Source organism: Ursus americanus, chromosome 19 (genome assembly GCF_024610735.1).
Source record: "Ursus americanus isolate L20-20 chromosome 19, mUrsAme1.1.p, whole genome shotgun sequence".
In the NCBI taxonomy this organism is placed as follows: Eukaryota; Metazoa; Chordata; class Mammalia; order Carnivora; family Ursidae; genus Ursus; species Ursus americanus.
Window position 1 is genome coordinate 58601131 of NC_142145.1, and position 72089 is coordinate 58673219.

The following is a 72089-nucleotide window of genomic DNA, read 5'->3' on the forward strand; positions in this document are numbered from 1 at the left end:
GATGCATCTTCCTGCATCTCAGGCTGGTTCTGTGGTTGTTTAGGCTGGTCTGGTACCTATCCAGCTCGACTCAGGGGACCGGCTGAAAAAGGGGTCCCCTACTCCTCCGCCATCTTAACTCTCCCCCCCTTGCATTTTCTGATTTCTCAGGGTGTAGATAATAGGACTCAGTAAGGGTGTGATAACAGTGTAAAACACAGCAAGGACTTTATTGCCTGTGAAACTATTGAATGGCCAGGCATAGATAAAGATACAAGGTCCAAAGAACAGAGTGACCACAATGATGTGTGCAGACAGTGTGGACAGAGCCTTGGAGAGCCCTCCAGATGGTCTTTGTTGTACAGTGATCAGGACAACAGTGTAGGAGACAAGCAGGGGGATGAAACAGGTGAATGAAAGCAGCCCACTGTCAGCAATGATGAAGAATTCCAGGGTGTACGTGTTCATACAAGCAAGCTTAATCACAAGCGGAAGGTCACAAAATATATTGTCTATGACATTGGGGCCACAGAAAGGCAAGTTTACTCTCAATACCATCTGGCTCATGGTGTGTACAATCCCAGTTGTCCATGAAAGTATCACAAACCCACTCAGCAGCCTGTGGCTCAGGATTGTCCTGTAGTGCAGGGGTTTGCATATGGCTACATACCTGTCAAAGGCCATGGCTATCAAAAGAGTCATCTCAGCACCCCCAAAGAAGTGCATAAAGAACATCTGGGTCATGCAGCCCCAAATGGAGATGGTCTTGTGTACGTTGAGTAAGTCTGTGATCATTTTGGGCATGGTGACAGTGGAGAGACACATATCCAGAAAGGAGAGGTTTCCCAGGAGGAAGTACATGGGAGAATGAAGAGTGGAACTAAATGTCACTGTGACCATAATGAGAGTATTTCCCAAGACAGTAGCACTGTAGATTAAGGAGAATGTTACAAAGAAGAAAATCTGAAGTTCCCATTGTCCAGAAAATCCTAGTAAAATAAACTCAGTCACTACAGATCCATTTTTAAGATCCATTTACTTGATTCAGAAAGGCTCCAGAAGTTCTTTTATACCAAGAGAAAACAAAAGTAAAGCCATAATTAGCACTGATGTTTTCCTATTTCTATCTGATGAATAATAGTTGAACTTATGAAAATATGTAATATTAAACATATCAGCATCACTGTCTATAATTTGAAATTATTTTCTAGGTCACATAACTTTGAAACAATATTATAGTTATGCAGCAATTAAAAAGCATTTGAAGGAGTGGAAGTTTTATTTTCTATTGTTTTATTCTTTTAAATGACCCTCTTTTATCAATTGATCTTGATTGTTACTAATTTGCTCACTTGGAAAAATTAGATAAGTTGTTATATTAGTATTTATTTTGCCATTTATTATCACTATTTTCTGTCACCTCTTGAGATTATCTTACAACAATATATAAGGAATAGAGAATTTGAAAAATGAGGAAATTGTATTGTCCTGTATCAGTGAAGTAACTTGTTAAGACCATTCCATATTTCTACAATAAATAAAGAAAATGTACACACACCCACACAACCTAGGGCTAATTTGTACATGAAAGAAATTTTTTTAAGTCACTAAAATAATTTTGCTTTTTTTGGGTGCCTGGCTGGCTCAGTTGGTTAAGTGTCCAACTCTTGATTTTGCTGAGATCATGGTCTCAGGGTTGTGATATCAAGCCCTGCACAGAGCTCCAAACTCATCTGCTTAAGATTCTCTCCCTCCTCCTCCCTCTGCCCTTCCCTACATTCACTCATGCACTCTCTAATATATATATATATTTATAATCTTTTAAAAATAATGTTGCTTTTTTGTTTCTGTTGTGTAGTATACTGAGAATTTCTGGAAGTATGGACTCATCCTTAGATCCTTGTTTTCTCCATTTCTTGTATTACTATTCACAGTGAGAAGTGGGTTTGTTTTGTGTAAATGTACATATGTGGTGGTTAAGAAGTAAATAGTGAAAGGATTCAACCCTACCATGTAGATTTTGCTTCGGCTGTAACATGTCATACCAAATTGTCTTCACTTGGTGTTTTTATTGTTCATAGGATCTAGAGTGATCTAAAATGATCAGTAACAATTAAGTGATCTCTATGTGCTATACTCTGTTCTAAGTGTTTCAATTTATTAGTGTATTCAATGCTCATAACAGTCCCAGGAGGGCAGCATTATTATTATTTTCATTTTGCGTATAAAGAAACTATGGCATAGAAGTATTTAATGACTTACGGTGACACAGCTAACAAGTGTCAAAGCTGGTATTCAAGCCCAGTTGGTCTGATCCTGAATCAGGGCCCATACCAACATACATGTTGCTTCCCGAATTAAAGGAACATATTTTTATGGTCAATTTAACAAGTATTGATTGAATTCATATGTTCCATGTGAATTCCTTAGGAGATATGCTTCAACAAGTATGTTGGACTTTTTCTGTGTTACAGTTAATTACACTGTATTTTCTTATGCAGAATGAATCCCTGCCCCACTTCTAGGGACAATATAGAGATACATAGTTATCACATACAAAAATAGCAATAAACCAAATAAAAATATTTAAGTTAGTACATGGTGTATGTGGCATATTGTAAGAATTTTAAAAGAATGGAGACCAATTCCAAGTGACATTTTCAGATATGGCTTCAGGATTGCTTTCCATTTTCTTCAAAACACTTAAAAAATAAACAAAATCCTCACGGTAGACCAAAAGGACAAACCTTAGAGCACATGTGAAGATTTATGAGAAGAAGAGAATTCAGAGCAGTGAGTAAGAGGAGTGGTACATTTAGAAAAGGGACTGAATGCAGATAGGAAGGTGCATATGAAGTGTCTGTTCTCTTTTCTCCAATGACCTGTAACTTTCTCCTTGTTTTTATTTCTACTCAGGCCCTTGTCAAAATATCCTACCACCATTATCCAGCCTTAATTCCCTTGATTGCTTTCCTATCTTAGATATTTTTAAGAACTGGATAATGTGTACAAATTAGGGAAAATAAAGATGAAAGTGATATTCTTGTCAGTCAACCTCCAGGAGTAGACATAGTGAATGTCGAATGATGACAGTGTGTCAGGAAGAGCAGAGAGGACAGCCACCCACCACATCCTCTTTGAAGGGCTGTGTTTCATCATTATTGGGTGAGTGAGCAGGAATTTTGCATTGGAGACCTTTGTGAAAGTAAATTTTTTAAAATATTTTATTTATTTGTTTGTTTATTTAGAGATAGCCATTGGGGGAGGCAAGGGAGAGGGAGAGAGAGAATCTCAAGCAGACTCCATGCTGAGTATGGATCCTGATGCGGGGTCCATCCCATGACCCTGAGATCATGACCTAAGCTGAAATCAAGGGACAGATGCTCACCGACCCACTATTCAGCCACCCCAAAAGCAATTTTAATAATTACATCTTTTTGGAGAAATGAGAGGCTTGATGATTGAGTGATTATGAAGTGAACATGCCACCTACAATTTGGGAATACCTTTGCTACATGGAATTTCATGCCCCGTGATACACCGACAACAGAAAAACTTGAATATGGAATGAATACAGTGAAATGGAATGGAGTTAATACAAATAAAGCCTACTTTATAGCTTTATTTTGCCTTCTAATTTTACTTTAGAGGGAAATCTGGCATTCATTTATGTCGATAGCTTTCCCAGCATTTGTTTCTCTTATTCCTCTCTTTCCTTTCCCAAGCAAATTTCTAAAACCCACTATTTCTTTAGTTCTACAGTTAACATACCTTACATGATGAGTGAATAAAGGCAATATAAATGAAACAAAAGAAAGTATATAGTTTTGACAGAAATTCTATTAGTGAAGAAAATTTTCTTCCTCTCGAATAATTGATTGCATATTTTATTATAATTATTTTACTCATTTTACTCATAATTATGTGCTTTGGAGGAAATTGAAGGTAGAATAATTATATATATGACTAGGAGGGAACTTTGTAATCATATATTTCCCACATCTTCATTAGTAGATGAAAAATCTAGATCCACATGAAGAAGTAAATTTCCCAGGTCCTAGATGCAGGACTACCCTAAAGAGATGTGGCATTAGGTGAGACGGTGTATGTGTAAGATTCTCGCCAGGCACAGAATGAGCACCAAAATGGCATGCACTGAATTCTGAATCATTCTTGTAAATCCAAGATTACAAGCCGAGAATTTTCCTTATAAATCCCCACTAGGAAAGGCACAAGCCAAGACTTGTTTTACTAAGTAGTTGGATATGAGCATTTCTGCTTTTGCTCACACGTATACAATATACGTTACTTAATATAAAAATAACTGATTCAAGTAAATATTTCCTCCTTTCATTGTAGGCACTTGAAGAGAAAATAAAATTTTCAATCATCACTGATTTTATGTTTTTCAAAATTTATGCATACTTATTTAAAGTATGCATACTCAAAAGCATTAGGCTAAGTAAAAGAAGCCTGACACAAAAGGCCACATGTATGATTTTATTTATATGAAATGTCTGCTAAACAAATCTATAGAGGTAGAAAGTACATTAGTGATCACTTTGAGCTAGGGAGTGAGTGTAAATGGGCAGTCTTTTCCTTCTGTGGTGGTGATAAAATGATTTAAAATGAAATTGTGGTGATGGTTGCATAACTTTGTGTATACAATAATAATCACTGTACTATGTATTGCAATCAGGTATGTTTCATAGTATATGAGTTATGTTCAGTAAAACAGAAACTGCTATAGATTTTTTGCTTTTATTCTTAAGTTTAAAGTATCTTTAATATATTAGTTTAGTATTTTGTATACTATCCAGTTACTTGTACTCAAAGATATTTCACTATGAGACAAAATGACATACTGCATATTCAATACAACTAGGTTTTTAAATTTCTTAATGTCTCCTGTTTGAATTATGTTTTTGACATCCTTATGCATTTGGCAACTAACTACTTTCTTTTTGTTAAAAGGTTTTCTTGATACTCTTTCTACTATTTAGAATAGTCATATGAGTTTCCTGAATTATTCAGCTTCCTTCCTTTGCCTGCCTATGAACATCTTGTAAGGACTTCTCCCTCTTTATTCCTAAGATCTCATTTGTATTTATGCTGTAATGGTCAGTTTTAGGCAGAGAGTTTCTACCTATTTAGCTATGGTCATTAATTCTCCCTCACCTGCTCCTTCTCCAGCTTTCATTATGATGTGCTTATTTGCATGTCCTATCAGCACCTGAAATGATGAAAAGAAAAATATTGCCATTGTGTTAAAAAAAAAAGTTGAGTTTCTAGCTATTACATTGTTTTCAAAGCTAGTATGAGTTACCTAGATACTCACAGTTTGCTTTTCTTAATTTTAGTCATCATTTTTAATCACTGACCATCTGCTGTCATGTTTTACTCAATGTCATATCGAGAGCATATATCCTTTAAATTTGTATAAAAATTTTTGTCCCTATGTCATTGTGAAATTGTAATATGATCGCCCAGTGAGAGAGGATTTTTTTTTAAAGATTTTGTTAATTTATTTGAGAAAGAGAGAGCAAGCATGGGGGAATGACAAGGTGGGGAGGGGGGAAGCAGACTCCCTTTTGAGCAGGGAGCCTAATGTGAGGCTACTTCCCAGTACCTGGGATCATGACTTGAGCTGAAGCAGACACTTCCCTGACTGAGCCACCCAGGCACCCGTGAGAGAGGATTTGATGTCTCAGAATCTACAGCCTTTTCCTTCTAGCCAACAGAAAATTAATTAAAATACCATCTTCAGTATATCAAACGTCTAACAAATTAGCTCTCTCTGATGTTTCCACTTACCTGTTCTAAAGGCACAGTATGAAGAACAGTATGTTCAAGGGTTAATCAAAATTAAAAATCTGCTTTTCACTCTCTGCGATGCTCTGTATATGAATGTATATAGTATCATCTGCTTCTTTTATAAAGATGTGAATCACTTGAAGGCAGATGTGTTGGAGCTCTGGGAATCCAAATTTCACTGGGAGTTGTTAGAGCACCGAGGCTGCTGCCCTAGCAGGACCAGGAGAGATGTTTGCACTTAATTTCTGGCCCTGCAACATGCTGTGGTTCTCTCTGAGCATTGGCTTGATTACAATGGGTGTGACAGTGTTGGTTGATTGGTTGTGCTCTAGGAATTGTAGACATCTTTGAATTAATGGACACTTGCTTTCCCTCCCATCACTCTAAGCTATCCTCTTACCTTCTTTCTAACAACATTGGATAATGTTTTAGATGAATAATCTGCAGACTTTGCTGACCATTAATACCCTCAACATAAAAATAGATCTCTGTATGTTATAAATTTACTAGTGACAATATATATTATGTTACAACATTAATATATTCAGGAAGTAGGAATTTTAAAAGACAAAGTTAAAATAAATTATGCTAAGTAATTTAAAATTTGAAATGATACATTGATGATGCAACTGTTTTATGCTCACCAAAATGTAATAATTATTTTTTTATTTATGAGATTTTTCAAAGAATACCTATATGGCCCAAAATAGTTTCATAATCATTGTCCCTTTTACTGTAAAATGCTACAATAAATTCTTGTTCTATAGGTATTGCTTTTATAAAATTAATAATAATTGATGATCTTGGTGTACTTTGCACCACAGGCTTCAAAGTTTGTTTCAATGACTTGCCAACAAAAGATGTCGTGAATAAGTTTGAAATTGGCTGATATTGCTGTCACTTCTATGGAAGTGCTTATTTAATTCCAGTCAAGTTCACCACTTAACCCACGGATTAATGTAGTTTTTGTCATAGACATTGCATTTATTATATCATTACAGTTGGTGAAAGAATATTAGGTACAGATGTTAAAATCATAGATACTTTGTATAATGCAAGTCTCCTTGCCATAAGACAGACATGATTCTACTGCAATTCATTAAATTTGCAAATCATTAGAAATAGTTTTCTGTGTACTTTTTGATATTGTTTGCTGTTAAGAGATGCATTTTATTTATTGTCATATGCTTATTTAAGCCATTTTACAGTGGCCAAAAAGAGAAATATTTTCTGACTAGAGTGTGACTTTTGTCCTTTTGGTATTAGTAAGAAACATTCAAGAACACTTTGTTACATTTAGTGAAAAATTTAAACCATTTATTAGCTGGTGAGTATTAATACTGCAAAGATTTTTTTAAAAAATTTTCTAAAGATTTATTTATTTTAGAGAGAGAGAGAGACAGTGTGAGTCGGGGGAGGTGCTGAGGGAAAAGGGGAGAATCTCAAGCTGACTCCATGGTGAGCCTTGCGCCTGACCGAGGTCATAATCTCATGACCTCGAGATCATGACCTGAGCTGAAATCAAGAGTTGGACACACAACCTACTGAGCCACCCAGGTACCTCTATTTTATGTTTTTATTTTTACTTTTAAAATTTTTTGCTTATTGTGATCACTAGCTAATATATCAAGGTACAGTATAGATTGTCGGGTTCATTGTTAATAATAATGGGATTAAATCCATACTGTAAAATAATATTTCTTAATAATCTGGAATGTTTTAGCCAGTTTGTCAGTTCTGATTGCTGTTTGCTCTTTTACTTTCTGATTTAGCTGACAAAGAGTTCATATTATGGGTAGAATTGTCAGCTCTACCATTTTGTAATTGTTTATGTGAATTTTAATAAATTAGAATTATCTTCAATACAAAGTTCATTGGCACAGATCTTCTTAAGCTCCTTACAAAGTTCTGGGGAATGAATTAAGTTAAAAGAAGATAAAATAATCTTTGAGTATTCCCTTCTTCCAGTTTTGGCACACCTAAGCTATAATACATAGCAATGTATTCAAAGCAAATAAGTGCAAAGAGAACTGCTCTAAATCCCTCTGTCTTTTGTTTAACATATTTTAAGTATCATGTGTAAAGTGACCAGGTATTACATGGATTAATTCAGAGTACCAAAAATAATCTGTTAAACATTAGTAAGGCTTACTTATTTTTTGAAATTAAAAGACACATAAATAGATGTTCTCATTTTTAACCTACACTTGATCAATTGGCTACAGACAGCTTAAAATGTGTTCACCCTCCTTTGGGACAATGGATTTAAATAACTTTTAATGACTATTTATTGCAGTCTTCTCTTTTGGTTCAGTAATGGATCTGACCCAATTAATACAGGCCCATACTTTCCACAGTCATAGTTCTTTACTTCTGATTCCATATTCACCCTACATTGCTAACCAGGGTAAAATTATGTAATTCCTCAAGTATTCCTTTCTTGTCCTCAAATGTTTAATATTTCCAATTTCTGTTAGGTCACTGTGTATTCCTTGGTGGTAGGGATTGTATTTAGCATTCAACCTTCATTTAATTTCTTACTTTTGACGAATTTATTGAGTAAATTTTCTTTCTGTTCTCTAACATCCTTCAACTCTCTTGTGTTAAATGTATGGTTCTTTTATTTCCTCTAAAGAATATTCTGGGGACAAAATTTTGGCGTTCTGTCTTTAAATTTGTTTAATAGCAGCATAAGTACTTATAGTGCAGATATTGCTCTAAGATATAAGGAAACTCTTTATTTACTACTAGCTCTCAAGTGAGTAAAATGAAGCCTTGAAGTAGGTATTGAAGTCAGCTAGTCTCAAACTTTCTTGGGCCCATACTATATGTCAGGAACCTGTCCTCAAGGATCTCAGAATCTTACTGTTCAATACTGACTCCAAATAACCCACTGCTAAGTGTGATGATACAGGTATGCAGTAAGGCAAATGTTGTTTTATGGAGTTTGCAAATTTCTCCTAAAAGAAGCTACCTTTCCCCAAAGAGGCAACTTTGTCTTTAATGATAGGCATTGATTGGCTGCACAGAGGAGCAAGAAGAAAATTTTAGGCAGAGATAATTATATGTAGGGAGGTATGGAAGCATAGAGTATTCTGACATATTGAGTGAACAGAAAATAGCTAGTATGTTTGAATTATGGTATAGCTTGGATGGTGAAGAAGGGAGAATTTTTGATGAGGACAGAAAGGTTAGAATGATAGCTTTGAAGGGTCTTAAATATGATTCAAAGTAGTTTGAAATATATTCTATAATTACTTAGGAGTGCTTAAAATGGTAAAACAGAGACTGAAAAGTATTGAGGTTTTACAGGGTGATGGTAGTAACACCGTGAAGTAACTCCTGTATTATTTTAATAACCTATGTAAGAAATGATGAAGGTCTGGGGCACCTTGGGTGGCTCAGTCAGTTAAGCATCTGTCTTCTGCTTAGGTCATGATCCTAGGGTCCTGGGATTGAGCCCCTTGTCTGGCTCCCTGCTCAGCAGGGAACCTGCTTCTTCCCTCTCTTCCAGCTCTTGTTCTCTGTTGCTATCTTTGTCTCTGTATCTCTCTCTCAAATAAATAAATAAAAATCTTTTAAAAAATAAATAAATAAATTCTTAAAAAAAAAAAAGAAAGAAAAAGAAATGATGGAATTCTGACCTAAAGCCATGGAGGGTAATGAAGAAGAGGTTCAGATTAACTTGTCAGGTAGAATTGTGAACTTTGGTAACAGAGGTTGTACAAAGGATGACACAAGACAAAAGCACAATCTCTAACCAAATACTGTCTGAAAAATAAGCAACACCAACCCAAAGGCAACTCCTAGGGATTCAAGTTTTAAAAAGTTACACAAATTCATGTTAGACTAGAAGAGAATATCAGCACCCAAGCCTGTGTACCTCCCTGGAAACACAGCAGAGTTAGCATCCAGGTATTAGTCCCTGGCTGAAGGTGAGACACAAATGAAAATCTTTGCACTGCGGTAGTAGCTTCTAAGCCACACACGTCTCCTAGTAAAAGATAAAATTCTACCTGGCCTAGGAGACTTAAGCAAAACCATTGAGTGATAAGTGGCTTATGATGTCCCAATGGTAGCCAAATGGCAAGATTAGAAACAAGGAAAAAAAATATCTCAGCAGGGACATCAGAGGCAACACACTGCAGGGGCAATAAACTTCTGAGTTCATTCAGCCAAGGAACTAGACAAATCAAATAACTACAACCAAACAACTACGACCAACCGATCATATAACTACAAGAGCATCAACATTGGAGAGAAGAGAGATCAGTTACCAGAGTCGCTGCAATACATTATAAAAAGTGTCCAGTTTTAATCAAAACTAATGTGACATTGGAAGAAACACAGTTATGTCCCATACATGAAATAAAAGGTCAATAGAAATTGCTTTTGTGGAGACTCAGATGTTGCACTTAGCAGACGAAAACTTTGAAGTAGCTATTATAATTATTTTCTGAGAACTAAAGGAAAGCATGCCTAGAGAAGTAGAGGACGGTATGAAAATATCAAGTAGAGGGTATCAAAAAAGATAGAAATTATTTTTTAAAAATGGAGATTCTGTTGTTGCAAAGTACAATAACTTAAATGTAGAACCCACCGGAGGAACTCACCAGTCAATGTGAGCCGTCAGAAGAAAGAACCAGTGAATTTGAAGATATATCTGTAGCAGTGATGCAATCTCAAGAACAAATAGTACAATAGAAAATGAGGAAAAATTACAAAGCATTAGGAGAACGAGTGACACCATTAAATACACCAATATATATGTCATAGGATGTAAATTTTGACTTCTAGATTGGACCATTAATCTCATCAAGATATTATAAATTCAAATAGGGAGTTCAGGAAGAATAACAGGTTTGGGAAGTTAGGTAACTAATTTAGTTTTTACATATTGGACTTGAGATGTCTTCAAGATACCCAGGGAATGGTTCAGTAGGAAGTTGAAAATAAAAATTTGCAGCTCAGAAATGAGCAGAAAGGAGAAAATGATATTACTGAGAGTAAGTTTAAACAGTAACTACCACCTTGAAGACCGGATGAGCAAGAGGAAGAGGCATTACCCAGAACCCATAAATGCTGCTGGGACAGTATGACCATTTCTGATGTTGGAACCTCTATCCTATTACTGAATAAGAAGATAAGAGCCCATGCACTTGATGAAGCTTTAGGAGCCTTGAACCCTTCAACATTGCTGATGCTGCTGAGCCCCCCAAAATAATTCTGGAATCCACAGTTGCCCAATACTGCTGCTGCCTGATCCCAAAGCAGAGGAATACAAAGGCTTTCCTCTCTTCCTGCCATCCAGTATCACATTAGTGTCTTCCACTGATAGAACCTGATAGGCATATGACTGCAAGGGAGTTCAGGAAATGTAATTTTCAGAACTGTAGCTATCTCCTCTAGAGAGAGGACTATAGGAGAGCTAATATGGGGCTGAGAGTCAAAAGAGAAATATTCAGAATCATCTTCCCATTTGGTTGCTCAGCATCCATGCACATCACTCCACCTTTATTTAAATTTCCAATCAATGACAGTTGCTTCAGCATAAAGACTCATCTGTCCTGCCTACAAATTAAGATATTGTCCTTTTTTTTCTCCAAAAGGAAAGCTAAACATTCTCATAGATTACTATATTCATCTCAGGTTAGTGTTGGGATTTCCTCTAGTTTAGTTATAATCCCACAGGAATATTCTGTAACTTAGAGACTAAGTGGTAAAGTTAATCACCAACATCTCCTTGGTGAGGAAAAATAAAAGAAAGTGAATTTGAAAATTCTTAATAAATATCATAAATACACAATTTTACCATAGTACACAATTCAGGAGGAAAATATTCTTAGTTAATATAATCATCATTTTCCTACCAATGAGTCACGAGACCCAGTTATCCACTGTTGTCTTCTTTTACTGCAAGTCCAGTGCAAACACGATGGCTCATGATCCTTTTGTAATGGAGGGGTTTGCATACGGCACTGAATCTATCACTTGCCATGGCTACAAGCAACATCATCTCACTTCCACCTAAAGGGTGAAGAAAGAACATCTGGATCATGGAGCCTTCATAGGAGATAGCCTTATATTCACTAATTAGGTCACAGATCATTTTAGGAGTAGCAAAGGAGGTCAGGGTCATATCAATAAAGGAGAGGTTGACCAGTAAGAAGTACATGGGAGAGTGTAAGTGAGGGTCCAGTTTTACTCCAAAGGTAATAATGAGTTTACCTAATACAGTGACTATGTAGATAATTGAAAAAAAAAATAAGAAAAAGCAAATCTGTAACTCATGAAACTCTGTGACTCCCAGGAAAATAAACTCAGACTCCATGGAGTGATTTTATTTCTCCATTTGTTTGAATATTGGCATATGTTACCTAAAACAAAACAAAACAAATTAGAATAAAGTCTGTGAATTAAAGTTGAGAGATGCAATACATATTCACTTGACTTTCCTCCTAAAATCCACCGAAATGTGCAAAAAGAATCAACAGTGTTGAACAATATTGAATTAAAATTTTTTTGAATGAAAAATGGACACTATTTCTTAGCAAAGGTTATGAGGGATTTCTGTCAAAAACTGAGACATTTGAACAAGATTGATGCTGACAATACCTAAGTCATATCTGCACTAACCTTGAGAAAAGTGGTACATGAGTTGGTGAAAGAATTTAGAAATTCCTTGCCCCTTTTTTTAGAGAATAAAAAAGATTTTTATAGATCTATCAGTCCATGGGAAAAGAAGAGGTTTCATCTTGAAATCTATTTCTACACTGCAAAATAGTGAGGGGCATAGCAGTGGAGGAGAGGCCAAATGGTTTTCTAACTAAAAAGCAGGACCAAGAAAAATGAAATTAAGTAGATGAAATATAGAACATGCAGAATGTAGGAGTCAGCTGGAAGTCAGCTGAGCAGCAATAATAAACACTGAATTTTAGACAGTTGAATCTATTGTTGGCCAAATTAAGGTCGCTTCTCACCTTTTTCCATAAGGTGGAAAAAAGACTCAGCTGTTTGGGTCTTTTCCCATGGGCTCTGACTTTACCTCCAGGCCTATGAATTTAGTAGATGGGAAGGTACAGTGCGCAGGGATGGCACAAATGGATGCTTGTTGCTAGCTTACTACTGCCTTGTTTAAGTTACTTGCTTTGTCGAGTGGTTAAATATCCTAATGGATTTGGTATAACATCCAGATTATTTATAAGAGAGTATGATTGTAGAGTTCTTTTTTTTAGATGGTTATTTATCTTCTTTAAATTTTTTTTTATTTTAGTGTTTTTTTTTATTATATTATGTTAGTCACCATACAGTACATCCCTGGTTTCTGATGTAAAGTTCGATGATTCATTAGTTGCATGTAACACCCAGTGCACCATGCAATACGTGCCCTCCTTACTACCCATCATCAGTCTATCCCAACCCCCACCCCCCTCCCTCTGAAGCCCTCAGTTTGTTTCTCTGAGTCCATAGTCTCCCATGCTTCACTCCCCCTTCTGATTACCCCCCTTTCTTTATCCCTTTCTTCCCTTACCCATCTTCCTAGTTCTTATGTTCCATAGATGAGAGAAATCATATGATAATTGTCTTTCTCTGCTTGACTTATTTCACTTAGCATTATCTCCTCCAGTGCCGTCCATGTTGCAGCAAATGTTGAGAACTCATTCTTTCTGTTACCTGAGTAATATGCCATTGTATATATGGACCACAGCTTCTTAATCCAGTTGTCTGTTGAAGGGCATCTTTGTTCCTTCCGCGATTTAGCTATTGTGGATAATGCTGCTATGAACATTGGGGTGCATATGGCCCTTCTCTTCACTACGTCTGTATCTTTGGGGTAAACACCCAGTAGTGCAATGGCTGGGTCAAAGGGTAGCTAAATTTTTAACTTTTTAAGGGACCTCCACACTGTTTTCCAGAGTGGCTGTACCAACTTGCATTCCCACCAACAATGTAGGAGGGATCCCCTTTCTCCACATCCTCTCCAGCAATTGCTGTTTCTTACCTTGTCAATTTTTGCCATTCTAACTGGCGTAAGGTGGTATCTCAGTGTGGTTTTGATTTTAATTTCCCTGATGGCTAAGGATTTTGAACATTTTTTCGTGTGTCTGTTAGCCATTTGTATGTCCTCATTAGAAAAGTGTCTGTTCATATCTTCTGCCCATTTTATGATTTATTTGTTTCTCACGTATTGAGTTTGAGAAGTTCTTTGTAGATCTTGGATACCAGTCTTTTATCTGTAGCATCATTTGCAAATATATTCTCCCATTCCGTGGGCTGCCTCTTAGTTCTTTTGACTGTTTCCTTGGCTGTGCAGAAGCTTTTTATCTTGATGAAGTCCCACAAGTTCATTTTATCTTTTGTTTCTCTTGCCTTTGGAGATGTGTCATGAAAAAGGTTGCTTTGGCCAATGTCGTAGAGGTTGCTACCTATGTTTTCCTCCAGGATTTTGATGGATTCCTGTCTCACATCGAGGTCTTTCATCCATTTGGAGTTTATCTTTGTGTATGGTGTGAGAGAGTGGTCAAGGTTCATTCTTTTGCATGTAGCTGTCCAATTTTCCCAGCACCATTTATTGACATTTATTGAATATGTCATCTGCAAAAGCAATTTATCTTTTTTTTCTGATTTGATCCCTTTTATTTATTTTTTTGACTGATTGCTCTGGATAGGACTTTCAGTACTATGTTGAATAGAAATGGTAAGCATGGACGCCCTGACCTTGCTTCTGACTTTAGCAGAAAAGCTTTTGACCTTTTACCATTGAGTATGATGTTTGCTGTGGGCTTGTCATATATGGCTTTTATTATGTTGAGGTATGTTTCTTCTCCACTCACATTTTATGAGTTGTTTTTTTTTTAATCATGAAAGGGTGTTGTATTTTGCCAAATGCTTTTTCTACAACTATTGAGATTATCATATGGTTTTTATCCCTCGTTTTTTAAATATAGTGTCTCACATATATTGATTTACATATGTTGAACTTTTCTTGTATTCTAGGGGTGATTCCCACTTGATCATGACATATGATCCTTTTAATTTGTTGTTGAATTTGCTTCCTAATATTTTGTTGAAAATGTTTGCATGTATATTCATCAGGAATATTGGCAGTAGTTTTCTTTTCATGTACTGTCTTTTTTTTTTTTTAAGATTTTACTTATTTTAGAGGGTGAGGAAGAGAAGAGAGGAAGGGACACAGGGGAAAGGAGAAGGACAAACACACTCCACACTGAACACAGAGCTCAACACATAGCTCTATCCCAAGACCCTGAGATCATGCCTGAGCCAAAACCAAGAGTTGGGACACTCATCAGACTGAGCCACCCAGGTGCTCCTTGTGGTGTGTTTTTTGGCTTTGGTAATGCTGGCCTCGTATCCCCCCTAGTAACAATACTTTGGCAGCCAACCATGGACAAAAGTGCCTTTGTGGGAGCTTTGGGATCTAGTTAAGAGATTGTGAAAATCCCAGTGTAACCCATGATCAATGAGGGCCATTTTGAGTAGGCAGACCCATGCCCAGGTGGCAGACTCACTGATCTAGTGTCTGGGTACAGATTCAGAAACAACTGCAGTCTCCCTGTGGACTTGGCTAAACCATATTTGGTCTTGGTCTCCCCACCAACACCATCTATCCACCGGGACCACTAGGAGTCACACTCACCTGTGCCACAGGTAGCAGTCCTGCGAACCTCAGAACTTGAAGTGGCCTGTGACCCAATTCTGGTCCCTTTTAGCCACTAGTTGTGTATGCCAAGGGACCGGGTGGTAGACACATCTGTCCGTGTTCCTGAGGCAGGCCCTCTGAGCTTGGTCCAACTGTAGATCCTGATATGGCCCTTTAATTCAGTCACAGGCTGGGAACACTCCTGCTGCCAAGCATCAAAAAGTAAAAGTACTTAGGAATAAATTGAATCAAGGAGGTGAAAGATCTGTACACTGAAAACTGTAGGACATTGATGAAAGAACTTGAAGACACAAATAAATGGAAAGATACCTTGTTCCTGGATTAGGAGAATTAATATTATTACAATGTCCATACTACCAAAAGTCATCTATAAATCTAATGCAATTCCTGTCAAAATTCCAATGGCATTTTTCACAGAAGTAGATAAAACAACCTTGAACTTTGTATGAAACCACAAAAGACCCAAATAGCCAAAACTATGGAATACCATTCAGCCATAAAAAAGAAGGAAATTCTATTTGTGACAACAGGAATGAAACTGGAGGACATTATGCTAAGTGAAATAAGCCAAACACAGAAAGAGAAATATTGTGTGATTTCACTTACATGTGGAATCTAAAAAAGTTGAATTCATCAAACCAGACAGTAACATGGTGACTGCCAGGGGCTGGTGGCCAAGGATGGGGGTGGTGGTGGAATGGGGAGATGTTGGTAAGATGATAAGTTCTGGGGCTATAATATGTAGCATGGTGACTATAATTAATAGTATTGTATTGCATACTTGAAATATGCCAAGAGAATAGATCCTAAGTGTTCTCACCACACAAAAAGTGTAATTGTAAAAGGCGATAAATGTGTTAATCAACTTGAGGTGGTACTCATTTCCTCACAATGTATACATATATTAAGGCATCATTAACTTGTATAACTTCAAAAAACTCACTGTACAACTTAAATACATATAATTATTGTCGATCATACCTCAATAAAGCAGTAAGAAGAATGAAGGAGAAATATATACTTTCTCATAAAAACAAAACCGAGGGAATTCACTGCCAAGTAGACTTGCACTATGAATAATGTTTAATGTTTTCAGGCAGAAGTAGTGTGATACCAGACCGACACATGGACCATCCACCAAAGAAATGAAAAGCATTGGGAATGGAATAAAAGAAATATGTATGGTAGCAAAAGTAGAATTTATGGCAAAAAAAAAAAAATCACCCAAAGGATGAGAGTGAGGAATTGGGGATATACTGGTGTAAATCTCTTTTACAACACATCAGGTAGTGATATTATTTGAAGTTAGACTTCGATTAAGTGTTTTTAATCCTAGAACAACAATTTAAAATATTTTAAAAAGATATAAATAATAGGGAAATGATGAAGTTAAATGGATTCATAAAAACTAACACAAAAGGGGGCAGAAAAAGAACTGATTAGATAGAATAAATAGAATACAATTAGCAAAATGGTAATTTTAATCTAACCATATCAGAAATTAGATTCAATATAAATTATCTAAAGAAACCAAGAGACTGGGATGATAAATTAGAAATAAAAGGAAGACCCAACAATATGCTGTCTACTTAAAAAAAAAAAAGACTAAAAGTAAAATAAAATCTAAAAAATAATTTAAAAAGTAAAATACATACTATTCAAACATTAAACAAAAGAAAGTTGGAGTAGCTACATTATATTAGACAAAATAGACTTCAGAATGAGGAACATTACCGGAGAGAAGGACATCTCTTGATTCAAAAGGGGTCGTTTCTTTTCTTTCTTTCTTTCTTTCTTTCTTTTTTTTTTTTTCCAAAAGGGGTCATTTCTTGCGGAAGATATAACAGTTCCAAAGGTGGGAGGTACCCAACAGAGCTTCAAAATACATAAGCAAAATCTGATCAAGGTGAAATTAATTCAAAGAGTGAATTTTACTGTATATAAAGTAAAAAGAAATACATTTAAAATAGAATATATTAAAGATGATTCCACCTATATAAGTTTTAAAACAGGTAAATCTATTTTTTAGTGGATGAATAAAAAGTATAAAGCAAAGAAGTTTACAAGTGAAGTTAGGGGGAGAATTAGGGGTGATAAAAACAAAGGGACTTCCAGAGTTCTTGCGATGCCCTGCTTGTCTTTGGTAGTGGCTATTGGATGTTTGCTTTATATTTATTATACTTTTCATATATGTTTTGTGCATTTTATGCTGCATATTGTATTTTATAGGAAAGTTGTAAAATAATTTTTAAAATAAAACCATGGGGAACCCAACTGAATCAATTCTTTTCCAAGTATCATGCTATGTAAAATTTTGCTTCTCTGATTTATATTGTCTCATTATACAACTAGAACACTATAATTTATTTAGCTTCCTTTCTTGCTTTGGATTCTGGGATGCTCAAAGATGTTTATTCTGAAATTGAAGTTTTATTTACTGATCTGTTGTTTCTCACAATATTATGTTTCTTATGTATGATGAGTGTGCTGGTGTATCATATATTTTATTAAGCTTTTTTGTACTTTATTTGGGTGTGTATTTATACCTACTATATCTTCTGACAGACGTCTGACAGCATTCTTTTTTTAAGACATCCATTTTTTTAGAGCAGTTTCAGGTTTACAACAAAATTGAGAGGAAGGCACAGAGATTTTCCCATATATCCCCTGCGTGAGTGCGCAGACACACACACACACACACACTCCTCCATTGCCTCCCCCATTACTGACCACTCACCAGAATGGTACATTGTTACCAAAGATGAGTGGACATTGACATCATCATAAGCACCCAAAGTCCACAGTTTACCTTAAAGTTCACTCTTGGAGTACATTCCATGGTTTTGGACAAATATATAATGACCCAGCCATCCTTATAATAGTATACAGGGTATTCTCACTGCCCTAAAAATCCTGTGTCCTCTGTTAATCTTTCCTCCACCTCCACCCCTGGCAAGCGTTACTTTTTTGTTCCTGGGTCTTCTTAATACAGTTGGAAAAAGTAGACTCTCCAGGGCTGCCAATCACAGTGCCTTAGTAACAAACAAGGAAGCAGCACAGCTGCCTGCGGGCCTCCCTAGCACCAAGAGCACGTGCACGACTGTTGCAAGCTAACTGGCTGCAGGTGGGAGCGCGCGCGCTCCCCAAAGGCTTCTGGGCAGGAGCCAATAAGGCGCATGCTCAGGCACAGACTTCCCCGCCCCCTCCTGGCTCTGGAGTCCACTTTGGCATGGGGAATGGCCTCCGGTCCTGCAGCACTGAGCCGGTCTCCTGAGCCCCAAGTAAATCTCCAGGGAGAGACTCAGTCAGCCCAAGGTAGGGAGGCATGGCCAGCCACATCAACTCACTGTTTGAATTTTTAATCTTGCTGTTTGAACACTTTTAAGGTTTCCTTCTTGTCCCTGACATTCTCCCGCCGAAAGTATCAAACCTAAGCGGTAAAGTTTGAATCTTGGGAAACACGGTGGAAATGCTTCTGTGTGGGTCGTTTTTTACCTCTTACCCTGTATAAATCTTTTTATTGTCTCCATAGTTTTGCTCTTTCCAGAATGTCATAGTTGGAATCATATAGTTTGTAGCCTTTCCAGACTGGTTTATTCCACTTAGTAATAGCATTTAAGGTTCCTCCATGTTTTTTCATTGTTTGATAGCTCATTTCTTTCTCTTTTTTAAGGTTTTTATTTAAATTTCAGTTAACATATAGTGTAATATTAGTTTCAGGTGTAGAATTTAGTGATTCAACACTTAATTCAACACCTGGTGCTCATCACGTGTCCCCCTTAATCCCCATCACCTATTTTTTTTTTTAAGGGAAATTCGATTCTTTATTAGAACTCTTTAGATCAGTGTTTGCAAACATTTACCTGGGGAAGGGGACCGAGAACTACCCACACCATTTTTTTTTTAAAGATTTTATTTATTTATTCGACAGGACAGAGACAGCCAGCGAGAGAGGGAACACAAGCAGGGGGAGTGGGAGAGGAAGAAGCAGGCTCATAGCGGAGGAGACTGACTTGGGGCTTGATCCCATAACGCCGGGATCACGCCCTGAGCTGAAGACAGAGGCTTAACCGCTGTGCCAACCAGGCACCCCTACCCACACCATTCTTTCCCCAGCTTCTTCCTGAAGAAGCGGGACTTAGATGAATAGAGCAGCAGCAAGGTCTTCCACTTTATCTTTGCCTGGCTCCTGCTCCCGGGCCTGAAGTGCTTTTATGACCTGGTAACCAGGTCCTGCGTAGCGTTGGGGGACCTCTGGGTCGCCACCTCCGGGCTGCTGCGGGGTAGCTCCGGGTGGCTGCCTGGCGGGCAGCGTGGGGGGGGGGGGGAGCTCCGGGTAGCCTCCTGGCAGGCTGCGCGGGGGCGGAGGGGGGAGAGCTCCGGGTAGCCTCCTGGCGGGCAGCGCGGGGTGGGAGGGGATAGCTCCGGGTGGCCGCCTCGCAGGCAGCGCCGGATGGGGGGAAGGGAGAGCTCCGGGTGGCCGCCTCGCCTCGTGGGCTGGGGGGGGTGAGGAGCTCCCGGTAGCCTCCTGGCAGTCTGCTGGGGGCGGGGGGGGGGGGGGGAGTCCGGGTAGCCTCCTGGCAGGCAGTGCGGGGTGGGAGGGGGTAGCTCCGGGTGGCCGCCTCAAGGGCAGCCTTCAGGGGACCGCCGGGTAGCAGCCTCGGGGGCAGCCTCGGGGGACCGCTGGGTGGATGCGTCCTGGGTAGGGACCTCGTCTGAGCTTTGTGCCCGGAGTTGGCGGTGATAGTCAGCTAAATTCATGATCATCTTGGCTACATCTTTCTGGTAATAAGGCCGACCAAATATCAAGATATAAGCTTCGCCCTTGGGGTCCCACTGATTAACATGAAGTAGGGTCTGTGACATACACTCCACGTGCGGGATGTGCTCTCCTCCGGCATAAGATCGCTTCCACCAGCCAGCCTCGAGGTGAACTGCCTTCGGACTCTTCAGATACTCCGAGTGGAACCAGTAGAGCCGCTTGCTGAGGTTACCGAGCATCGTGAATAGCGTCCCTTCTTGCTGCTCCAGCTGCAGGAGCATCGGAAACCGCCTTTAAGAGAAGCGAGCTGGTATGTGCGGAGACACACGTGCTTTCCCATGGTTTTAATGGGACCAGCATTCCTGAGGGGTTGGAATGACTTTTTCATGGAAAGCCTATATATAGGACCTGGAAGCCTCCCAGTTCAGTAATATGATTTTGTTAGATCAGTGTTCACGTTGATATTATTATGACCTTGTAAATAGTATCTGTAGCTGCAGAGTTTGCTACAATTTCTTGCATAAAGTTTTGTTTTTCTTGATGTCATTAATTGCTCTTTTGCTCAAATGCTTCTTTTTCTTTTAAAATGCTTATTTTTCTACCTTCTCCTTTATCTCCACACTCCCCAGCTGTGTAAATTTCTTCTCTGGACCTTCACGCACAGCAGGAACTTTATCATTTCATCTTGAGAGTACTGCTCCTTCAGTCTTGACTGCTCCAGTCTGGGTTAGCTGCTTTCAGGCCCACAGTCCTGTGGGTTACTATAGCCTTTCCTGGTGTTAGATCCTGGGCTCTCTGGATCCCGTGACTTCCTTTCTTTTGTGTGCATGCACATTTGGTTTTGTTGTTGTTGTTTGTGAAGCAGATTTTACAGTAGTAGCAAGAGCACCCTGGCAACAATTCCTGAGTTGCTCTGTGATCATCTCCAAGAGGACCCTCATGGTTTTTACTATAGTTCTCTTTCCCACTTTATTTCTGCTTAGCTTCCAGGAAGCTGAGGATGAGGTAGCTGAATTCCAGGAGGGAAGCAGAAAATGAGAGACAGAGTTGTGGGCATAATTAGTTTAGGCTGAATGAAGAAATAGAGACTTGCAGGCTGGTAAGGAGACTGCAGCTTGAAGTGGAAGCTTTGAAGCTAGTGGTAGCAGTGGGTGCCGATGCCTAATGTGCTAGGTTTATCAAAATGAGAAATATACTTTTTCAGGTGGAACTGAAGAGTGGTCATCAACAGCAACAACAACAGAATAAGCGTCAAGTGAATTTTTGAAATAAAATGTTTTATTTCATGGAACCAAGGGAAAGTGGTTTAGAGTTTAGAAGTTCACTTAGAAACTTCATAGCTGTCAGTTTTCTAGCTATAATGTTCCTATAATTTTCAAAGGCTGATTGTTTTGACAGAGTGCTTCCTTCTACAGGACTTTATTTTTTTTATTTTTATTTTTATTTTTTTAATGTTTTTTTTTTATTACATTATGTTAGTCACCATACAGTACATCCCTAGTTTCTGATGCGAGGTTCGATGTTTCATTAGTTGAGTATAACACCCAGTGCACCATGCAATATGTGCCCTCCTTACTACCCATCACCAGTCTATCCCATTCCCCCACCCCCCTCCCCTCTGAAGCCCTCAGTTTGTTTCTCTGAGTCCATAGTCTCCCATGCTTCACTCCCCCTTCTGATTACCCCCCTTTCTTTATCCCTTTCTTCCCCTACCCATCTTCCTAGTTCTTAATGTTCCATAGATAAGAGAAATCATATGATAATTGTCTTTCTCTGCTTGACTTATTTCACTTAGCATTATCTCCTCCAGTGCCGTCTATGTTGCAGCAAATGTTGAGAACTCGTTCTTTCTGATAGCTGAGTAATATTCCATTGTATATATGGACCACAGCTTCTTAATCAAGTCATCTGTTGAAGGGCATCTTTGTTCCTTCCGCGATTTAGCTATTGTGGATAATGCTGCTATGAACATTGGGGTGCATATGGCCCTTCTCTTCACTACGTCTGTATCTTTGGGGTAAATACCCAGTAGTGCAATGGCTGGGTCATAGGGTAGCTAAATTTTTAACTTTTTAAGGGACCTCCACACTGTTTTCCAGAGTGGCTGTACCAACTTGCATTCCCACCAACAATGTAGGAGGGATCCCCTTTCTCCACATCCTCTCCAGCAATTGCTGTTTCCTGCCTTGTTGATTTTTGCCATTCTAACTGGTGAAGGTGGTATCTTAGTGTGGTTTTGATTTGAATTTCCTTGATGGCTAATGATTTTGAACATTTTTTCATGTGTCTGTTAGCCATTTGTATGTCCTCATTAGAAAAGTGTCTGTTCATATCTTCTGCCCGTTTTATGATTTATTTGTTTCTCACGTATTGAGTTTGAGAAGTTCTTTGTAGATCTTTGATACCAGTCTTTTTTTTTAATGATTTTTTATTATATTATGTTAGTCACCATACAGTACATCCCTGGTTTCCGATATAAAGTTCGATGATTCATTAGTTGCGTATAACACCCAGTGCACCATGCAATACGTGCCCTCCTTACTACCCATCACCGGTCTATCCCATTCCCCCACCCCCCTCCCCTCAGAGGCCCTCAGTTTGTTTCTTATAGTACATAGTCTCTCATGTTTCATTCCCCCTTCTGCTTACACTCCCTTTCTTTATCCCTTTCTTCCCCTACCGATCATCCTATCTCTTATTTTCCATAGATGAGAGAAATCATATGATATTTGTCTTTCTCTGCTTGACTTATTTCATTTAGCATTATCTCCTCCAGTGCTGTCCATGTTGCAGCAAATGTTGAGAACTCGTTCTTTCTGATAGCTGCGTAATATTCTATTGTATATATGGACCACAGCTTCTTAATCCAGTCGTCTGTTGAAGGGCATCTCGGCTCCTTCCATGATTTAGCTATTGTGGACAATGCTGCTATGAACATTAGGGTGCATATGGCCCTTCTCTTCACTACGTCTGTATCTTTGGGGTAAAGACCTAGTAGTGCAATGGCTGGGTCATAGGGTAGCTCAATTTTTTAATCATGACATTTGCTTACCATCATATTGTTTCACTCATTACTTAGTAACACTAAATATAATTTTAAATTTAATGTGTTACAGGTTGAATTGTGTCCTCTCCAAAAGATATGTTCTGGTCCTCACCCCTGATGTCTCAGAATATAGCCTTATTTGGAGATGGGGTCTTTACAGAGGCAATCAAGTTAAAATGAGATCGTTAGGGCTGTCCCTAATCCAGTACGATGATGTCCTTTTAAAAAGGGAAAATTCAGACCTAGAGACAAACATGTGTAGGAAAAAGAAAAAATTAAGACCTAGGGAGAAAACAACTGTCTATAAGCCAAAAAGAAAGGCCTGGATCAATTATTTCCCTCATGACATTCAGAAGGAACCAAACCTGCCAACATCTTTATCTTGACTTCTAGCCTCCAGAAATATGAGACAATTTCTGTTGGCTAACCCACTCAGTTTGCAGTAATCTGTTACAACAGCCTTAGGAAAGTAATACAAGTATATTCGTTTCAATTTTATATGAAAACTTTCCATTCTAAAATCCAATATTTTATATTATCTTAATTTTTAATTCTTTAAAATATCAGTTCATAATAATTAGTGGTTTAGTACTGTATAAACATTGTTTAAACATATTTATAGACATGAAATTTTTCCTTGCCTTTCTTCCATGATATTTGCCTTTACCTGTTATAATTCTTCCTCTCTGCCCATTTATTTCCTAAATCTTTTACTGACTTCTTTACTAAACAATTCATGTGAGAATTCCTGTCTTGTCCATCTCCTCTTTCCCTTAGGCCATCTTGTATATATATCAACTACGTCCATATAGCTGTGTAGGTATATAGTCAAGTTATTAGTAGGTCACCCAGGCAACCCCAAATACTGACTCATTTAATGGTGTGACAGAGCAGCAGGGCCAAAGATTTCATCGAAATGTGAATGTACCCCGAGTGACTCAGTACCAGAAGCATATGAAGATTGGAGGAGAAATAAATTTTGAAATGTACATAACTGAAAATTCTTCTAATGTTCAATGAATAACATGCAATTAGAGAATTTGGTTCTCAAGTAATAGAAGTTCTTTCTTTTTGGGTATATGCAAAGATAAGCACACTATTTTTTAGTGGCAATTACACAAAATAGAATTTATCAGAATTCCTGTGTTTGTAGGGTACAAACCTGTGAAGTCAGTGAGTATGAAAGTAACAACTCGTGTGAAGGAAACTTGAGATTTTTCCCAAATTTGAAAACAATCCTTAAAGTTATATGATATTCCATTAACAAGTTATAATGCTAAAAATATTTTTTTAAACAACCAATGTTTTAAAAAATCAACCATGCTAGTGGAAAAGTAGAATTTTCTTTTTATTATTTGTATAGAAAATTATACTGAGGCACCAAGGTGGCTTAGTTGGTTAAGTGTCTGATTTTTTATCTCAGCTCAGATCTTGATCTCAGGGTCATGAGTTCAAGGCTCGTGTTGTGCTCTAGCTAGGCTGGAGTCTAGAAGGGAGGGAAGGAAGGAAAGAAGGAAAGAAGGAAGGAAGGGGAAGGGGCAAGGGAAAGGGAAAGGAAGGAAAAAGGGAAGGAAGGAAGGAAGGAAGGAAGGAAGGAAGGAAGGAAGGAAGGAAGGAAATTATATCACCAAAGCACTGGAATTTGAAGAGGAGGTCAAAGAGTACCCAGCCAAAAATATCAGAAAAGAAGTGTTACAGAAGTACGTCAGAAATAAATAGCATAAAAATACGTTATTTCTCTGGACTTTGTGATGTTTAAGGTATTAGTTTTTTAAAATTTGTAATTTATTATTTTTCTCATTCTAAGTAAATATCCCTGTCTGTATGTAATTCTGCATTTATGTTTTTTTTATTTTGCGAACTATATAATATCATCCTTTAAAAACCAAACTAAATGTATCCCAACTTAACTTTTCAAGCCAGATTTCAAATATGCCTTTTTCAACATCACCTGACATGAGGAGGGTAGAGTAGAAAAGGTCAGAGTTAAAAAAATATAGTACTTTTACCATGGTTAAAATATCTTATTTTGTGAATTTCACACACACACAAAATCTGATTGTGTGAATCCATTGCTAGCAGCTCTCCCAGAGCTGTAGAAGGGGCTTGGACAATTGAAACTCCCCAGTAAATCTTCTTGTGCCCCCCACTGAGTATCAGCCCATCCTTTCTCCATAATTCCATGGCCATAGGTTCAGTCATTCATTGAATAAGTTTCGGCAGGGCATTTAGTACATATGAGGCTCTGTTCTAGATGTGGGTGTAGAAACAGCGAATAACAATCCATGTTCCCACAGAGCTTTTTTGTCAGGTGGGGAGAGGGGAAAACCAATTAGCAAGTAAATACATAAGTAACCAAGACTATTTTAGATAGTCATATAAGCAATGCAGGAAATAAAATAGGAATTGATAAAGATGACTGGGGTAATGAGCAACCTGAGATAGTACTAGAAGGTGATTCTAAGAAGAAAATATTCTGAGACATAATAATAAACATAAACCATTGCTATAAATATTTTAGGAGAAATAATTTTAGAGAGAGAGAGTGAGCACACATGTGAGTGGGGAGGAGAGGCCGAGGCAGAGGGAGAGAAAAAATAAGCTGACTCTCTGCTTAGCTGGGAGCCCTATGTGGGACTGGATCCCAGGATCCTGAGATCATGACCGGAGCTGAAATCTAGAGTCGGACACTCAACAGACTGAGCCACCCAGGCACCTTAGAAATTATTTTTTTTAATAATTTGTTATTTATTTGAGAGAGAGAGAGCAAGCACGAGCAGCAGGGTGGAGAAACAGAGGAAAAGAAGCATGCTCCCCGCGGAGCAGGAAGCCTGACGTGGGGCTTGATCCCAGGACCTCAAATTCATGACCTGAGCTGAAGGCAGATACTTAACCGACTGAGCCACTCTATTATTTTAAATAGAGTAAATAATAAATGCAAAAGCTCTGGGCAGAAAACTGTTGCATGTTCAAGGAATCTAAAGAATGTAGTGTTGGCTAGAGCAGGAAAGCAGAGAACGGGAGGAAATGAGGAAGGGGTGAGAGCATGATGTTAGACTTTCAAGGCAGGACTGTTGGACTAATTGCAAAAGGCTATTCCTTCCTGAATGTTCCAAAGGCACTTCAGATTTAACATATTTAAAACCAAATTCGCCACCTTTCTTCCACCAGCATGTTTATGCTTCTACCTTGCCCATCTCATTTAATGACATCATCTCCCCTCAGTTGCCCGACCTAAAAGAATCTCCTACTCTGCCCTGTAATTCTTCCCTGATTCCAAATCTAGTTTATTAACAAATCTTATTTGCTGATTCTTCCTCACAAATCTCTCTCATCCTGCGCCCCTTTCCAGGTCACTGCTCCTGTTCCAGTTTACCCCTTCACCATCACCCCTGCAGTTTCACCTCACTTCCCTCTTAGAGACCCACTGCTTTTCCTTTTATTTCCCTGAGTTAGTCTTTACACAGCAGCTGTCATGAGCTTTGCAAACAATGATCGGTTATGTCGCTCTGTTGTTAAAACGCCTCCTAATGGTCCATCACCGCACAAATAAGAATGTCTACACCATTAGACATGGAATCCAAGATCCTTTAGGTCTGACTATTGCCTATGACTCCAGTCTCCATCACACAGATTAATTCTCCAACAAAACCAAACTACTTTCAATTTCCTTTATGTTCCCACTGCTTCAAACCTTTATTCTTTGCACATGTTGTTTTTGACATTTGGAAAGACTATTCCCATTACGTCCCCTGCTGTGTCCCTGCAAAATTCACCCTGAAAAGCCTAGGTTTAGTGTCCATATTTTTTGGTAACACTTCTCTTGAAGCTTTCTCTCCCCACTACACACCACCACCAGGACTTGACCTCTCATTACCTCTGTTTGTGCTGCTTTTTGCACATAGAATCATTTTAGAAGTCTGGTTTCCCCCTGTTGATACCCATTAGAATGATTTGATGCCTGTACTTCATGCAATGTGATGAGGAGCCTACAGAGCTTGTCCCTGAACAGTACAGCTATCGATCACAAAAATAAAACGTTAGACCTACAGGGAATTTTTATCATTAAGGTGATCCCTTGATCATACAAATGAAGGAACTGATAACCAGAAAGGTTAAGCAGCCAACAGCACCCTAACTAGTTTTTTATGTAGCCCATAGTAACTTCCTATCTCCTGCCTCCAGAGCTTTAGCCTCGGGCTTTGTGTGCCATTGGGGATTTCTCCCCTCCTCTGCCTTATTTACGTTCACGGATGTTATCTTCAATGGAAAGCTGATGGGTAGCTATGGATGCATTTACTTTATATTAAGCACTCTACCAACATTCCTGAAGGGATGAAATAAAAGGCTTGAGTTTGTAATGATCTAATTGATACTGTCAATGGAGTGAGACTATGCTTAGGAAGCCTATTGCTTCATTCCTTAATTCTTTTGTCAAACATTCACTAATCACCTTTAATATGCAAAATGCCATACTTTGTGTTGAGAATGAAAAGGCAAACAGAAAATGTGCTCTTTGCACACCAGAAAGTCACAGAGAAATAAAACACATGATCATAATACTAAAGCAAAGTTAGAAAAGCCATACTGAAAGTGTGAATAAATCAAGAAGTGCATGATTCTGGAAATCTTTTAGGAAAGAGTCACCAAGTTTTTTAGAGAAGATTATATTTGAGCTATACATTCCTTCATTTATTCATTCATTATTATTCATTTATTTACTATTAACGAGCACTTAGCTTGTTAATAACAATTTTTTTAAGAAGATGAAACTAAAGGATGAATCATGAAATAACTGCTCAATCAGTGTTATTTTTAGGGACAGCTTGACTTAATCTCATTGACAGTGCTGCTTTATTCATCACACCATGAAACTAGATTCAAGTCAGTGATATTCATATGCCTATAAAATTCAGAATTATTTCAACTTTTATTTTATTTTTTATTTTTATTTTTTTTTAAGATTTTATTTACTTATTTGAAAGAGATAGAGACATTCAGCAAGAGAGGGAACACAAGCTGGGGGAGTGGGAGAGGAAGAAGAAAGTTCATAGCGGAGGAGCCTGATGTGGGGCTCGATCCCATAACTCTGGGATCACGCCCTGAGCCGAAGGCAGACTCTTAACCGCTGTGCCACCCAGGCGCCCCTATTTCAATTTTTAAAATCGTATGTTTTATTAGTTTAGTCTTGAGTGTTTCACCTTTAAAGTTTAATTTTAATTTTCTCTCTGTGGTCTCTGAAACTGGAGTAAGTCCAGAATTCTTTTGTGATTAACCCTCTACCGATATGAACAACATGCTCATTTCGCTTGCCACAAGAATGCTGGTACGGGAGAGGAGTTAAGATGGCGGAGGAGTAGGGGACCCCTTTTTCAGCCGGTCCCCTGAGTCGAGCTGGATAGGTACCAGACCAGCCTAAATAACCACGGAATCAGCCTGAGACGCAGGATGATGCATCTGGATCTCTACAAATGAACATCTCCAGTGCTGAGTATTGAGGTACCAAGAGGGGAGCTGTAAACAGTGCACGGATATCGGAAGATAAACGGAAGGGGGAGGGAGCCGCCACGTTTGGGCGCCGGGAAGCGGCAGCCACCTGCACGGGGGAGCGGGCGGACACACAGAGGGCACCCGCGAGAGAGCGGACTGAGACTGGTGAGCCGTGAATGCGCGCGCCACCAGGCATCTCCCGGAACACCGGAATCCCGGTGTGCTCACGGGATCCAGACTGAGACCGGGAACTCCCGGAGCGCGCGCGGGGCGGCTGGCGGCTGGCGGGCCACCTGCACGGGGGAGCGGGCGGACTCGCGGTCGGCACCCGCGAAACAGCAGACTGAGACCCTGAACAGGGTGCACGCGCCACCAGGCTTCTCACGAAACTCCGGAATCGAGGTGTGCTCACCGGGCATAGACTGAGACCGGGAGACCCGGGAGCGCGCGGGGCGCCCGGTGGCTGGCGGCATTAGAAACACAAAGGACAGAGACGCGCCGGCCCTGGAAGTGAGGGCAGGGTCGCCAGGTGTGGGACGAACATCCCGGGATGCCGCAGGGTTGAGCAGCACCAACAGTAACAGAGTTAAAGTGGCCAGAACATCAGTGGAGAACGGGCCGCAATCCCTCTGTTCTGCGACAATGCAGCCTCTGCTGCTCTGACCCTCAGAAGAGGCATAGCCGGCCGCCAGGGAAAGCCGCCAGAGAACAAAAGCCTGGAAATACTGGCTCAGAGAGTGCCCATCCCCATCCTCCCTCGCAGGGGACACGGAGACTCTAACCAAACAGGGTTGCCTGAGTATCGGCGCGGCAGGCCCCTCCCCCAGAACACAGAAGGCAGGCTGAAAAATCAAGAAGCCCACAACCCGAGGCGCCTGGGTGGCGCCGTCATTGAGCGCCTGTCTTCGGCTTAGGGCGTGATCCCGGCGTTCCGGAAAGGAGTCCCTCATCGGGCTCCTCCGCTGGGAGCCTGCTTCTTCCTCTCTCACTCCCCTGCTTCTGTTTCGTTCTTGCTGTCTGTCTCCCTCTCTCAGATAAGTAAATAAATAAAATCTTTAAAGAAGAAGCCCACATCTCTAAGATCCCTATAAAACAAGGGGCACGGCCTGGGACCCAGTCAATAATTTTGGGCTCTGGAAACCCCGCAACCTCTCTTCATCAGAATTACAAGAAGGAGAAGCCCCCCCCAGCAAAGAAAAGACAGTGAGTCAGTGGCCTCTGCCACAGAAGTAACGGATATGGATGTAACCAAATTATCAGAAATGGAATTCAGAGTAACAATGGTCAAGATAATGAGTAGACTTGAAAAAAGTATTCAGGAAAATATTACTGAGAATATACAATCCCTAAGGGCGGAAATGAGAGTGAATTTGACAGAAATTAAAAATTCTATGAGCCAAATGCAGGCAAAACTAGAGGCTCTGACGGCCAGGGTCACGGAAGCAGAGGAAAGGGTTAGTGAATTGGAGGATGGGTTAATAGAGGAAAAAATAAAAATAGAAGCTGGTCTTAAAAAAATCCACGCCCACGAATGTTGGCTACGGGAGATTACTGACTCAACGAAACGATCCAATGTTAGAATCATCGGCATCCCCGAGGGGGTGGAGAAAAACAGAGGTCTAGAAGAGATATTTGAACAAATTGCAGCTGAAAACTTCCCTAATCTAGCAAGGGAAACAAAAATTCGTGTCCAAGAGGCAGAGAGGACCCCTCCCAAGCTCAACCATGACAGACCTACACCACGTCACGTCATAGTGCATTTCGCAAATATGAGATCCAAGGAAACAGTATTGAAAGCGGCCAGGGCAAAGAAATTTCTCACGTACCAAGGCAAAGGCATCAGAATTACATCAGACCTGTCTACACAGACCTGGAATGAGAGAAAGGGTTGGGGGAGCATTTTAAAAGCTCTTTCAGAGAAAAACATGCAGCCAAGGATCCTTTATCCAGCAAGGCTGTCATTCAGAATTGATGGAGAAATAAAGACATTTCAGAATCGACAGTCACTAGCCAATTTCGTAACCACGAAACCAGCCCTACAGGAGGTATTACGGGGGGTTCTATAAAAGTAAAAAGGCCCCAAGAGTGATACAAAACAGAAAGTCACAGCCAATACAAACAAAGACTTTACTGACAACATGGCAGAATTAAAAGCATATCTCTCAGTACTCAGCCTGAACATTAATGGTTTAAATTCTGGTTTCAAACGCCACAGGGTTGCAGATTGGATAAAAAGAAATGACCCATCCATTTGCTGTCTACAAGAGACTCATTTCGAACCCAAAGATGCATTCAGACTGAGAGTAAGGGGATGGAGTACTATCTTTCACGCAAATGGACCTCAAAAGAAAGCTGGGGTAGCAATTCTCATATCAGATAAATTGGATTTTAAACTACAGACTATAGTTAGAGACGCAGAAGGGCACTATATTATTCTTAAAGGAAGTATTCAACAAGTGGATATGACAATTATAAATATATATGCCCCCAACAGGGGAGCAGCAAGATACACAAGCCAACTCTTAACCAGAATAAAGAGACATATAGATAAAAATACATTAATAGTAGGGGACCTCAACACTCCACTCTCAGAAATAGACAGAACACCCTGGCAAAAACTAAGCAAAGAATCAAAGGCTTTGAATGCCATACTCGACGAGTTGGACCTCTTAGATATATATAGAACACTACACCCCAGAACCAAAGAATACTCATTCTATTCTAATGCCAATGGAACATTTTCAAGAATAGACCATGTTCTGGGACACAAAACAGGTCTCAGCCGATACCAAAAGATTGAAATTATCCCCTGCATATTCTCAGACCACAACGCTCTGAAATCGGAACTCAACCACAAGGAAAAATTTGGAAGAAACTCAAACACTTGGAGACTAAGAACCATCCTGCTCAGGAATGACTCGATAAACCAGGAAATCAAAAATCAAAGTAAACAATTTATGGAGACCAATGAGAATGAAAATACAACAGTCCAAAACCTATGGGATACTGCAAAGGCAGTCATAAGGGGGAAATACATAGCCATCCAAGCCTCACTCAAAAGAATAGAAAAATCTAAAATGCAGTTTTTATATTCTCACCTCAAGAAGCTGGAACAGCAACAGAGGGACAGGCCTAATCCACGCACGAGGAAGCAGTTGACCAAAATTAGAGCTGAAATCAATCAAGCAGAAACCAGAAGTACAGTAGAGCAGATCAACAGGACTAGAAGCTGGTTCTTGGAGAGAATCAATAAAATTGACAGACCACTGGCAAGACTTATCCAAAAGAAAAGAGAAAGGACCCAGATTATTAAAATTATGAATGAAAAAGGAGAGGTCACGACGAGCACCATTGAAATTGGAAGGATTATTAGAAATTTTTATCAACAGCTATATGCCAATAAACTAAGCAATCTGGAAGAGATGGAATCCTTCCTGGAAACCTATAAACTACCAAGATTGAAACCGGAAGAAATTGATTCCTTAAACAGGCCAATTAATTATGAAGAAATTGAGTCAGTGATAAACAACCTTCCAAATAACAAAACTCCAGGCCCGGATGGTTTTCCTGGGGAATTCTACCAAACTTTCAAAGAAGAAATAATACCTATTCTCCTAAAGCTATTTCAAAAAATAGAAACAGAAGGAAAGCTACCAAACTCATTCTATGAGGCCAATCTTACCTTGATCCCCAAACCAGGCAAAGACCCCCTCAAAAAGGAGAATTACAGACCGATTTCCGTAATGAATATGGACGCCAAAATCCTCAACAAGATACTTGCTAATAGAATCCAACAGTTCATTAAAAGGATTATCCACCACGATCAAGTGGGATTCATACCTGGGATGCAAGCGTGGTTCAATATTCGCAAATCAATCAGCGTGATACATCATATCAACAAGAAAAGACTCAAGAACCATATCATCCTCTCAATCGATGCCGAAAAATCATTTGACAAAATACAGCATCCTTTCCTGATTAAAACCCTTCAGAGTGTAGGAATAGAAGGTACATTTCTCAATCTCATAAAAGCCATCTATGAAAAGCCTACTGCAAATATTATTCTCAATGGGGAAAAGCTGGAAGCCTTTCCCTTAAGATCAGGAACTCGACAAGGATGCCCACTCTCGCCACTATTATTCAACATAGTACTAGAAGTCCTTGCAACAGCAATCAGAGAACAAAAAGGGATCCAAGGTATTCAAATCGGCAAAGAAGAAGTCAAAATGTCTCTCTTCGCAGACGACATGATACTCTATATGGAAAACCCAAAAGAAGCCACTCCCAAACTATTAGAAGTTATAGTGCATTTCAGTAACGTGGCGGGATACAAAATCAATGCTCAGAAATCAGTTGCATTTCTGTACACGAATAACGAGAATGAAGAAAGAGAAATCAGGGAATCCATCCCATTTACAATAGCACCAAAAACCATACGTTACCTTGGAATTAACTTAACCAGAGACGTAAAGGACCTTTATTCTAGAAACTATAAATCACTCTTAAAAGACATTGAGGAAGACATAAAAAGATGGAAAGATATTCCATGCTCATGGATCGGAAGAATTAACATAGTTAAAATGTCCATGCTACCCAGAGCAACCTACACTTTCAATGCTATCCCGATCAAAATACCGAGAACGTTTTTCAAAGAACTGGAACAAATAGTCCTTAAATTTGTATGGAACCAGAAAAGACCCCGAATCTCCAAGGAACTGTTGAAGAGGAAAAACAAAGCTGGGGGCATCACAATGCCGGATTTCGAGCTGTACTACAAAGCTGTGATCACAAAGACAGCATGGTACTGGCACAAAAACAGACACATAGACCAATGGAACAGAATAGAGAGCCCAGAAATGGACCCTCAGCTCTTTGGGCAACTAATATTTGATAAAGCAGGAAAAAACATCCGGTGGGAAAAAGACAGTCTCTTCAATAAATGGTGCTGGGAAAATTGGACAGCTACATGCAAAAGAATGAAACTTGACCACTATCTCACACCATACACAAAAATAAACTCCAAATGGATGAAAGACCTCGATGTGAGACAGGAATCCATCAAAATTCTAGAGGAGAACATAGGCAGCAACCTCTACGACATCAGCCAAAGCAACCTTTTTCATGACACATCCCCAAAGGCAAGAGAAACAAAAGATAAAATGAATTTATGGGACTTCATCAAGATTAAAAGCTTCTGCACAGCCAAGGAAACAGTCAGAAAAACTAAGAGGCAGCCCACGGAATGGGAGAATATATTTGCAAATGACACTACAGATAAAGGACTGGTATCCAAGATCTACAAAGAACTTCTCAAACTCAATACACGAGAAACAAATAAACAAATCAAAAAATGGGCAGAAGATATGAACAGACACTTTTCCAATGAAGACATACAAATGGCTAACAGACACATGAAAAAATGTTCAAAATCATTAGCCATCAAGGAAATTCAAATCAAAACCACACTGAGATACCACCTTACGCCAGTTAGAATGGCAAAAACAGACAAGGCAAGAAACAACAATTGTTGGAGAGGATGTGGAGAAAGGGGATCCCTCCTACATTGTTGGTGGGAATGCAAGTTGGTACAGCCACTCTGGAAAACAGTGTGGAGGTCCCTTAAAAAGTTAAAAATTGAGCTACCCTATGATCCAGCCATTGCACTACTGGGTGTTTACCCCAAAGATACAGACGTAGTGAAGAGAAGGGCCATATGCACCCCAATGTTCATAGCAGCAATGTCCACAATAGCTAAATCGTGGAAGGAGCTGAGATGCCCTGCAACAGATGACTGGATTAAGAAGTTGTGGTCCATATATACAATGGAATATTACTCAGCAATCAGAAAGAATGAGTTCTCAACATTTGCTACAACATGGACGGCACTGGAGGAGATAATGCTTAGTGAAATAAGCAGAGAAAGACAACTATCATATGATTTCTCTCATCTGTGGAACATAAGAACTAGAATGATCAGTAGGGGAAGAAAGGGATAAAGAAAGGGGGGGTAATCAGAAGGGGGATGAAACATGAGAGACTATGGACTATGAGAAACAAACTGAGGGCCTCAGAGGGGAGGGGGATGGGGGAATGGGATAGACCGGTGATGGGTAGTAAGGAGGGCACATATTGCATGGTGCACTGGGTGTTATACACAACTAATGAATCATCGAGCCTTACATCGAAAACCGGGGATGTACTGTATGGTGACTAACATAATATAATAAAAAATCATTATTAATAAAAAAAAAAAAAGAATGCTGGTACGATGAATTCTACAAAGAATAGTTTGGGAAATTGAAATAAAGTAAAAGTCTTCTGCTCTTATAATGAGACTATCTCCTATTTCACAGTATAACAAATTCGACAAACGGCTATTTCATTCGGCTTTTCATATTTGTTTGCTTGGTCTGTGTCTAAAGGTAAATATGTACATGTGCAAACCTATTCTTACTGTGTCTCTTAGTCATCCAAACCCTGGATTTCTGGAAGGCTAAAAAAGAAGCAATCATTCGATGTTGCCAGTTTGATTTCCAAACATGAAAGTTTATAAGGTTTTACAAAAACATCCCAAAGCTCTAGCTATGCATTTTAATTTATTTTGTTTACGGTAAAAATTCTCTGATAGCTTTTCAACATTTTTCAACAGTCATTTTAAAATTTTGAACAAATCTGCCTCTTGTTATTACTCTTGGAAGAGAAGATCCTATAGGACTTTTCTTCCTTTGATATGAAGAGTATTTCATAATATTATAAAATATTATCAAATCTAAAAATTAAATTTTTTATAAGTACATGTATACTTGTGTTTAACATGGAAATAGGAAAGTATAGCCATCATTAGTTATGTAAATAACTCCTGTCTATACATATAGATGTATGGATATAAAGATATCTTACAATTTTTAAAATAAGGTATCATGGACTTGCTTCGTTATTTTTATGATTGTTGAATACATGCCTCACTGTACCCTCACAAGTCAGTTATTTATATGCGCACACTGAAACTAAATGACTCACCCAAGATCACACAGCTAGATTACTTACTAAACTGGGTTGCAATAAAGCAACATTTAGGCCATGTGATAGATTATTTTTTTGTATGTAAATTTACTCCTTAGGCATGATCTTTTGTTTTGTGATTAAATTTCCAAAGGGCATTTTTGATATTCACATTACCTTATTTCAAGTGGAAATTAATTTCCCCTTGACAAGTGTTGTGAGTTTCAAAATATCCCTGTGCACACGTTTGCTGAAAAGGTTATTTATATTACAAATGTTTGCGTCAAAGATATCTAAGCTTTTATTATGCACACATATCTTTATATACATAGTACTCATTATAAGTTTATGAGATTAGTTTTCTGTAGTGACTTTTGGAAACTAGTCTACCGCTTATGATTATGCTGTGTGTTTCGCATCCTATTTAAATGTTATTTTGGCTTTTAATTTTTAACCTTGTAAGTTTCATTACCGTGTCATACAATTTCATCTGAATAACCACGTCCCCCCCCCAAAAAAATTAGAGCTCTTCAGCTCTAAATTCATGTAACTGAAAGTAGCTCTCCTCGTCTTTGTTATTATGATCAGCACATTGAAACTGGAGGCAAGGTTGTTGATGGGCAGAGATCCTGAGGGCAGGAACTGCAGGCAGCTCTGTGGCTGGAGGAAAGCATCTGAATGCAGGCCCTGGCACTTCTGCAGAGCAAGTTTCTTCATTCCAAATCTGTGGAATAGACCAAAAACCCGAAGCATCTGGCAGGATATGTGGCAGCTGGAAAATCCCCTAACCACATATTTTAAAGCCCGTAAGATGCTTGTGGTTTAGCACGTATATGTCATTATTCTAACATTCACTAAAATAAAATGCAATTACACATTACTGAATACTATTGATTTTCTCTTATATCAGGATAATTTCGGCTGTCTTAATTCCCTCAAATAATATCTTAGAACTCGTGTGCTAAATGGAAACCCAGAGAATAATTTACATTTTTCTTTTTAGTGAAGATATAAATGAATTAAAACTTTAGAAAGAATAACCCAAGGCCCTCAAGAACTGATTATCCCTCTTGCTTTAACCTGAATTCTCCTTTTATTAAGAAAGATTCACTATTCAAGGAACATTTTATCTTCATTCATAAAATGGAGTCTTTCATTTCTGGGGACTCATGACAAATGAACAAATGAAGGGACAGATGAAGACTCATTAAGGGACTTGTTTGAATTTAAATGGGGGAAAAGATTTCAAATAGGTAAATTAAATATGCAGATATATGTGCATATATGTATATGCATATACATATACTTGCCTGTGGTTTTCTTCAGTAAGTTAATTTATAGCTTTTTTTTTTTTTTTTTTTTTACTTTAAGGAATAGGAAATGGGTGTGTATATGAATGGGTTTTAATCTTTGCAGCAGTTCCACGATGTCTCCATTGCTTTTCACTTAAGAAAACATATCCAGCCTTTGCCCACCTAAATCAGGATATTTCCATTAGAAGAAGAAGGAGGAGGGGAGGAAGAAGGAGGAGGAAGAGGGGGAGGAGAACCACCTCACCAGGTTCAGTGTGATGCCTTGTTTTACATTAGGTGTTATAGAAATCTGTACAAATGTGTGCAGCTGTTTCCGTTCAGTCAATGATAGTATTTATTCGGAGACCTCCTGCAATTTCATGGCCGATGACTCCTGTTGCCATAAACCATTCAGAGGGAAAGGAAAACCCAATGAGTAATCACTGTGCACTGAAAATGTTGTTGTAAAAGTAAGGTGGCAGAGACAAGGCCTCTAGAGTTGAACTCTGAAGACCCAAACCAACTCTAATCAATCTGTTAGATCTTGTTACTCAAACTTGGTAGCATTTTTATGCTGCGTGAGCCATTTAATATTATTTTAAACTGAATGCCTTTACTTTAACATGAAATACTAATTAACCATTGTTAATTCCATAAGATATTTTTTTTATCCCCTTTCCCTTCCATTGGCTATATAACAGTGATTATAGTTCTGTAAAATGCCTTGTTTTCTTCATTTTTTTATTAGAAAAACTAAATTAATAAACTTGAAACCTTTCATTAAAAGAAGTTCTTCAAAATTTAGTATCTTAATGTTCAAAATAAGTAACTAAAGGGTAGCATAAGAAAATTTTTAAAAAAGGGATATTCCTTGATATATAATGTGTGTGCATATATACACAAAAATGATAGATAGATGATAGTCATAACATTATTAAAGCAACATTTTCTAGCCTGGGATATATTTTCAAAAGAAAATAGAAACATACGCACCTAATTTTATTTATATGGTAATTTTTCACTTTTTTATATTAGGGGAAAAGGTAATAGGTTTTTTTGTAGAGTTTTTTCAAAAGAAATAGTTAAGGGGCACCTGGGTGGCTCAGTTGGTTAAGCGTCTGCTTTAAGCTCAGGTCATGATCCCGGAGTCCCAGGATTGAGCCCTGCATCAGTCTCTCTGCTCATCAGGGAGTCTGTTTCACCCTCTCCCACTCCGGCTGCTCATGTTCTCTCTTTCTCTCTCTCTCACTCTCAAATAAATAAAATCTTTTAAAAAAATAAAAATAAAGTAAAAAAAAAAAAGTAGTTAAAACCCATGTTAAGAAATCCCCTTTCTTTTAATATGAAAGTGACTTTTTATTTTATTCTATTTTAATTCAATATAGTTAACATACAGTGTTATATTAGTTTCAGGTGTACAATATAGTGATTCAACAATTCCATACATTACTCAGTGCTCATTGTGATAAATGTACTCTTAATCCTTGTCACCTATTTCACCCATCCCCCCACCCACCTCCCTTCTGATAACCATCAGTTTGTTCCCTGTAGTTAAGAGTCTGTTTTTGGTTAGTTACTTTTTTCCTTTGTTTTGTTTCTTAAATTCCACATATGAGTGAAATCATATGGTATTTGTCTTTCTCTGTCTGACTTATTGCACTGAGCATTATACTCTCTAGATCCATTCATGTTGCAAATGGCAAGATTTCATTCTTTTCTTCATTCTTTGGCTGAGTAATATTCCATTGTATATATATCCCACTTCTTTATCTATTCATCTAGTGTTGGACACTTTACGATATTTGGCTATTGTAAATAATGCTGCAATAAACATAGGGGTACATATATCTAGCCGAATTGGTGTTTTTGTATTCCTGCATCATATGGTAGTTCTATTTTTAATTTTTTGAGTAACCTCCCATGTCTTCTGCCCATTTTTAATTGGATTATTTGTTTTTTTGGTGTTGAGTTATATCAGTTCTTTATATATCTTGGATACTAGCCCTTTGTCGATTATGTCATTTGTAAATAGCTTCTCCCAGTCATTAGGTTGTCTTTTAGTTCTGTTGGTCATTTCCTTTGCTTTTCATTTTGAAGTAGTTCCAATAGTTTATTTTTGCTTTTATTTCCCTTGCCTTAGGAGAAATATCTAGAAAATGTTGCTATGGCCAGTGTTAGAGAAATCACTGCTTGTGCTTTCTTCTAGAATTTTTATGTTTCAAGTTTCACATTTAGGTCTTTAACCCATTTTGAGTTTATTTTTGCGTACCAAGTAAAAAAGTGGTCCAGTTTCATTCCTTTGCATAGAGATTTCCCAACATCATTTGTTGAAGAGACTCTCTTTTACCCTTTGCATATTCTTGCCTCCTTTGTCAAAGATTAATTGACCATATAATTACAGGTTTATTTCTGGGCTCTCTATTCTGTTCCATTGATCTATGTGTTTATTTTTATGCTGATACCATACTGTTTTGACTACTACAATTTCGTACCATAACTTGAAATCTGGGATTGTGATACTTCCTCTTTGTTTTTCTTTTTCATGATTGCTTTGGCTATTCAGGGTCTTTTGTGGTTCCATACAAATTTTAGGTTGGTTTGTTCTACTTCTGTAAAAAATGCTGTTGGTATGTTGATAGGGTTTGCACTTAATGTGTAGATTTCTTTGGGTAGTATGGACATTTAAACAATATTTGTCCTTCCAATTCATGAGCATGGAATATCTTTCTGTTTGTGTTGTCTTTGATATCTTTTATCAATGTTTTCTAGTTTTCAGAGTATAGACTTTCATCACTTTGGTTAAGTTTATTCCTAGATTTTTCTTTTTAAAGATTTACTTATTTATTTGCCAGAGAGAGAGCACAAACAAGGGGGAGGAGCAGAGGTAGAGGGAGAAGCAGGCTCCTCACTGAGCAAGAAGCCCAATGTGGGCCTCCATCCCAGGACCCCGGGATCATGACCTGAGCCAAAGACAGATGCTTAACTGACTGAGCCACCCAGGGGTCCCTAGTCCTAGATATTTTGTTATTTTTGGTGCAATTGTAAATGGGATTATTTTCTCAATCTCTCTTTCTGCTGCTTTATTGTGTATAGAAATGTAATGGATTTTTGTATATTGATTTTTATATCCTGTGATCTTACTGAATTCCTTTATTAGTCGAATAGATTTTTGGTAGTCTTTTGGGTTTTCTGTATGTGGTATCATAAGACATTCCTTTCTTCTGAGAGGAACTGAAATAATCATCATACTTGCGTTTTCTATAGCTAAATCATTCCTTAGTTCTATTTTCTCTCACACAAAGCATTGGGTTATTTTCCTTAGAGAAGATAGGTTTTTTGTTTTGTCTTAGTTTCATTATTAAGCAATTGAGAGAATCACTTGTATTCTCTGTATCTCAGTCATCAGATGGATCTTCTCAGAAGATGATTATTCCCCAAAGGTGGTGCATGGTTACAGAGATGTTAAGGAGTGAAGGGACCATACCTTCTATTTTTTGTAACTCCCAGAATTTCCAGTTCAGATTCCCGTATCTAAAGAGAGTGCAATTCCAGGGCGCCTGGGTAGCGCAGTCGTTAAAGCGTCTGCCTTCGGCTCAGGGCGTGATCCCGGCGTACCGGGATCGAGTCCCACATCGGGCTCCTCTGCTGGGAGCCTGCTTCTTCCTCTCCCACTCCCCCTGCTGTGTTCCCTCTCTCGCTGACTGTCTCTCTGTCACATAAATAAATAAAAATAAATAAATAAATAAATAGAGTGCAATTCCAAAGCATCCCAATGATATTGTGCTAACTAGCTTTTTGTGCTGCTTTAACTTCAACTAGTGCTTATTAGGTCTGTAGGAAGCTCTATTTTTAAAAAAGATCTTTTGCCATTCCAGTATGAACTTCCCCAGATGGAGTTTTTCATCCCCTCTCAAAAATAATCATACCTACTTCTCTATTGTTGTTGATAGTTCCATTTGTCTCTCCTTCTCTGCAACATCATTTCATTTATTTATCGATAACCTAATATTTCAGGTCCAGTTTGCAGTTTTGAAAACACAAAGATGAATGGGCCATATTCTCTGACGTTAAAGAATTCATGGAATAGTCAGAACCAAAACACATGGTCAAAATCCAATACTGTAAGGATGATGGCATGTGTAGATCAAGGGGTATGACGGGAACAAGGATGCAGAATACAAACTAAGATTTAAATAATCAGGAATTGCTAAGTAAAATCACCAGTTGTGTTTTAAAGAATGAAGAGTAATTATTCAAGTAAGGCAGAAGGAGGCATTCTAAACTGAGGATAAAGCTTTTCTTTCTCTTTTTTTTAATGAACATGAAGTACAGAGCTTGTATCGAGTATAAAAAATTGCACATATAACTAGTGTATCAAATCCATCCTCCTTGGAATGAAAGTATACATGACCCTGATCCTCCTCTTATTATTCTTTATATTCATTTGATGAGGCTAATCATTTCTCTTTTCTCCAGCTGAAACTCGGAGTTTCCCTCATGATTTTTCCAGTCCGTTCCTTCAGTCAATTATTAAAATGCCCAGTCCCATAAAATAGTCAAGATTCCTAGTTGATTTAAAGTTAAAATTTCCCTTTCCCATCTTTTTCTTCCAGTTGAAGAAGGGGATGTGGAAGTATCTTCTCTTTTGCACATAATATAGGAAGATTGGAGTTAATTCAAAGAATATGTAGAGTCATTGAAAATACCTGATCATAACCGTAGTATAGTTATATTTCAGTTTGTAGCTATGCTTTGTTTAGAGAATGGATTTAAAGAAATAAGACCAGAGGCAGAAGAGAACAAAGGAGATTTCCCCCCCAATTACCCATGATAGATCTAGTAGTGATGCAGAAGAAAGAAAAGGGAAACTAAGAAAGTAAAATCTGTGTGCACTGGGTGATTGTTTAGATGTGAGTGGAGAAGAAAAATGTGAGATCAAATGTAGATCTCAGTTTCCATATTGGATGGGATGGGTGGAATCTGTTGTTTCTGTGGAGGTATACAGAAGGTGGAGTTTTAGACAAGATGTTAAGCTCAGTTTTAAATGTGTTGACTTCAAGGTGCATATGAGACAAAGTGAAGATGGCCATTGGACCCTTGTATCTATTATGGAAGTCTCAAGTAGAGAATGATTATTGTTGAAAACTATAGATAGTTATAAATGTAGATATAAGTACATGGAGTATACATATACATAAGATCTATGTATCTATACTTTTTTCTAGAATTTCCATTTGGTTCTTCAATGAACATTTCAGTTTATATGCTAAGATTTATGTGTTTAATCATTATGTGTGTATTTTAATTTACATACTGAGCCTAGTTATTATAAATGCTTTTAAAATCTTGTCTGCTAATTACATATGGATCATTTCAGAAACCCCAGTGATTGCTTGTTATTGCTGAAATAGTTTGAGAAATTATTCATATGATAGAATTTATCATTTAAAGTCTATAGTTTAGTGGTTTTTAGTATATTTACAGAGTTGTTCATTGATTGCCTTTTATTCTGAGTATTAGTTACATTTTAATGTTTCTTTGTATAGCTAATAATATGAGATTATATCCAACATTGTGAATGATACCTTACAGAGACGCTGGATTTTGATATATTCTATATCTGTATGTATAGACATATACACACACACACACACACACACACACATATATGGCTAAAGTGTTAAATCCACAGAATGGGAAAAACAAGTAGTCAAGGGAAGAAGACACACCTGGACAATGCCAATGTGTATAATGAGTGGTCTACACAAAGAAGACAGAAAAGAAAATGAGAATAAGTAGAGGTTATGTTATCACAGAAACAAGACATATTATTTCTAACTTAGAAATTTATTGATTTATTAAAATCTTAACTTCTCAATTCTGTCAAGATTACTTATTTCCATTTCATTACAAATATCATATACGTTTGCTAAAACTTATTGTAAGTGCATTCATCCTTCCAGAAATTAAAAGGAAATGCAATATAAATAAATTAAAAACAAAAAACAAACTTCCTTTTAAAAAAATGTCCATGACTGCCTGATAAATCTGGATTACTCCTTTTTTTTTTTGGTGGGGGGGGCAGTGAAGGGAGTGTTGGTAACTATGTTGTGATCAACATCTTTTCATTCTCTGCTCCCCGCTTAGCCATTTAGGATGCAGGGTTTCTGCCAGAGTTATAATGCAGGTGTTCTCTAGTACATTATCATTCCATGATTATGTATACAGACCTTGGATTTACCTCTGTTTCTGGAACTCTCTGTCATTAGGAACATAAATTTATCACTTTGACCTTTATCTGTGACGGAGTTTTGTTGAAATCCCCACCATAAATCATACTGGTGTTAACTATTTGTTTTAAAGTCTTTAGGGCCATTATTTTATAAACGGAAATTGAAAGCATCTTTATCTCAATTAAATGAGGTACACATTTTTGTATATGAGAAGAGATATTTAGAGTCACCTAACAGAAATCTTTGAGTAAGATTGGGATAAGTCAACTACTTTTCTGGTTGAGTAAGTATTGTCAGCTTTATTGTTACTACTAAGAATTTTATCAGCTTAGAACTTGAATTTTGATTTTAACCATGTTTTCAGAAGAAATTTATATCTTTTCTCCTATAATTTTTTGAATGAATTATTGTAAAATGAAGTATTTACTGAGTGAGCTATAATAATGGCAGCTACTATTTATATAGCACTTACTATAATTTTGTTCAAGTATTTAAGGAATAAAATACCAAATTTAACAATAAATACAGAAATATTGAAGTTCACTTGTATCCATATCAAGTATAGAAGATCTGGGATGGATGGATGGATAGATAGATGATAGATAGATAGGCAGATAGACATAAATGAAACAATGAGAGAACCAGTCTATTTCTCAAACTGGTAAGTAGTATTTCCAGACCACAGTGTTATAACTGACTGAAAACTGGTACTAAGGAGAAGACTAAGACCTTATTATTGTCCTCAAGGATATTTTTTCCAACTGTATTGAGATATAATTGACATATAACATTGTATAAGGTTAAGATGTACAAGGTGATTATTTGAACACATATTTTGTGAATGACTACTATAATAAAGTTAGTTAACACCTCCATTATCTCACATAATTACCATTTTGTTTTTGTGGTGAGAACACTTAAGATCTACTCCCTTAGCAACTTTGAAGTGTATAACACAGTATTGCTAACTGTAATCATCATTAGATGCCCAGAATTTATTAATCTTATAACTAGAAGTCTGTACTCCTTGACCAACTCTTCCCATTTCCCATCCTGTGGCAACCATCATTCTATTCTCTGATTCTGAATTTGGCTTTTTCAGATTACACATATGAGTATTTGTTTTTCCCTGTCTGATTTATTTTACTTAGCATAATGTCCTCAAAGTCCATATAGGTTGTCATACATGGCAAGATTTCTTTCCTTTTTATGTTTGCATAATATTCCAATTGATCAATTTATATGGAATATATATATATTCCATATTATATGTATATTTGCTATTTTTGCTATATATATATTTATATATTCCATATATATATGTATATTTGCTATTTTTCTATCCATTCATCTCTCATTGCTTTAGGCTGTTTCTATATCTTGGTTATTGTAAATAAGGATGCTATGAACACAGGAGTGCAAATATCTCTTTAAGATAGAGATTTCATTTCCTTTGGCTGCATGCCAGAAGTGGAATTGCTGGATCATATGGCAGTTCTATTTCTAGTTTTTTGAGGAAACTCTAAACTGTTTCCCATAGTGTTTGAACCGATTTACATTCCTGCCAACAGTGTATGGGGGGCTTCCCTTTCCTCCACATCCTCACCAACACTTGTTACCTCTTTTCTTTTTGATGACAGCCATTCTAACAGATGTGAAGTAATATCTCATTGTGGTTTTGATTTGCGTTTCCCTGATGATTAGTGATTTTTTTTTCCACGTAACTCTTGGCCATTTCCTCAATTATATGTTAACCCAATAGAAAGACAAAGCTACTGTATGAAATGAAAGACAATTTCTGTTAAACTCTGTGGAAACAACTATAAGAACAACAGAAGACTAGACTTCATTTTTACTGAAAATCTAATTGCTGAGAGCTTTCACATGCATTCTCTTATTTAATCGTCACAAGAATGCTCTGTGGCGACATTATTAAGGCCATTTTGTAGGTGAGAAACTAAGAAACCTGTGCTAATTCACAAACATGACTCAAATCCAGATTTATCTCATTCAAAAGCCTGTGATCTTTCCATTATTCCACAGAAGTAGTGGTGAAGGACGCAGACTATAGTTTCTTTGCTCTGTTTTTCACATGAAAGTAGATTCTGCATGCTAAACTCTGTTTTGTATCAGTGAAGCTCCTTTAGGTGGCATTATTTTACATTTGTAAAGGTTAAAGTAATCCAGTTTTTTTTGGGGGGGGGAAGGAAACTTTTCTCTTTCCAAGGATGGGTGATAACACTCTCAATTTAACCCAAAAGTAGTAGACCAGGAAGGTTTTACATAACACAACTTCCCAGCTTTGCCAACCATGGATATCTTTAGGAAAGTTAAGTCAAGATTTAGACCTCAAATATATAATCCCACCATGAAGTTTCAGACTTCTAATATGAGGTTTCAGAATTTCTAATACATGTTCAAGCAAATGCAGATATCTCTATTTTTTCCTTGCAGAAAACAAAATTGTGATCGTCATAAAAACAGACTGCATTATGCACTTTTTATACCACTCATAGAATCTAATATTATGCTAAGAGAGTAAAAGTTATGGTAGTTGCTAAATAAGTCTGGAGGCAAGAGCCTCACTACTGTCTAACCAAATAAGTATTTTACATTAAGGAACTTCAAGCCAGGCAGGAACTGTAGACAATCATGAAATGCTGTTGGTGAGAAACGTAGGCCTGTCTCATATGTCTAAGCTTGGAGTTATCTTTCTCACCCAAATATATGTAGTTATTTTCCATATTTTTCTTTTCAAACTTGTTACCATCAAAACATACTGAATATATACAGAGCTTGGTAGCCTCACCAGAAGTGCTGCAAAGGATGAAGAGTTCAAAGTTTCAAGAGGTGGTTTATACCATTGAAAGGTGTTAATAATTTTTAGAGCAAACTAGGCCTGAAGACATCTCAGATCACACTACGTGGTAACTTCAGTATCCCCTAAAAATAGTGACAGAGCCAATCTCAGTGGACATTCAAGATTTGCCTCATTTGTAGATACTATCTGGACTATGTGTTTAGAGTGAATAAGAGATTGATGTTTACAGACTTCTGTTAGATGCCTCTCCAACTAGATTATACTGCTTATTATCATCACCCTTAAGATGTTTTTAAGTCAACTTTTAGAGAAAAACTGATCCATTTGTTCAACACATATATATTTTTTAAATTTTTATTGAAATTCCAGTTAACATACAGTGTAATATTAGTTTCAGGTGTACAATTTAGTAAGTCAACACTTACATACAACACCTGGTGCTTATCCCAAGTGCATGTCTTAATCCCCATCACCTGTGTAACCCATTCCTGCACCCTCAACACATATTTTTGAGTACTATGAAATAAACCTTAATCTCAGTGCAAGAGATACCACAGAGAACAAGACACACAAAGTTCACACTCTCATAGGGTTTATGTTCTCATGTAATACCCATGTCTGCATCGTGTCTTCCCTGAAAGTATTTGTTTTTATTGACTGATATTATAAATATCTTTAACAAAATATATCAAGTGAATTATAATGAAAGAAAATTAACTTTTGTCACCTCATTGGTATATGATATTGATCAATGAATAAGTGAATTAATTATTTTCATCAAATATGACTGTTATTAACATAGTTCTGCTTTCATTTTAGGTTTGGAGTATGAGTCAAAATTTACATCCATGCTGGATTTTACTAAAACTATAACCTCATTTGTGGCAATTAGTTTCATGTAACATCCAGTTTCTACTAAAGGACATTCTGGAAGGTATTCTGACAAAGAGTGGAGCATTACTTGTTTTCATCTGACCGCTAATAATCAAATTCCAGCCAGTCTGCAAACTTTGGTCAAAAGTAAGTGTCACTTAATTGTCTAATAAATTATTTTCTATGGTGTTTCTTCCCCTCATAGTTGTTTTTTTTTTCCTATGAACTTTCCCCGCTTTTCAGTTTTTCCTTCTCTTAGTAGTCAAGTTAGTGTTATAGGAAGGGTGTATTTCTTAACTGCAACCCAAAAGACTAAAAATAAGACTGACAGTGGAATTCTTAATAGAAATTTTTTTAAATGGCAATTATCATTTTAAACAAAATAATTTAAAATATATAATTGTATGCCCACTGAAAATATCCTTCAAAGTAAAGGTGAAATAAAGACATGTCCACAAAATTATAGTGAAGAGAATTCACTAGTAGTAGATAGATACTAAAAGGAAGTCTTCAAGAAGAAGGAAAATACTCCTAGAAATAAATAAGAAAAGAGTAAAAGTGCTAAAAAAACTAAAGAATGGAAAAACATGTATCCAAAAGAAGTCTTATGTAGTTATGCCAATGTCAAATAGGGAATATTTTAAGGCAAGAAGTATCACTAGAAATAAAGAGAGAGCAAAAAAATAAATAAATAGAAGAAAAACATTTCATAATGAAAAAGGTCAATCTACCAAGAAGATTTAATAATTCTAAAATTGTGTGCATCCAACAGTATAAGTTCCAAATATATACAGAACAAAATGGGAAAAGTAAAAGGTGGAGTGCAAAAATCCACAATGAAGAAGATTTTAACACACATTTCTCATAACTAAGTCCAAGCAGGAAAAAAATTCAATAAGCACATAGAAGATCTGTAGAAGTTATTAAGATATTTACCTAATTGATATATATGAAGTGCTGCAGAACAAAATAGGTGAATGCACAGATTCTCTTGACATTCACATGAACATTTATCAAAGTGTATTGTAAAAAAATTTATATAGGCTGGAGTAAAAAGAAAATCTCAACAAATGTTAACTAGATAATTCAGAAAGTCCTTTGATCACAATGTAGTTAAACTGGAATTCAGTCATAAAAGATGACTAGAATATGTCCTTATATTTGAAAATAAAGCTATATATTACTAAATAATCCACAGACAATATTTTGAACTGAATTACAATTTTTTAAAAATCTAGTATTGCCTGCAGAGGCAGGCAAAATTGTTTAGACAGAAGGTATTACATTAAATGTATATATACAAAAAAAGAAAGGCTAAAAATTATTATTCTAAAGGAGTTAGATAATATCAAATTAATTCTAAGAAAATGGTAGAAAAACATAAAGAGCAGAAATTAAAATTTAAAATCTATGGAACACTAGTCAATAAAAGTATTAAACAGCCAAAAGTTGATTTCTCTATAAATTATAGACTAATAGATTTGATACACTCCTAATAAGATCTACTTAGAGGGGCATCTGTGTGGCTCGGTCAGTTAAGCGTCCTACTCTTAATCTGGGCTCAGGTCATGACCTGAATCTTGTGAGATCAAGCTCTGTGACAGGTCTGTGCTCAGCGTGGCGTCCGCTTGAGATTCTCGGTCTCCCTCTTCCTATGCCCCTCCCCCACCCTTAAAACTATAATCTGTGTGACTATACAGATAAAGGAAGAAATGTTTTCTCTAAACAAAACTTCGTTCAAGCTAAAAGACATCACAGACCAGCACAAAAAAAAACAAAAAACAAAACCCAAAAACCAAAAAAAAAAAAATAGTTTAAATTATGTTCTGTTTCAAGAAAACAAAGTAAGAGATTCATCTAGCATTCAGCAGTTAGAGATTAGGAATATAATAATAAAACTATGGAAATCTGTATCAAAAACTGATTTTCAACCTTTCCAGTTTCATGGCGGTCTCATAAATAGCTACCGTATTTTCATCCTTGCAGATGCGAGAACGCTCGATGCCTATCAAAAAGGAACGATGAGGCAGAGCAGATGAATGAAGTAGGGAAGTCTTTTGAAAAAACAAATCAATACAAAAGACTTTCTTTAATAATAGAGTGTAAATCCAACCAGGAAGCAGTTGTGCCAGAGCCGCCTTGGAATTCCCCCGGGAAAGACAAGGCAAGAAGGAGTCAACACTTTAGGCTCAGCTGGTTCGAATTACTCTGGTGCCTCTGGGGCCACAGAGGTGGTCTCTAGTTGCCTGAAACCCATTCAGGGCAGAGAAAGCACCGAGCTCCGCATCTTCAGCTCCGCACTCGCACCTGCATCAGGGAGCAGCTGTGGCTCCGCCTCCTTCCAGTGGGAGCGTGAATAGTCGGTTGCCGAGGCTGTGTCACATGGCGCGCCGGCCTCGTTCCTCCCACTTCCTGTCCTGCTGTGGATGTTTCATAGCACGTCACAGAGACAAGGGTGAGTGCGTTGTAATAAGGGATTTGGGGAGAGGGGGACCACGTTCGTGAGCTTTTGTGAACGTATATTGCTATAATGACGCTATTTTATTATTGGGTACTTCTGTGTCTCTTCCGGTGCCTCCTGTAGGCATTAAGCTTTGTTAGAGGGGCTTAGGTATAGGAAAGGGCGTCGTGTCCGCGGGGTTCGGTACTCTCCACGGTTTCCAGCACTGCTGCGGTCCTGGCATGTGTGCTCCCCAGCAAGGAAGGGGACACGACCGTACGGGTGTGGGAGGGAGAGCTGGGTAAGACGTAGTTGGGGCATGGACAGTGCGCTGCTTGGTGTGTACATGAAAACGTGCTTGTGGGAAGGTTGTCGTTATCTTCAGGAATCCTCTAGCTCCGGGAAGGGCAGTCTCTTCCCGGGTCTGAAGGCTCCCAAGAGAGGTCAGAAAGTCATAATATGCAGAAAATAACCAAGCACAATTCATACACATACCGAGTGTTGACAAGGGTGTGGAGGAACTGGAATTCTCATACACTTGGGAAGACAGTTTGGTAGTTCCTTTACAATGTAAACATTTACCTGCTTTGTGACCCGGTGATTCTACAGTTAGGGGTCTCTCTACCCAAGGGAAGTGGAAGTGTAACTCCATACAGATATTTGTACACTCGTATGAGGTATATAGCTGTGTATTTTGGATAGCCAGGATTTTGTAAACCATCTAAATGTATGTCAGCAGGTGAGTGAATGAACTGATGGTGGTAAAGTCATGTAATGGAATACTGTTTGTTAACACAAAGGAGCAACAAGTGAATGTGCACGTGAATGAACAACACCATGAATGAGTCTCAGAATAATTACGCTGAAAGAATCCAGTGCATGCCATATGTCTATAATATATTTCATATAATTCTAGAATTCTTATAAATTTATGTAAAATATATGTAAAATTGTAGAAAATGCAATCTAGGATGACAGAAAAATGTTCAGTGGTTTCATGGGGATGGGGTGAGTGTTAGGGAGATGTCACTGGCAAGGGGATCATGTAACTTTTTGAGGTGATGCATTTGTTTGCTATTTTTGTTGTCAGTTTCCTGACTGCAAATTTTATTAGTTTCCTAGGGCTACTATAATAAATTACCACAAACTGGTTGGCTTAAAGTAACAGAATTTTATGATGTCAGTTCTGGAGACTAGGAGTCCAAACTCAATGTGTTCCAGGGTCATGCTTCCTCTGAGGTCTCGACGGGAGGATCCTTCCTTCCTTCTTCCAGTCTGTAATAGTCCTGGGTGTTTCTGGCTTTGGGGCAACATCCCTGCAGTCTCTGCCTCCATCTTCATATGGCCATCTTCCCTGCATCTGTGTCTTTTTCCAAAGTTCCCACTTCTTAAAGGAAGGGGAAAATGAAGGGGGGGGGGCATCAGAGGGGAGACGAACCATGAGAGACTATGAATTCCGGGAAACAATCTGAGGGTTTCAGAGGGGAGGGGGGTGGGGAGATGGGTTAGCCTGGTGATGGGTATTAAGGAGGGCAGGTATTGCATGGAGCACCGGGTGTGATACACAATGAATCATGGAACAGTACATCAAAAACTAATGGTGTACTGTACGGTGACTAACATAAAAAAACCAAAAAACACTAGTCATATTGGAATTCCAATACGACCTCATATTAACTAATTACATCTGCAGTTACCCTATTTCCAAATAAGGTCACATCCTGAAGAAACAAATATTTCAACATCTTTTTAGAATTTGACCAATATATGTTTATTTACATACTCAGAACTTATCAAATTGTATCCTTCAACATGTGTGGTTAATTGTATGTCAATTAAACCTCAATAATCTGTTCAAAGTTGCTGAAAAGAGAGTCCTATAAGCAATACACTACAGTAGGCCAAATTCTAGATCAGAATTTTTACAAAAGAAAAAAAAAAACAGCATAATAAGAATAGGCTGTGTATCATATGAAGGAAATTGAAAAAAACATTCAAGACACTGGAGTCATCCCATTAGAAGTTCCCTCAGGAGAGAAGAGAATGCTGTCAGGAAGACGAAGCATCATGATTTTATCCACAGGGTGTCCATTACATGGGTGAAGTGTGGCAGGCTTACTGCTTAGAAGACATTCAGTTAAAAAGGGTCATAGGCAACACCAAGTTTTGAAAGTACAAAATAATAGCTATGTTTTCAAAGTTTAAAGGGTCCTTTAAAATTACAGAAATGTGTTTCAAATACCCACCCAGAGGAAGGAAATAGGAGCATTGGTATATTTAAGTATCTTTACAAATTAACATATTTGAATGTTAATTAGAATTCAAATAAATAGATTTAATAAGAAAATGTATATTTTAAAATAAAAGAGATTTAAGCACGGTGGCCATTGAAATAATTTTCATATAAATTTCTGAATACATTTTAGAAATTGGCAGAGTGAAATTTAAAATAGCTTGTATTTGATTCAAAAATTGTATTTCTTTTAGTAGGGTACATTCGAAGACTAAAATATATTCTTGAATATGACTTAATTAGATAGTACCTGCAGTGATTTAGTACAATTTTTTTTCTTATACTGGACATAGAAAAATAAGAGAAATCAAATATAATTATGTTTTCTGGTATACAAACCTATTCAAAACTGCATCTAGATTCATTTTCTAGAAATACTTGAAATAGGGGAAAGATTTCTTCTGAAATTTGCTAAATTTTTTAAATCATTATTAGCATTTCTGCCCATTAATAATTACCAAACCGTTTTTTCTCCCTTGAAGACCTCCTCTGTTCTAATTTTATGATGTTACTCCTAAAATCTTTGTGTATCTACTAACCTAGTTCTTGGGCTGGTAGTGAATTTATTTTCTAATTACAGGTGGCCTGGTTTAGGTCAGACAGTGATGGGTCTCCATCTATATTTTGAGTCAGGAATGAAGTCTTATCATCCTGGTGTGCTAGCATGGAGTCCAGTGAGCTATCCAAAGATACGCTTTTTTTCCTAAATGAATTGAAGCCAAGGGGATGAGTGTCTAGCTCTCATTTGGTTGGAGGTCTAGTGTGGAACCATGCTGAGCTGATCACTGAATGAGTCTTTGTGGAACATCCTTCCATGTGCCACTTTCACTGGGCAAAAATCCCCTGGGGGTTACATGAGAATAAATGGAAAAAAGTATTTTACCTTTATTAGTCTTATGAGACTAAATTTTCGATTCAGCATTATTTTCTTTTCCTAGTTCTTCTAAACTTTAGTGATCATGAAAGTCAATTTGTTCCACTTCTCATTCATTTACCAATGGAAAACAATCCTTGGGGGCTCTTTTAAGATTACGTTAAATGTAATTATCTGGTTTCAAGTGAGTAAGACCCTAATTACTTTTGAAAGAAGGTGCCTGAATGATATACCTTCAACCTACATCCAATTTGTTTTACTCAACCATCAAGGAAAACATTCAGTTACAGAAATACAATGTGTAGTCTAATTTGGTATGGAATGAATATTTTCTGCAAGGCTAATTACAACCTCCTGGAAAAAAAGACTAATCTCTTGTCACTGACACAGTAGGTCAATAACTATATTTACATTCCCCATTGGCACCTGCTATGTTCTCCGGTAATCAACTCACCAGTAAGTAGGACATACCTACCATGCATAATGTGGTTTTAAATGTACTATTACATTTTATTTTTTTATTAAAACATTTTTAATTTAAATTCAATTAATTAACATGTAATGTATTATTTGTTTCAGGGATACAGTCTGTGATTCATTAGTCTTATATAATACCCTGTGCTCATTACAACACATACCCTCCCCAGTGTCCATCACCCATGTACTATTACCTTTTATTTATATCTATTTTTCAAAGCAAGCACATAAGCTAAACTATTTATTTTCATTCATTAATTAAATTTAGGTACAGAGAACTCATGAATTCATCTAAACAAAACATAAATTACAACTAGCGCTAAGACTAAGCAAATTTTATTGCAGCAAATACTGCTATAAAATCTGCAGTTTAGTGTGAAACTGTGATTAATGCCCATGTTTGCCAGGTAATACCTAGGGAAGTTGTTTGGTGGGGTTGTTTGTTTGTTTGTTTTTATTGACATTGGATTTCTGGTCCTTGTCTATAAGAAATTGAAATATTTTTATATTTCTTTTATTTTTGCTTGTTTATATTCTTTTTACTTTTTCTGGTTTAGTCTCACAGACTGATTTGGTCTTATAGCCAGCAATCATGTGTGAGTGTACATCTGCATGATAGCAAAGGAGTGACTTTTCCTTCCTTTGAGTATTAACCTTAATGTGCCTTATTTTAGTTTTCGTTTTCCCTTGGGCAATGTTCTGAGTGCATACTTTGACGTCTACAAATTCTCTTGCAAAACTACATGTGGCTCCTTTCAAATTGAGTGTTCCCCTCCCCACCCTCCCAAAGATAATTTCAAAAATTTGATCAGAAGTCATAAACTGGCAGCCTGTAAGCCAAATTCATTCAGCAGATGTTTTTCTATTGCAATGACTGTTGTGAGTTGTATTGTTTTGTTTTTACCTCTGTAGTATTTTTTAATTGAATAACTTTTAAAAATCGGGAAATTTCATGTAACCTGGCTTTTGAAAATTGTGGGATTTGCCAACATGGAGTTCACTTTTTACAGGGAAGAGATCTTCTGGAGTCAAGTCCTTCTAGCCATGGCAAGTACACATCAGTTTACCATAGATTTCAACAATCATGATTTTTCTTATCTTGGCTCGTTTCATTCATGTATTATTTGCTTGGTCCAAGTAGCCATTTGAGAGTGTAATATGTGATTAATATGCATTCAAAGAGCATATAGATTGGAGTACCATGCTTGTGCTTATGGCCACAGTTTGGCTTAGTTTCCACTAAATGACGTAGCTGCTTGACAGACAAAAGCAGTGCTCTGAGAAAGCGTCCTTTATATGGTCATAGTTTACTAAAATTCAAAGTGTTTTACCTATATAAAAATAGCTGTTTATTAAATATAAAGGCAGATATGGATAAAACATATATACATTTCCATTACAAGACAAAATGACGTTAAAGCAAGATGTGAGGGGCGCCTCACCCCACAGTTGGTTAAGCATCTGACTGGCTCCGGGCACAATCTCTGAGTCCTGGAATCGAGCCCCCACATCAGGCTGCATGCTCGGTGGGGAGTCTGTTTCTCCCCCTCTCCCGTTGCCCCTCCTGCTCACTCTCTCTCTGCCTCTCAAATAGTCTTTTAAAAAATAAAAGAAAGCAAGATGTGAAAATAAAAAGATATAAGTCTAATTTTAACTTGCCCACTATGAGTTAAGTTTGTTTTTTTTTTTACTGGTTTATGAAGACAAATTTACTTTCAAGTACACCTTGGCTATATACAGCCCCGGGGCAAGTCTTGTCTCTCTCCCCTATGCAGTAGTTGTTCTGCTGTTAGCCAAGTGCCAGAACCCACCCACAGAGAGCACAGCAGTACCGGTTTTACCTCTGAATCTCAGAACCGAGACCAAGTCCTCACTGAATCTGTAGGGACTGAGCTGTGTCTCATTCTTCTCCTGTCGTCTGACAAAGAAGCTGTCCTTCAGGGTGGTAGCTGAGCCCACTAAGGTTGGCATGTCATACCAAGTCCGCCATCTTCTTGCTGTCTCTCTCTCCAGCTTCTCTTTGTGCCTTATCCCAGTGCTCTGCTCTCTTTACCCTGAATGCTCACATGAAATCTAAACCCTTCCAACCCTACATCTTCCATTGTTACATTTCTAAGTAGCAAAGCATCAAAACACAGCTGTTTCTTGAGAAGTTTTTAATGATACTCTCTTGTATGCTTTAAACAGGATTAAACAGTGTTAAACAATTTTTTAAAATTCGGTGTAATTTTTTTTTTTAAAGCATTTCCTACTTCATCTTTCCCATAGTGCTAAGGGATGTAGGGACACAGCTGCAATCTTCATTTGCTCCAGCTCTACCTTTGTTGTTATTGTTGGGTTTCCCCAGATGCCTCCTCCTGTCTACAGTGGCTCTCCCTACGTACTTTTCATAATGAGTTGGGTTTTAGTATTCTCTGTAGGTGTCACCGATGTCCTAAGTGGCCTTGAGAAGAACTCCATGAAAGGAGAGGATGTCTGAAGTGGAGGAGAAAGGGACGCCATTGAAGTTAATCACACGTGATGGTGATTCAACCTTCCTGTACTTAGTATTAGTTGCTAGAATGAAGCTGAGAGTAGAGAGGAAGACAAATAGTGATCCTTTCATAAAATCACAATATAGGTAAAAATACAACTTTATTTCTATCAGGACAAGGTGTACGTAGAAACATCACATAATCCCTGATACTTCGTGTAGCTGATGAAGTGAAATATGCCTGATTTCAAATCACCACTTCAGCCCATGTTTTCAATATGTGTTTTCATCTAGAACTTTTATTTCTTGAAATTGAGATGTCAGGGAGTGGCCAAGCAGGATGATTAGCTCAGATCATTTAAGGAGTAGACCTTGGGCAAACTTGTTAACATTTTGAAGATAATTTTTTTTTTAAATATAGCTTTATAATATTGTGAATTGAAATAATAGAAGCACTTCATTTTAAAAATCGAACATATCTGTACTTTAATGATTTTTCTTCAGTATTGCAAATTAAAATTTTATTTGTAGAATTTAGTAAAAGCAGAGTGGGGCATAGTACTTAAGCCTACAGTCTTATTCAAATTAAAATACCCAGATCTTTTAATTGATTATATCACTTAGAAAGGGTGTGATCTAATTAGTAACGTTGCTGTGCCTGGTTTTCTGATTTGAGAGATGGAAATGATAATAGTCATATATTAATACTAACTTAATGAAAAAAGAGGCTTTGCAGATGGGAAATATTTCCATCCATTTGACTAATGCCCTGATTTAGTTAATTCTAGGTCCTTCTTGCAATTAACAAATATTTACCAGCACGTAGGTGTTCTGGTGCCTGCTATGGAATGTGTACTGCGTAGACCTCCCATCTCTCCTCATGTGACTGCCTGGTAGGTGGCAGGGTAGAGGAGCCCCTTAAGACTGGGCTGCAAAGAGGAGTTCATGGGGAATTTGGCGTTGACAAAGCAGTTACTAAGAATTTCTTATCTTCCAATCCCATGTCAGTTCCCACGGTTTATTGTCTCCGGTCAATATTATTTGCTGTGGATTAGGTACACGTGGCTTTTATTATTTTGCTAGTAATGTGGACATTTTCCTTCTTTACACATTGGCAAATGTACATCATGTTCTGTTTCCTGATGGCCTCAAATGTCTCCACTAATTCCTTAATGTATAAGTCAGCAGTGGGAACAAGGCTGACCACAGTACTATGTCAGGAGGAATCCTAAAATTCCTAAGAAAGATGACATAAAGGTATTGTAGCTTACTCAAGAAGAGCGTGGGGATTGGAGTTGTATCCCAGTTTGAACACAGAAACTTCCATTGGGTGACTAGCTGGGCTTCTTTAAACAAATCAGTCAAACTTATCTATGACTGATTTTTCTTGTTCTTAGAATAAAGCAAATCTGGACAGATTGAGAGTGATGTTGGATAGGCGAGGAAAGTTAATATATGAAAAGCACATAGCAAAACACCTGGCATACAGCACTCATCCAAGGAATGATAACAAACCTTATCATCATCAAAATCATCTTGGGGATAAAGATCAACATTACAATGACTTGCAATTTTATGCCTTTTAAGGCCTGGCTTTTCAGAGATCCTGTTACCCTGTTTCAGGTCTTTTATTTACAGTATTAAAACAAGCAGTGTTTTGGGTTTTCTCTGTATGAACCAGCTTTAAAAAGTGGTAACGAGATTGGTAGATCATAGGATGTGAAAGCGTGAGCCATCATTCTAAATGGTGTATCCACATTTCATCAAAAGAAATTGAGATGTAATGTTTTTCCTGCTTTAATCAATATAAATATCAAAGTCAATATTTACATTCTTGAAATAGAAGCAGACAAAGGACCCTAACACTTCCCTGGTAAGGTGGCCATTAAGTTCCAGTTAGCCTGAAATAGGCCCAGATTATGTTTGTTTTCCTGGTATCCTTATTATCGGTGTCCCTTTTACTCTTAAAAGTTCAGTTTGGAAAATAGTATATAACTTACATGGTTGCAACATAAAATGGTAGACTTGTTAGGCTGTGGCAAATTTATGTAGCAAACTGAGAAAGGCACCTGACTGTCCAAATGTGATTTTTGAAATTCTGCTACCTACCTGTCTGACATGAGGACCTCCATAGTTTTCCCGGATCTAGTTGAAAACCTTTGTTATTCTGAGAACCTCCAACATAGGAGGAAGAACTGTAAACCTAAAAGGTGATGTCATGATTGAGATCTAGTGGTTTTAGTGATTGACTAGGATTTAATGCTTTGATGGAGATCAGATTCCCATATGAAATAGTTTTTTTGTAAACCACAGTAAAGTGCTCCATGCATATCCCACTTAAAGAAAACATGTGAACTTGACTCAAAAAGAAATCAAGGTTATTTTATGAACTAATAATTGCTAAAATACTTCCCATTCTGATAGCCCTACTGCTGCATTTAATTGCCAAAGTACATGTTCTTGGGAACGCATGGACAGATTTTGATTTTTTTTAAATAAAAGATAATTATCCCAAAGTCACACAGAAAAGCATCTCTTTTATTTTAGACAGAGTCACAATTTAAAAAAAAATAAGTAGTTACATTCACATTCAATGTGTATTAACTTTTTAGAGACTCTTAATATGTTTGTATTTTCTTTCTATTCCTTCCAGGCAAACTCTTACCTTCACTACCTATCCACCAGTTCTCTAGCTAGTATTTTTATTTATTACTTACAGCTCACTTACTTGATCCCAAAGAAAGATCAGATTTAATTGGGAAATTGAGCAGAAGAAATGCACTGGCTTAGAAGCAAGCAGTGGATACTAGCCAACTTTAGGGAGTTAGGCGGCCTTTCGCTTACAAAAGTTGTGGCCAAGAGGCAGGTAAACTACTCCGTAGTCATCGTCTAAGGAAGTACTGCCTAATGGGGTTCTTCTGTACTTGTAATTAACCATCTTGCTGTGGATCGAAGGTAGAGTCACTTTATGTCAAAGCTACACTCTGCTATGGAATGTTAAAGTGAAGTTCCATCACACTTACAGTATTAAATCCTGCACAGGATATGTCTGGGAGTGGTAGGTGCCAATCACTCACCCACTCTACCCCACACTCCCACCCACAGGGCTGCTCTCCTGCTTTTCCCACCTGGGTTGAAAGACCTACCAGATCATACTCATGGATAAACAATGCCATATACAATTACTCCTCAAAACTTTCTATTTTTCTGAAATATTTGATTTTATTCCTTCTGTTGTTTAAAATCTTATCTCTGTATGTAATGATAAAAATAGAAGTAAAAGACAAGATTTTCCTGCACCTCCATTTATATGTCACTAACACTGGAAATTTGTTTCATTCAAAACAATTCATTATATAAAAAGGTATTTATTTGAAGTCTCTTATTTAGGGTCTTCCATATTGCTCCATGTGGGATAAATGTTTGAATTTTCCACTTTACTTTCCACATTATTATAGGGACATCAATGAAATTGAAATCTTGGTTAAAAGTACATCATTTAAGTAAATTATAGGGACAAATGAACTTTTGGGTAGAATTACACATTTTAAGTAAGTAAATACAATTTACAATTGGTACGGGCGGACTGTTTAGATAACTATATTGGAATTTTAAAATCTGATTATCTTATTCATGTACAAACCCAACTCCTCTCTTTTATGTTGAGAATTCTTGGTATGCTTTGACTTGCTCTGGAGATTCACATGAAGTCCTTGGACTTTAATTACTTCACTTATACTAACTCACGTATACTAACTGCAAGACTATGTTGTAGTCTCTCCTGAAAGAGTTCTCTAAACCTTACAAAACTTTCTTTCTCTGATTTAACTACACAGGTTTGCCTTACCGAGAAATGTGAGTATAGTTTTCTTTTTTAAAAAGGGAAAATCTTTTCTCACAAAAGAACAAAGCCATGAATCTATAGAATATCCCTTCAAAATATTACTGTTGGATATTTCTTGTATACTTTTTGGACTAAATGTATATATCAATATAAAAAGAGCATATAGGTTTATGTGTAGATACTCCCATTTAAGTCACTCAAAAAAATAGTTTCATGTCATGAAGAACATACGTAAGGCGTTTTCAACATATATGATTAATTACGAGACTTTGAGTCCACAGATAGAAATATCACCAGAAAACTGTAAAATCTCAGTGAAGATACAAAACCACAAATGCTTTTACGCCATCTACTTCATGAGAAGTAGCTTCTAGTTTCAGGTAGAATAAACATAAGAAAAATATTTTGACAAATACAATTCTAATTCTGGTCAAAGGGATGTAAACTACATCTCCTACATCTTAATTATAGTTGGATCCTTTAGGGTAACTACTAGATGACTTGGAGGCTGTCAGTTTCTACTGGAAATGAGAACAAAGTATCCTTGTTTGTGTCAAAGATGTGGTTTTATCATTTGGAACCAGAAATAGCTTTAGAAACAATTAGGCCTATTTTCCAATGCCTGTGCATTTGAATATTAACCATGCAAAAAGCAAAATGTTGACTATCTCAAACTCCAAAATTTAAATAGGAGATATTTTTTTCCAATAGGATAATTCATTCATCTGCATGATACATTTTATATAAAACATACCACTAGTTAACTTATCAAGGCAAAGCTCAACTCAAATGCTATGGTGTTGGATTGGAGAAGGCTTTTTTAAAATGACAAAAAGCTCAAAAATATATAAATAGCTGTGTTTAATTACATAAAAGTAAAACTGCATATAAAATTCTACAAACAAAAGATAAAACTGGAAAAAATTATAATTCCTTTAACAGTTAAGGAATTCATATTCTTAACATGTCCAGCATCCATGTGAATCAGATGGGAAAAGACCAATGTCCAATGAAGGATTGGGAAGATGACATGCATGTGGGGAAAAATCTCATCCTCACTTATACAAATTGAAACTCAGCTATGTAACATACCTACCCTATTCCTATAGTTAAAAAAAAAATTACACAATGTATCAATGGGGTGTCAGGAAAGCATGCATTCTCATGCGTTGCTGGTGGAAATATAGATTAATACAACAGGCAGTTTGGCAATATTTCTCAAAATTGAAATGTATAATTCATTTTGCTTAATAATTCCCCTTCTAGGAATTTATCCAGTGACATACATGCTATCTAAATGACATCTGTGCAAGATTTATTTGGAAATAACTTAAATGTCCAACTGGTCAAATAAATTATAACACATTTCTATAGCCATTAAAATAAGGAAGATCCTGTGCTGATACAGAACGAAGAGTGTGTGCGTCCCCAGGTGTGTGTGTGTGTGCAAGCACACTTGTCCATGGAGCTAAGTGATAAAAGTTGAAACTAATTTGTAGGACAGAATCATTGTGTTAAAAATAAAGGGCAGGGAAGCAAAAAGAAATCATGTTTCAATATCTTTGCTTGGGAGATATAATTGTTTGGCTGGGATGCTTCTGGCAGCAAGAGACAGAAGGGAGATAGACTTTAAATTCTTGTGCTGTGTATCTTGAAATTTGTGCTGTGTGCATATATGTGTGGGTGGGTGTGTGTGTTAACTTTGATAGTATTTTGATTTTTAAAAATATTTACTCAATGTTGTCTTTAGGAATTTGAATTATTCTTACTCTTCTAAATTTATTTTGTTGTGCACTAAAGAAAATCTGATGCATGCCCATACTAACAAATCTTATAAATCAAAGGGTGTCAAAATGTTCTTTATAGGCTCATAAAGCAGGGTTTTTTCCCCTAAGACAATAACATGATGCCTAAAAAACTTAGTGAAACACAAGACATAGGGTATATGACCCTGCTCTTCAACTTATTACATATATACCTATGGGAGGTCACTTAAGTTCCATTTCCTCATTGTTAAATAGCCAAAACTTGCTCTAACATACAATACTGTAAAAGTCCAAAGACATAACATATGTAAAATTGTTTTGTAATCAAACAAGGAATACAAGTGTAAATTATAGGAAAAGTAAATTTTTTCAGAAGGAAACCAAAATAAAGCATGTATTTAGGATACATCATCAGCAAAATCGGTACATTTTCCTATTTCCTTACTTTTGCCTCTAGGCACAGATATCCTCATCCCAGCCTGTATCAGATGAAAGTTTAACTGTACCTGCTTCTCTTTCTGTATCTATCAAGAACTGTTAATAATTTAATTGTGCCTTTGTGTTTCCTTCAAATCTCTCCAGACTGCCTCCTTTTGTATTAAAAAAAGCATAGTATTAAGGAGGCCACGTATTGCATGGAGCACTGGGCGTTATACGCAAACAATGAATCACGGAACACTACATCAAAAACCCAATGATGTATGGTGACTAACATATAATAAAAAATTAAAAAAAAAAAGAAATTAGGTGAGAGTAAGGAGATAAGGTATGTGTTTAACTAGAAACATCAGAGGTCTTTGCAAACCTGCAAAAGTTTCCTGTTGAATTTCAGTTTTTAGCATTTAACTTCTTAATGTGTATTCTTAGAGAAGAAAACTAATGAGTGAGGAGGAGGAAGAAAAGGAACAGGAGGAAATGGGTGTTTATTAGCTCCCCTGAATCCCAGATTAGGGGTATTAATGTACAAGGGGTATCAATGTATAAAATTCAAAAATAAATAAAGCATAGTAGGTTAATTTCTATACCCAAGTGAAATACATATCTACATGTTAATGATTGCGAGGTTAAATCCCTTAATAAGACACTTTATGGCTCTTTTCTGTAACTATGTCGGATTTCCAGGGGAGCTGTTTCAGGACAGGTTGGCCTTAAAGAATAAAGGAAGATGTGTGAGTACCTTAGTGGGCTGAAGAGGAACTCAACTCTTATGTAAAAGTAGTTAAGTCTGGAAATTGAAGCAACTGTAGGCATTTCATTTTTCTTAGATACAGAATGTTCTAGATGAATGTCAAATTTCTGAACGAAAATGACCTTGCCTGATGAAAGATTGAAACAATATCACCATTTAAATGCAACATGATTTTTTAATGTCTTTCATGAAAATCTCATTTTACTGGAAATGGCACTAGAGCTGTGAGAAAGCTACATGCGGTGTTTAAAATAAAATATCTAAGTGATCTTGCAATGTATTAGGACAAGTTTTAACATAAATTACAATATTAAAAAACCTTTAGAATGTATTATCAGGCCTTCACTACCCCACTACAACTTCTGCTATTTTCAAGCAATTTCTCAGAATAATAAAACTTTTTGAGAAGAAGCAAGTTCATCATTGAAATAACTACAATAGAGCTTTCTTTGGGTAGACAGAACAAATAATAGACCTGAGAACCAATTAAATATGATTGTTCAGGCACATTAATATTGGGGAATACTTACAAGTTTTCAATTTTCCCTTTCCGTGATTGGTAGCATTTATCTATTGAGTGGAGTTTTGCTTTGGGCAGAATGATTCCTGGGGGGGAGACTGATAATAGTCAAACACAGGAGGACTTATAGGGCATTGGGATCCATCCAAACCGGCTTCCAAGAATGGAAAAGCAGGAACACTGAGATAAATACTCCCCCCCCCCTTCAGGTACTGTTATGACGTAAGTTGGGTCCTAATTACGGCCACTGATTTCATTCAGTGTTATAGTGGAAACCTAACTACTTTTACAGTACCACATCAGAAAGTTTAGAGAGCGGATGTATTTAATGCAACTTCATTTTAGCAATGGGGCGATAAAATTATTGTTTCTCTTGAAGGGAACTGGAAATTAGGAGAAGGGAGATTTAGTTATTATTTTTTTCATTGATAACATATGACGCTATATCAGAAATAGAGCCCGAACTGGAGGAAATCACTTGGTTGCTGTAATAGTAGCTGATCACTGCACTTTCGATTATCAGTTTCTGAATCACAGCTTGCTTACCAAGACCATTGTGTCTTACTTTGTTACTGTTGTCTTACTTGGTGTCTCCAGTCAGTGTCTAATCAATCTCTGATAATCCATTTTCTAGGTGATCCTTAGAACCACCAGCCATCTCAGCTTTATGAGTATTTCCCTTGTAAACATGGTTTGAAAGGGAAGAGTTGGCTTGGTGTTCAACAGAAACAAAAGTGTTATGTTTATTTTTGTCATAGAGCAAGTTCTTGCTATTCATGAAAGGTATGTCTTGAATTCATAAATACCGTTATTTTAGAGAGAGATGCTGAGTCAGTGGAATACTAGTATGACTGAACAACATAATGAGTCCCTCCCACAGACCAGCCTTGCAGTTCGCATATCCGTAGGGTACTTACATACATTACCTCAAGAAACCCCTATAACAATCCTATATTGTAAATATTATTATCAATGTACTTTGTATCATAGACCTCGGTGTTGACTGTGAGAAGTACAAAAAGCATTTTAAATCCTAAAATCAAAATATATATAATAGATTCAGTAATCCTTTTTTATTAACTCTAAAAACATTGTTCATCTTCATGAACTGTTTGAGAATCTGATGAACTAACATCAACAGATGATCTAGCATCCAGTGCCCATTACCTATAAATTATAAAGATTGATAAATATTCCCAAAGCTTTAAGATTGATATTTACATAACATTTCATGGTTTCTAAGGTGACCCTAAGTCTTTGTTCTTCCACTAAATATTGGTGACATAAATGGCAGCAAATCACCCATAGTTTGCATCTGGATTTTTGACATTATCACTCCCTTTCTGTTTCTGCCCCATTTTTTTCTAAATGCACTATCCTCCTACAGACAGCCATGCAGAGCACTCAGTGTCTGCCTATTTGAAGATGTAACACACTTTTCTCTGGTGTACAGGCTGGCAAATGGAATCTTGCACCACGGAGTATGTGCATATTTAATTTCCCTAATTAATTTTCCTTCCAAACAAGTTGTATACCAATTTTCATTTTCATCCCCAGTTTAGGAATGCCCATTTCTTTATACTCTCACTTACACTTAAAATTATCCAACAATAAATAATATTTAGTTGATTTTTTAAAAAAATCCCATTGCTGTTTTATGGTACAATCCTGATTATTAATGGGACTGCACATGTTTTCATAATTTTGTGTCCCATTGTATAGGTTTTTCTGTGAATTTGCTATTTGTATCTTTATCCATTTAACCTTATTCACTGTTTTGTCATTTCCTTATTAATTTGCTTGTCTTTAATTTCCTTTATGGTATCTTTTGTCATGCAGAAGATTGTAAAGAATGTTGAAAAGGCAGTTAACTTGTAGCATGAGCATACAAGTTAAGCATAATTCTTGATAGAAATACAACATGAGAGGGGCGCCTGGGTGGCACAGCGGTTAAGCGTCTGCCTTCGGCTCAGGGCGTGATCCCGGCGTTCTGGGATCGAGCCCCACATCAGGCTCCTCCACTGGGAACCTGCTTCTTCCTCTCCCACTCCCCCTGCTTGTGTTCCCTCTCTCGCTGGCTGTCTCTATCCTGTCGAATAAATAAATAAAATCTTAAAAAAAAAAAAAAAAAGAAATACAACATGAGAAATCCAAAAGCCTGTCAAAACATTTCTTTATCCTCAATATTGGTGATAGTCAAAGGTTTCAGACGATAACTCCTAAAAGAATACATACATATATTCCTCCTTCTAAGTTGTAATCTTTACAACTATCTTAGGTATAACATCAATCCTATGTGAATGAGGATAAAAAATAAAGAAATGTGGCTTGAAGAATGTTGAGTAATCTCTCATTTTAAAAATCTTACCTTCTGTCTTTCATCAAGTCTCTGATTCTAACATGTTTCACTAAATTGTCATTATTACATTATTTTCAATTTAAATCCTGGTTGAATGGATTTTGATTGAAACACCAATTTCAAGGATCAGTGTTAAGGGGGATTTAAGTCTGGGGATGAGTATAATAGGGGGACAGAATGTACATGAGAGCCTGTGGTCACAGTTGGTAACCATAAGAAAGTTCAAGGCAATGCAGAGAGTGACTTTGGTGTGTCTATGATGGTGTCTAAGGCATAAGCAAGGATATTGTCAACAGTGGGGAGTTTGGATTAGAGGGTGGCGATGAACTTCATGTAAATTGACAAGTAGGCCGGATGAGAAGTGATGAGAGCTTGAACTCATATCGAAAGGGTAGATCGAGGGAGGAGACAATAGTTTTAGTACACACTTAATAGAGGAATCCTCCTTCTACTTCCCCAGTGAGCCTGGCAGGGAAATGGGTCTTGGATAAGATAAAAAGTCTGAACAGGTCAGGTGGAGGAAGTTTCCTCCAGGGTTCTTTCTAACTGGGATAGGGTAACTTTTAGAGATATGTTCCTGGCTCAGCAGTAGACTCCTTTCTTAGTCTCACTTTGTGTGTTGGGGTGTGTCTGTGTAGGGGAGGCAGCATGATTTGAAAGTGTCTGATTGAAGAAGGGGAAGAAACAATGCTTTAGAATCCAGAAGTACTAACTCGGGTGTTGAGAGATAAATGGCCAATGATCAAGCAGTTAGGCAGATGTTTCCCTACCTTCTTATTTGTTTAGACTGAGGGTCACACTCACTGCTCATTGACTAAATCCTTCTCACGGAAATTTTTTGTTTGGTCTGCACAAGACTTGACTATTTTGAGTTAACATATAAGAAATTGTACATGAGGATTCCTGGCTTCTGTGTAAGAACTGGAAGCTCTGGAAACCTGGTCCTCGTTCCCATGTGGCGGCAGGCAGTGGAGCTGAAGAGTCGTTTCTTGATGGAATTTTAGTGCTCACTTCTTCATTCTCACCACACAGCTTGCTTCTTACGCATGGCCTCTTCCACTGAGATTTGTGGTGTTCTTTCTCTCCTCTCCTCTCCTCTTTCTCTTCTCTCCCTTTCCACTCTCTCCTGTCCTCTCTTTCCCCTCCCCTCCCCTCCCCTCCCCTTCTCATTTCTTCTCATCTCATCTGCCTGACTTCAGTAAGCAGTTTGGAGACTTTAGGATAAGATAAGGCTCAGCGTTAATCTTTGGGACATAGACGAGTGTGTGTGTGTGTGTGTGTGTGTGTGTGTGTGTGTGTGTGTGTGTAAATATATATGCATGTACATCTGATTCAACCGTTACCAATAAATAAAAGATAAAGGTCTGTAACTTACCCTTATACTCAAAGAGAAGCCAGTTTTAAGTGCCTTTCATGCCTTAGATGCTTCTGTGAAATTAGCAGTGTCAAACCCATCACCTCACGGCTAATATTATTTGGAGGTACGCAAAGGACCAGAGATAACCACAAAATGACCCACCAGGAGCCTGCACCACAACTGCCACCAGAGGGTCTTTCTAGACTGATAATGCAGACCTAGTGTTACATCCTAAAGACGAGGGATTTGTGTCAGGGAAGGTCTAACCTCGCTAGTAAGGAGGAGATTGTGCTAATGGTGGCTGGAGATTCTAAGGCAGAAGTTAGAAATAAGCACTCTCAAAGGCAGGGGACTTGAGGATAGGAATTTTCAGGATTTACTGAAAGACTCTCTGGAAGGTGTTAACTTTTCACGTGTGTTACCCTTGAACTTTGGCAAAAGTTCTGTACTGTGTACAGTTCTGTGTGTTTTAATTTAATAAATTAGTTTTGGTGTTTTTATGTGCTTATTGTACAGGCATGGCAGGATTGTTGGCACACATATTTTGGTTAAGCCCCCTCAAGGATGTTTTCGTCCTTGTTTGTATTCAATGTTTTCTCGCCTTTTCTTAAACAGTGTGGTAATGGAGAACAAAAACATCTTTTGTTGGTACTATGCCACTCCCGGAAAATGGACATTTTTGTAAGACAGCCTACTGTAAAAGGATATGCTTCTTATAGTGTGTGTGACAGTGATCCAGTGGCTCAGGCTATTCAAGCCCCTTCCTGGTTACTCTCAGAGCTACCTTATCTATGGCACAGAGATTGGAAAATGCTGCATCTGTGTATAATTTTCTTTTCCTAACATGACCCTTTCAAAAATTGTTATATCCTTGATAGTCTGCAAGGTTGTGTTGTGAGAGACAAAATACCCAGCTAGGAAAAGACACGTGTTCCACTCTGACAGCCATATCTGTTTTTGTGTTACATTGATTTACCTTCCTGGTGGAGAGTCCATTCTCATCCAATTCTCTGAGTACATTCTGTTACCCGTATTGATAGAACTACATAACTGGACAACGTGGAAGCGAAGGAGAAAAGTGTTCTGGAACCACCCTGAGGTTCCAGGCTGTGAAGATGTGCACATTCGATGTGCCACTCCAGCTTTTCTCCTGAGTGGAGCAGATTTCAGGATTCACCCAGTTGTTTAGGCCACGAGCCAGGCAAGATCATGGCATCGCACAAGGGGAGCACTGATCTTAGTTACACATTGGACACGTTGCTACACTTTCTCCACATAGAATATTTTGGGACTGCTCTGGGCAAAGTTTAAGACATGAGAGTTGTTATTATAGTTGTTCTTCTTCTTGTTGTTATTATTTATTTATTTATTTATTTTATTCCTCTACCCATTTCTGTGTTTGTTTATGTCCTCGTATCACCTTTTTCATTCTCCCCTGACTTCTATGTTTCATGTTTCCTGTTGGCTACTAAAATTTACCAGGCCTCTCTTCTCTGAAAAATATCCCAGTGCTCCAAATTCATTTCTGCTTTCCACCAAAAATTACCTCTTTTTTTTTTTTTTTTTGATCAATCACAGCAAAGAGGGAGACTTTCTGGAAGTTGGAATGGCTACCGTACCTTGCTTAAGCTTCCTGGAAATACTTGAGCTTAACCACATAAGCGAATGTCATTTTGGGTGAAATCTCAGGCAGAGTGACAGAGCAAGAGGTGTTAGCCACTGGGGCGAGATATTTGCCAGCCTCGGGGAAGCCTTCCCACACTCTTTACTGGACCCCAGCTGAAGATCTGTTTCTGGCTCGGCCAGCTCCTACTTCCATCAGTGTCTTGACCTAGCAGTGAAGAGAGAAAACCAATACTGCTGCTACACGTTACAAACTGAGCGAACTAATATGTTTTCAAGGGCACATTTTCCAATTTCCAAATTATGCTGGCACTTCATTTATCACTCTTAGTTCTCACTGAGTTTTTAGCATTCTGCTTTCAATTGGCATCTTGACAAGAGAGTAGGAATTAAAGCACAACACTGTAAACATTGTCTCTGACAGCAACTCAGGAAAACATTTGGTAGCAGGAGGGTAAAAAATCTGTATCTTCTGATTATTTGCACATTTAGACTATACACGTTATTCAAGTTTTCACTTTGGATAATTAACTGAGAATTATTTATATTTGATCCTTTTAATATTAAATATAATCTTTTGTGGCCTAAATGTCTCAAGATGTGTATGAAGTGTTAAAGCAATGATATAATAAGTTGAAATGATTTGTATATTCAAAAAAGCTAGAATTACTAGTGAAAATTACAGTGTAATTACAAAAATGTGGTATCAATGTGTGAGGCCAAATTTTATCAACAGACCTAGAAAATAGTTCTAATAACAGTGTAAATGAATTGTAGTGAAAACATTGACCTTGTCTGAAAAATAGGGAGCATGTGTGAAGCATATGTGTATGAGAAATGTGTAAGAAATATTAAGGAAGTTATTTTGACTACAAAACTTGAAAATATCTAACATTATGGATTCCTATATTTTGTAGCATTTTCAGAGGAATAGATGTAGTATTCATGTAAAATTGGTTCTTTCCGTAATCTTAAAAGTCTGACAGTTAGTAAATACTACTTTTCCTATTAAGTTTGAATGAATTTTGTTACCCCTACCTTTCTGACTCCTTCAGAAATGTCACTCCCTATAGTGAATCATTACCAAACCCCTTGCACATGTTTTCCAAAACCACTTTCGAAACTACCATCTCCTTTTTATACGTTTACAGAAGAGATACATAGTAGGGTATGTTTTGTCATTTTACAGATAAGGACATTGATGCCCAAAGAGGTTATGTGTCTTGCCTGAAACCCGGAAATTGGTATCTGAACCTCATTTTCTCTTTTCTAATTGACTAAAATGTATGTGTTCTATTGCTTTCTAGAATAACAGTCTCATCATATACATATAGTGTTAGAGCGATGAGATGATAAGTTTACATATATCTGTGTATGTATATAAACGTGTATGTGTGTGTATCTACATATACGGCCTTCGTCGTGATGCTGAGACATACCACTGAAGGAGAGCGGTATCACGTTTCGGTTTCAGAAGATCATAAATCCATAATATGATTCAAATGATGGTATTTTTATGAGTAGGCACTAGTTAAAATAGTTTAGATTTGTATGTAATCACGTCTCTCTCCTTTTGCATTTTTCATGCATGTCTCTCAGATCTATATTTCCCTCAGACAATTCACTTTTCAGATAACATGTCTGTTTCCACAGTACACACTTTACATTTTCTTAGCCTCCGTTTACCTCTCTTTTCATGTTATCATTTCTTCAAATCAGTAAGATCAAATATCTAAGCCTTTGTTTTCATGTATCTTTCAGCACAAAATTGTAAATGTGTTCACAGGTATGGAATACTATGGGACTTTTCAGATAGTGTTTAGTCACATTTGGATGATTAAAGATAAATGTTTTAATAGATAAAACAATCTGGGAACTTGAGATGATGTGTAGAGAATCTGTGCTTAAGAGATAAATACAGGGGCACCTGGGTGGCTCAGTTGTTGAGCGCCTGCCTTCAGCTCAGGGCATGATCCTGGGGTCCTGGGATCAAGCCCCACATCAGGCTCCTCCGCTGGGAGCCTGCTTCTTCCTCTTCTACTCCCCCTGCTTGTGTTCCCTCTCTTGCTGGCTGTCTCTCTCTCTGTCAAATAAATAAAAATAAAAAACCTTTAAAAAAATAAATACAATATTGTTACAAATAATACAAGGAGATCTATAAATAAATGGCCCCTCAGACTAACAGAATATTTTAAAAGTAACATCTGTAAAGTCTATTACAAAACAATAGTCCTAACAGAATAAGTTGAGAAGTAAGTTTATTTTATGTTGTTTTTTTTTTTTTTCTTTCTTTTCCATCACTACCACAGGGTAAGACAGTATCATTTCTTATCTGAACTGGTCTAATTCCATTATTCCCTCTAAAACATTCATTATACTTGAGCCAGGATGATCTTTCCAAACTGAAATGTGATTATATCACTCTCCTTCAGTGATCTATCTCAACATCAAGATGAAGGCCAAACTCCATTTTAACTCTGATTTAATATGACTTTAAACCTATGTTGTAACATATTCCTACTGTCCATGTAGACGTGTCTTCTCCTGACTGGCACACTCTCTCTATTCTAGGACCTCATGCCTAATTAGGTCCTATTTGAATATCGCTTGTTAACAACTTTCCTGAATGGGTGTAAGGTGTGCCAGTGGTATCCTGAATAAATCCCTATATTGATAGTTTATCTCACAAATTAGAATTACTTAGGTATTTTTGTTCCCACTTGGCTCTAGGCTCCTTGTTATTACACAGTGAAATTTGTTCATCAGTATATCTTATGATCTAAGAAATATAGGTTTAATAAACATGCCATTGATTAATGTTTATAGTTACATTTTATCTCACAATATTATGAACTGTGAATATCTTGGAAAATACAGTTGCTATTCAGCATTGTAAATATTGCATGTAGTGAGTGAACATGGTCACTTCTGTCTAGTTAAATTTGTATGTATTTATACATATTAAGTTGTAGACGCATACGGACTCTTGACTTTAAATCTATGCTATAGACTTTACATTTTTAGAGTTATTTTAGTTTTGATTATGACATAGAAGATACTAAAAACCAAAGGATATATTACATGAATTAATGAAACGATACAGTGTAATAATATGAGGCAACATATTTTAAAATAGGCATTTATGACTTAATAATAGCATTCCCAATCAGCTTTCTGTCAGAGTTAAAGTGGAACTGGCATAATAATAGGCCTACTTTATAGAAAAGCATTGATAAAGAATTTTCATGGTTGATGATAAATTTGAGCTGGCTTCCTACAAAACAAATTATTCAGCTATACAGTGACTTTCCCAAAGAGCACATTTGCATGATCTTCAAGTTCACTGCTGGAGAGACTCTAAATAATAATCAGGCCATAAAGCCAGAGAAAGGCATTTTAGATTGCCATATAATTTGCACTGAGAACTTCTGAGAATTCCAATGGAGGCTAAACATTAGTAATCCTTCTTGGATAATAATGGAAATAATTAGGAAGGCTTCGAACAGTCTGTCTCTGTAAAAGTTTAGTGTCCTAAATGTGAGAGAGCAAGAACATTGAAAGTCGTTTAATGGCTTTTTGAAAAGATCTAATCAGGCAAGTTTTACCCTCTGACACAAATTGGGTCTTGGCTGATGAAAATTGAAGCTACTGTTGCAAGGAACATTCAGATTCTTGCATACTTTTTATCTGCTTGAACAAACTGTAGAGGAAAGTAATGATATACCGGTCTTAAATCACTTGGCCTTTCAAATTTGATATGCATTTAGAAGCAAACTGGAAATCTTTTCAAAGTGAGCAAAAAGAAAATATTTCAAATGTCCCTACATATTACTTTTATAAGTCTTTCATAAGCCACTTACATAGTCAAGGCAAAATCTTA

The 72089-nt window shown here is 37.3% G+C and overlaps 1 protein-coding gene and 1 long non-coding RNA gene across 2 annotated transcripts; one reads left to right on the forward strand and one right to left on the reverse strand.

The window, feature by feature from the left end:
- Positions 1-114: 114 nt before the first annotated feature.
- On the reverse strand, positions 115-1014 carry LOC123789942 (olfactory receptor 4L1-like). The gene has a single exon (XM_045793900.2). The coding sequence runs from the start codon at positions 1012-1014 to the stop codon at positions 115-117; it is 900 nt and encodes a 299-aa protein (XP_045649856.2).
- A 17694-nt stretch (positions 1015-18708) lies between these two features.
- On the forward strand, positions 18709-49643 carry LOC148108521 (uncharacterized). Its single transcript, XR_015727815.1, has 3 exons — positions 18709-18790; positions 46941-47141; positions 48981-49643. It is a non-coding gene; the product is annotated as an uncharacterized LOC148108521 (long non-coding RNA).
- Positions 49644-72089: the final 22446 nt, after the last annotated feature.

Bases quoted from the DNA above. Each gene is read 5' to 3' on its own strand.
- LOC123789942 (XM_045793900.2), bottom strand. From the start codon at position 1,014: ATGGATCTTAAAAATGGATCTGTAGTGACTGAGTTTATTTTACTAGGA.